The 72089-nt window shown below is 35.5% G+C and overlaps 1 protein-coding gene, 1 long non-coding RNA gene and 1 pseudogene across 2 annotated transcripts; 2 read left to right on the top strand and 1 right to left on the bottom strand.

Moving 5' to 3' along the window:
* Positions 1–2634: 2634 nt before the first annotated feature.
* LOC145583596 (small nucleolar RNA R71) lies at positions 2635–2733 on the top strand (annotated as a pseudogene).
* Positions 2734–37745: 35012 nt separating this feature from the next.
* Positions 37746–39506, top strand: LOC145580910 (uncharacterized). The gene has a single exon (XM_081637992.1). It carries the CDS (start codon positions 37746–37748, stop codon positions 39504–39506), a length of 1761 nt encoding a protein of 586 aa, XP_081494118.1.
* An 11331-nt stretch (positions 39507–50837) lies between these two features.
* On the bottom strand, positions 50838–56163 carry LOC145582011 (uncharacterized). The gene is made up of 3 exons (XR_014099723.1): positions 55981–56163; positions 55812–55882; positions 50838–51538 (listed from the first exon to the last, which is right to left on the bottom strand). It is a non-coding gene; the product is annotated as an uncharacterized LOC145582011 (long non-coding RNA).
* Positions 56164–72089: the final 15926 nt, after the last annotated feature.

Here is a 72089-nt window from a genome sequence, read left to right as displayed (position 1 = left end):
CTAGTTGGAATGAGCTCACCCTTCTCATTCTCAACCACGGTCATGCCCCCCTTATTTGGAACGACATGGACGGGGGAGACCCACCTAGAGCTAGAGATGGGGAATATGATTCCCGCATCCAATAGCTTGGTGATCTCCTTCTTAACTACCTCTCCCATTTGGGGATGTAGTTTCCTTTGTCGTTCAATAGAGGGAAGGGCGCCTTCCTCAAGCGTTATGTGGTGTTGGCACAAGGCGGGGCTTATACCTTTAAGGTCATCAATTGTGTACCCCAAAGCACCTTGGTGTTTTCTCAAAACACCACATAACGCTTGAGCTTGGCTCTCGCTCAAGGATGCACTAACTATCACGGGGTAAGTGGAATGAGGGCCCAAGAATTTATACCTAAGGTGTGATGGTAGAGGTTTGAGCTCTACCATAGGCACACCATTACCTTCTTGTGATGTGGCCGCTTGCAAAGCTTCATTGCTTGAGATTTTCAAACATGTTTGCTCATCCACTTCCTCCACACTCCCATCAAGTAACTCCTCATAGAAAGTCATCTCCTTGCATGAAGCACCTACTTTGTCTTTGTTCAACAAAACATTCTCAAGAGCATCGTTAGAAGTGAGCAAGTGCTCATGCATGGAAGACACAACAATATCAAGTGAATCAATCATCATACAATTTTCCAAAGAAGAACATGGATACTTCATGCTCTCATTCAAATCAAATTCTATAACCTCTTCTCCTACCTTAAGGGAGATCTTTGCACTCCTCACATCAATCATGGCTCCCGAGGTAGCAAGAAAGGGTCTACCTAAAATGATCGGAATGGTGTCATCCTCATCCATTTCAAGAACAACAAAATCCACGGGAAACACAAACTTCCCCACCCTCAAAGGGACATCTTCTACCTTACCTTTTGGAAATTTGATAAACCTATCCGCTAATTGCAAGGTAATGTTAGAAGGTAAGAGTTCCCCTAGCTCAAGTCTTTGATAAACCGAATATGGCATTAGGCTCACACTAGCTCCCAAGTCACATAAGGCATTATCAATTTGCATCTTGTTAATGGCACAAGGGATGGAGAAGTTTCCGGGGTCTTTCAACTTGGGTGGCATTTTGTTCATGATGATAGCACTACAATTTTCAGTCAAATTGATGGTCTCCACAACCTCACAAGTTCTTCTCCCACTCAAAATGTCTTTGAGGAATTTGGCATAGTTTGGCATTTGGTTGATCACATCGGTAAAAGGTAGAGAAAGGTGGAGTTGTTTTAGCATCTCAATGAATCTCCCAAATTGTTCATCCAATTTGTGTCTCATGAATTTTTGTGGGTAGGGGAGCTTGGGTCTCACAATCTCTTTCTCTACTCTCACCTCTCTAGGTGTCTCAACCACCACCTCATCCAATGATGCCTTATTCCCCTCATCCTCAACCAAAACCTCCCTAGGAATCTCCTTATCTACACCCTTCCTAGGCAATCTCTCCTCAAGAACCTTTCCACTCCTTGTAACAATAGCATTCACGGGTTTCTTGGGATCAAGACCTTGGGAAGGTAAAGAAGAAGGGCTTGCATGATATTTCAAGGCATTAGCAAGTTGAGAGATTTGGTTTTCAAGCATTTTATTGTGGGTCATCATTTCATTGAATTTTTTATCACTTACGGCCATGTATGTGTTCAACAACTTGGTTTGATTCTCAATTATCTCCTCCAAATTAGTTCTAGGTGAAGAAGGTTGAGAATAGGAACTTTCACCTTGAGTCTTTGGAACAAACCCGGGTGGGGGACCTCTTTGAGAATTATTTTGAAAATTACCCCGTCCTTGATTGTTCCAATTACTCCTATTTTGACTTTGGCCATAGTCTTGATTATGGTTTCCACCACCTTGATTATGATTACCACTACCTTGGTTATGATTTCCATAACCTTGGTTTTGGTTACCATAACTTTGGCCTTGATTACCATAATTTTGGCTTTGATTTTGGCCACTATAACCTTGATTATTATAGCTACCACGAGAACCTTGATTCCCTTGGTTTCTATAACCACCACCTTGGTTATAGTTGTCAAAATTGCCTTGGCCTTGGTAGTTCCTATTCCATTGACCTCTTTGATTATCAAACCGTTGACCATTATTATTCGACACATAATTCACATGTTCACTCTCATGATTATCAAACTCATCAACACATTCATTAGGACAAGTACTAGAGTCATGATCATACGATCCACATGCATCACAAAACAAGCAACCCATAGGCGTATTATGTGAAGAGGGAGGGGGTTGAGAGTTAGAAGGAGTACCTCTCCCCTTAAATTGGGAGGGAAGATTCGAGGCTTGAGAAGAGGAAGAAGTGCTCTCCAACTTAGCTTTGATTGCGGTGACCTCCTTTCCTAAGTTTGTCATTTGGGAGGAAAGGTTGTTGATTGCATTTAGGTGGTCCACCGAGTATAATGAAGATTGCTTGCTTGAAGAGTCCCTCTCCCCATCTTGCCAATCCCTATAGTATGTCACCACGTCCTCAATGATGTCCACAACTTCTTCTTCGGTTTTGTTCATGATAGGGCCCCCGGCCCCTCCATCAAGGCATGACTTGCCTTGGGGACTTAAACCGCCATAGAAGATTTGGATCACTTGGTATGTGGGGATTCCGTGGTGAGGGCACTCCCTTTGATACTCTTTGAATCTCTCCCATGCTTCGTAAAGGCTTTCACTTGGCCTTTGCTTGAACCCTTGAATCAAGGCTCTTGCCTCCGCCGTCTTCTTTTGGGGGTAGAAGCGGGACAAGAAGGCCTTTGTGACATCGTCCCAAGTTCTCAAGGAGTTGGGCTTCACCTCTTTGTCTAGCCACTCCAAAGATCTTCCTATTAGAGAGAAAGGGAACAACTTGAGGCGGATGAATTCTTGAGAAACCCCATTGACTTTGATGGTGTTGCAATATTTTTCAAACTCCTTTAGATGGTTCAATGGGCTCTCATTCTTGGCCCCACTATATTGCCTTCTCTCAATCAAGGTGATCATTGCCGGCCGGATTTCGAAGTCATTTGTCGGTGTAGTAGGTGGAGCTATTCTGCTCTCAAACCTATATGCCCCGGGCACTCCAAGCTCCTTCAAGGCCACTCTAGGATTTTCACCCATGCCTTGCTCTTCTTGAATTTCTTCTTCACTTGAAGAACTATAACCCAAGGATCTATTAGCCACTCTTCTTCTTGAAAGAGTTCTCTCAATTTCCGGATCAAGGGGAACAAAGGAACGATCACGGGTTCTATGCATGCAAAACTCAAAGAAAAATATTAGTAGCACGGCTACAAGTGTAGCCTAAAGAAACAAAATCTTTTTGTATTTTTCAAGTAAAATGAAGTAGACTCAACAACAAAAGCTAAGCACCAATAGCACTCCCCGGCAACGGCGCCATTTTGACAAGAGGAAAATGCATGTCGTTATCTACCCTTTCCCCAAGCCAAACTAAATTTGTAAACACCTAACCAACCTTATATGAATATAGGGCAAGTTAAGGGTCGATCCCAAGGGAATGCAATGATGAAAACTAAAGTCTAAGTCAAGCTACCTCGAAGTCGAAAATGAGATTATGGTTGGTACTAAAGTGAACTTGCTCAAATTTAACAAGTAATCAAGGGTCGAAACACTAGGGATATGGGTTCCACATGCAAGATCAATGATAATGCTAGATTAAAGCTCAATCAATTAATTCAAGTATTGCAATGGACAAACAATAGTAGCAATCAAGAGAGTTCAAATGCTATCTCCTATAGGCCAATCTAGTGGTCAATATGAAAGGCAAACCAAGAAGAATCACGAGCAAACTCAATCAATTAGAGCAACCTTCAAATCAATTGGTCAAGTCATTAAGAGTTGCAATGCAATCTTGATTAATGTTATAGGGTGATCAATCCTAATCTAATCAATCTCATGCGAAACTATGTGTACCAATTTAATTGCAACAAATCAACCAATCAAAAAGCATCAACTAGCAATTCCATTAATCAAACATGCTTCCCCCTTTCCCTAGCAACTAATCTACTCATTAATCATGGTGGAATTCAAAAACAAATAACTAGAAATTGCATTGATCATCATTCTAAATCAAAATCTAATAGAAATCAAAGCATTCAATAATATCAAACTCAAATCCAAGAAAAACCAAGCATCAAGCAAAAATAAAATAGCAAGTCAGTAAGAGATGAAAGAAGGGAGAGATTCTCACTAATATTAATGATTGAAAATGAAGAAATCAAAACTTGATTGATCAAATGTTGAGTTACAAATCCAAAACCAAGAACTTCTCTCTAACTTCTCTCTAACTTCTCTCTCTAAAACTAAGCTAATGAAATATTATCCAAAAGTTCCATTCAAAAAGGAAATACAATTCTATTTATAAGCTAAGAAGAAAACGGCAGCTCCCGCGCCCTCTCCCGATAGACCCGCGCCCGCGGAAAAATTGGTACGGAACCCTCCGCGGGCTGTCTGGGCAGCACCCGCGCCCGCGGCATCAGGGGCCCGCGCCCGCGGGGAGATGACCCGCGCCCGCGGCAAGATCCCCTGCTCCCAAAGGCTGATCAGGGGGCCGCGGTCTCTCTGAGCGGAGAGACCTCTCCATTTTACCCGCGCCCGCGGGAAGCCCTCGGGGCAACCGCGGGGAGTTCTTGCCTCATTTTGATACTTTTGCACGTCTTGGGCCCGCGCCCGCGGCCTACTGGAAATACCTTGGAAACCTCTCCGAGACCTCTCCAAGGCCTCTCTAAGCCCTCTCTAGTCAAATGCTTCTTCCTTGCTTGATCATTGAGGTCCCGAATTGCATCCTTTGCCAAGGTGATCCTCACAATACCTACACAAGTAAACAAAGGAAGGAAATAAAAGGGAAAAAGAGCAAAATAAAGGAAAACACGATAAAAACACGAGAAACATAAATAAAAGAGAAACTAAAGGAAAAAGGACAAAAATTAAGAGAAGAAAGCATGAGAAAGGGAAAGAAATTACCTAAAAGACTACCCTATGAGTGCCATAAATGACACTCATCATGACATTGCTAAAGATGTTTGGAACGCAAATCATGCCCATGACTTTGAGCTTTTGCCAGTTTATCATGTTAAGAAAATGTTTGTCTATAATCAAGCATTCTTGACTCATGGTTTAGACAACCATGCCATTCAAATAAATTTGCAAATATTGCTCATTGCTTTGAATATGAGTCTTTCCGTGTGTAAACGGATCAATTGCTGATTATGGAACACAATAACCATTTATTTGTTCCAGCCTTAGCTTAAAGGTCTTTAAACAAAGCATACGACCTTACAACTTATGTAGCACCACTTGATTCATTCTAAGCTTGTAAGTCGATAACTTAGCTTATCTTAAATAATTTGAGGTCACTTTCAAAGTGGAACACTCAAGCAGTATCCGATACTTTGTGAAGATAATGAGTTGCTAAGTTAACTTCAATAACATGGAATCTCATTCCTTTTCTTTGTTCCTCGTTTCCTATAATTCTTATCATACTTTATCTCATATTCTTTAAGAACCATTTCTTTAAGAGTCTTTGAATTTTATACTTTGTTAGGCATAATTAAGCATCTAATGCGCTGTAAAACAAGGTTCCATCTTTTCCTTTAATTCACGCTCGAATTACTACATCAATGAGTCCTACTCATCTATGTATTAAGCGAAAAGATATGTTGGTTATCAGGCCCCACTAGTTGCCATTTTATAAAACCTGTGAGAGAATATACATTTCATTCATCCATTCACTATTTGTGAATGGCCCATGCATTTTACAACGATAAAACAAGTAACAATGCATAACCACGCGATAACTAGTAACTAATCTAGGTGGTTAATCCAATTAACTCGCCTAATTAAAACTAGTCAAAGTTGTTTTAACCGATTATGTAAATAAGCGCAATTAATATTTGAAGCTCCCACTAAATTCCGCATCCATCTTAATTAATCCAATTAATTAAGCCGGTAAAACCTAATTATTTGCCAAAATAAAATTTTGCAAATGCCGCTCATAAAACCGAGGCCTAGCCTCCAAATTTATTATAATAATTAAAACTAAATTAATAAAATAATTAAAACGGCAAGATAAGCAAAAATTACGTAGTCCAAAAATATCCAAGTGCCTAGCACTAAGACTTGGAGTGCTCACAACTCGCACACAACTCGCACGATCTCATTGCACCACATTGCTTCACAAGCAATGTCTACGCATATTACCCTTAATTATGTACCAAACTATGCACAAAAACAACCCTCAAAGGAAGCTCAAAGCAAACACCGTAAGCGACTAACCCATGGCAAGCCACAAGGCTGCCATGGTGCGCCAAGGGGTGCACGCACAGCAGCCCATACACGACACACGCAGCAGCACCCAAAATTGAGGCACCCGAGCAGCCTCGGTAGCCCATGGCTGCGTGAGCAGTCCGGCTGGCCGAGAGCTAGCTTGGGCTTCTTCGGCCTCGATTTGAGGTGCTCATACCTTGGGAAAAATCCCGATTTTGTGTGACACATTTAATCAATTTCTAAATTAATTTTAGAATCAATTAATTTTGAGGAAAAATGAAAATATAACAAGTCCAACTTAAATAAATTCATCCAAGTGCATTTAACCTATATTATTTCCAAGAACCATTCTTTAATAAAATTGGTTTAACTTGGTGCAACAAAATAAGGCAATTTCTCACTATTAATTTAATCAATTTAAATTAATCTTGAGATTTTGACAGAATAAAAGGGAGTTGAAAAAATGAACATAAGTTCAATAAAGATTCTAACTTTAATACTTGTGAATCCTTGAAAAATTATATCTTCCAATATGAAGATAAACAAATTTCTATCACAAGTTACAAACTTTATGATTCTAATCAACTAAAAAATGATTAAATCAACAAAGTTTAACAAAAATTCATGGCTTTTAGTAACACAAAGTTTCAATCACTTAACATAATTAAAGATTGAATCTTTAGTACTTAGAAGCCTCAAAGAACAACAATTTCACACTTAATGCAATTTATTTGCAATTATGTGAAAAATAAACCAAGCTTTCAAAGACAAATTACTACCAAGTAATCATGCCTAAAGAGGTTTAAAATTGCATATAAAATATGTATTGAACCAATTACATAACCACCATAAATATGCAATTAATTTTCAAGGTTAGAAAGACTTAAAATTTTTCGTCAAAATGAAAAATCCCTCAAAAAGTGCATTTTTAGTCATTTTTTGGCTAAAAACAAAGTCCTAGATGGGTAAAACCATTTCTAGAACGCCTTTTCCACCAAAAATTCACTATTTTTGGGTCGAAATCTGTGTTCGGGAGCTGAAGTCAGCTCTAATACGAGGTTAAAATTAATAAAAACGAGCTACTAATCTAATTAGCAACTTAAAACCAGAAAAATTAAGCCATAAAACACCTTAAAAAATAATATGATTTTAAAATAAACGAGCGAGGCTCCGATACCGCTGTTGGGGTTTGGTGAGTCCGACTCACCGCGGAAACAAACCCAAAACCAAGACCGCACTCGCAATAAATAAACCATAAACATAATTAACTTAATGACAAAATTAAGATAATAATTATACCTTTGACGCGTGCTTCGCCCGACCTCGAGGGGCTCTTACTTCGAAAGATAGCCTCTAAAATACGACTACCTCCAACGGAAGTCCACCCACAACTCGAACACCGACTAGGTCCAATGCCTTGGAGTTAGGAAGGCCCGATCGAAACCCGAGTAATTGAGTTCAAAGGTTTTCACAATGGTGATGCCTTTTTCAACTCTTGAGTTCAAAGGTTTTTACTACCAGTGATGCCTTTTCCAAATCTTACTCAAGTGATTTTTCCAATACCCCAACTTGGGTATTTATAGGGAAAATCATGAGTGTGAAAAGCTCTCTCATCAATGTGGGAGAATTTGATTTTCCCATTTTATTTTAAAGCTAAAATAAAATAAATAATCTTACTAGTAATAAATCAACAAGTGGCAAGCTCATATGAGAGGTTAGGTGAGGACCATTTGGAGGGGGGGGACCAAACTTGCTCCCCACTCTCACTCCCGGAACCGGCCACCTCAATGCCCCAACTCCCATTTATTTTCCGCCATGTGGCACCCACACTTGGGCACCAAGGCACCTAAGGTGGGCTGCCATGTGCTACGGCTCAGCAGGCCCACGCACCAAGTGTGGGCTACTTGGCCGAGGGTAGCTGCCAGCACACCGCGCACAATGTGCGGGCTGCTAGCTGCTGCCTGCTAGCATGCCTCGCACATTGGTGCGGGCTACCAGCTGCCACGGCCTAGCAAGCCACGTATTGCTTGCGGGCTTCTAGGCCGAAGCCCAGCTTGCTAGGCAGCACGCAATGGCCCAGCCATGCTGCTGCTAGATGTCACGGGCTGGCGCGCCTAGCGTGCTAGCTGCTGCGGCATGGCTACTAGCCAATGCACGCACAAGGCAGCGCCCAGCTTTGCGATGCTAGCATTGGTGCGCTAGCACGCACCACCCAGCCTAGGCTCGGCTTGGTGCGCATGCTAGCCACCATGCTAGGCCATATGCCCTAGCGCTCGGTTTGCTTGGGGCATTCCGATGCTAGGGGTATTTTTATCTTGTTGATTTATTATTATTTTCACGTCTCGTCTTTTACTATTTTTGTCTCGACTTCCGACGCTCGATTTCGACGCTCCAAGCTCGAATTTCCAACGTCTAAATACTAATTACTCGGTCGACTTATTAATAAATTCCTAATTAATTTGTCGCTTCGGCTCGTTAGTTGCTTGGGTGTGACCCGATGGATTCAGTCGAGATTAAGCTGTAATATAAATTATGCATTAATATTACTGATTGGAAGTGGCCTCCACCCAGGCATTCCGATCACTTGACCTCACTGAAAAATTAGCTTTCTAATAATTACGAACCCCTTATCGGAATAATACACTTGTTCGAAGGACACTATTCCTTTCAAAACTAGCTTTATTTACCCCACATTAACTCCCCACACAGCTACTACCATCAACTCCATGCACACAAGTATATACCAAACTCACTCACTGCCATCAACTCAAAATTAATTACAATTAACTTAAAATTAAATAAGACTAACTGAAAAGTAAATAAGATAACTCGAAAGTAAATAGAATTTCACTAACATCTAGGCAATTCTCCAAGCTATCACAAGTTAGCAGAAAATCCAATTTGAAAAGAATGACATATAACATAGAATCCAACACCACTTCGATACCATGGGGCATAAGTTAGGTAGCTGAAAATGAAACATAATCAAAAGAACACATAATCAACTAAGTCAAATACAACAAAAATTCAATTGTGATTTTTTAAACTTCATGTGTTACATGAAAAAGACTCAAAAAGTAAAATAAATAAATACTCAAAATTAAACTACATCAAGTTATACCATGAGTATATCAAAGTCTCTTAAAAGTAAGTCATATCAACTCAAAAGTAATGATATCAATTTCTTTAATTAAATCATAAACATTTGGATGCTCTGAAAAATTCAACAATAACTTATGCCAATCAAGTGCGTGCAGTTCGAGTAGTATTAGAGTTTAACAAATATACCATGGTTAGCCACATATTGATCAAAATATAAGTATCATAAAGAGTTTTAGGCACCTAACAATCACAACAGAAACAACCCTGTGCTAAAATCTAAGCTCAAAAAAGTAGATTACATAATCTAATACTTCGTTTAAATCAATTGATATACACAAACATATTAAATCCCTAATATATCAATGGAAATCACAAAATTCGAACAAATAATTCAATAGAAAAAAACCCTAATTTTCCTAATCGAAAACCACTTAACCAGATTTTCGCAAAAACCCTAATTTTCGCAATCAAAATAGCAAAAATATGTTTAAAATCATGAAAATACATAATTAAACCGAAATTTACGTACCTTAACAGATTATCGCGAGAAATTGAAGAGCAAAAGCGAACAATTTAAAGAGCGAAGAAATGGAAGAGCGAAAAAAAAAAACAATTGCCTCTTTAGAGAACGGAGAGGTGATAGGAATGATGTCCTTCAACAAGTGTATTATTTCGATAGAGGGTTTGGAAATATTAGAAAGCTAATTATTTAGTGAGGTCAAGTGATTGGTATGCCTAGTTGGAGGCCGTTTCCGATCAGCAATATTAATGTATAATTAATATTACAGTTTAATCTTGACTGAACCGTTCGGGTCAAACCCAAGCAACTAACGATCCGACAGGACGAATTAATACGAAAGGAATTAATGAGTAGCTAAAGTATTATGAACAAAGACGTCGCATTCCGAGCTTAGAGCGTCGGAACCAAATCTCAAAAGTAGAGCCAAAATCTAGGAATTGGCGAGACGGGAAAATGCTTCAAGTAACAAGTAAAAACCCTAGCCATGCGAAAGGCTAGGGAAGCACGCCAAATAGAAGTGCGCCACATGCCAGCGCGCGTGACAGCCCATGTGGCAACGCACACGGCAGTACGCCATGTGGCAGCGCACATGGCAGCACTCCATGTGGCAGCGCACATGGCAGCACGCCATGTGGCAGCGCACATGGCAGCACGCCATGTGGCAGCACACATGGCAGCGCACATGACAGCACGATATTTGGCAGGGCCAAGTGGTAGCATGCCAGTGCATTACGTTGGCAGCGCGCCTCGTTGGCAGCACCATGTGACATCGTGCCTCATTGGCAGCGCCATGTGGCAGCGGGCCGCGATCCTAGGTGACGGGTCATGGATGCGGGCCGAAGGGTGGCGGCCCAACCGAACCCATCTTGAGGCTCAACGTTGGGTGCCATATGGTTAGCTCACAATGGATGTGAGTTGCCTTGGGGAGGAAGTGAGGAAGTGGTCCTCACCTAACCATATGACACTTGTTATTTAGTGATTCCTTGGTTTATTTAACTAGGAATTGAATTCAACACCTTGGGATTGTTCACTTGACAAGGAACTCAAAAAGACATCCCCACTTGAGAGAAAACCTTTAAGTTCATATTATACTCGAGTAGTGTTTTGGTCCGACTTGGCTAAACTCCGAGTAAGAGACCGACCTGGTCGAGTTACGGGTGGATACCGTAGGAGGCCTCTACACTTGAAAGACTTGGCTTTGAAGTAGGTGCTCCGGGTGTGAGCGAAGCACGTGACAAGGGTAAGATTGTGTTTTCTCTATTTCTTGTTATTTATGTCATTTAGTTATATTAATTGTGAGCGGGTCTTGGGGGTTGGGTTTTGTTCCACGGTGAGTTAAACTTACCAAAACCCAACAGCGGTATTGGAGCCTTGCTCATTTATTTTTGTAACTAAAATTTTTAAGGTTTAAAAATGGATTTAATTTCTGGTTGTGTTGCTAAATAGATTAGTAGCTCGATTTTATTAATTTTTAATCTTGTTTTATTAAGAACTTTGGCTCCAGTGCCCATATTTTCGCCCAAGATTAGTGAATTTTGGGTGGAATCGATATTCTGGAAACATTCTGATCCTCTTAAGTTTGCGAAAAAGCCAAATAATGCCCAGAAATGCCTATTTTGAGGGATTTTTCGTTGTGACGAAAAATTTTTAATCTTCTAAACCTTGAATCTTAATGGCATGTTAATTATGATTATGGATTTTCTTCTTTCCTTTATGCTTCTGTAATTTTAGACCACTTTTGAGAATAATTACTTGGTAGTAATTGGTGCTTAATATTTGGTTCAAATTTTCACATAATTGCAAATAAATTGCTTTACGTGTGAAAAGTTTGTATCTTGAGGCTCTTAAGTACTAAAGATTCAATCTTTAATTATTTCATGTGATTGGAACTTTGTGTTACTAAATTCCATGTATGTTAATTGAAATTTTTTTATTTAATCATTATTAAGTTGATTGGAATCATAAAGTTTAAAACTTGTGATAGAATTTTCATTAATCTTCATATTGGAAGATATTATTTTCAAGGATTCACAAGTTAAAGTTGGAATCTTTATTTGAATACTTATGTTCATAATTCCAACTTTCTTTTAATTTTGTCAAATCTCATAAATAATTTATGTTAGTTGAATTAATGATGAGAATAGTCCTTTTTCATTTTATGTTGCATCAAGTTGAACCAAATTTAATTAAAGAATAGTTTTTGGAATTAATTTGGTTTAGTGCACTTGAATGATTTTATTACCCCGGTGCCTAGCACACTAAGTCGAGAGGCTTGATGTTAGGCACTTTGGGGTTTTAGGGCTATATTATTTTTGCGTTTTGCCGATATTAATTATTTTAATTATGTTTAAATTATTTTAATTAAATTTTGGAGGTTAGGCCTCGATTTTGAGTGGCACTTGCAAAATTTTATTTTGGTAACATTTTGGGTTTATCGGCTTAATTCATTGGATTAATTAAGTTGGATGCGGAATTAAGTGGGAGCTTCAATTTTTAATTGCGCTTAATTACATAATCGATTAAACAACTTTGACTAGTTTTAATTAGGTGCGTTAATCAGATTAACCACCTAAATTAGTTACTAGTTTATGCGTGTTTATGCATTATTACTTCTTTATCGTTGTAAAATGCATGGGTCATTCACATATAGTGAATGGAATGTATATATTCTGTCACAGGTTTTATAAATTGGAAACTAGTGGGACTCGATTAGAATAGAAAATACGGACTACGTTCCGTCATGTACTTTTGTAAATCTAAATACAGTCTGCGAACCGTTGAGTATTTTTGTACCTTAATATTTAGATTAGTCATAATCGTAGATACTAGTATTTGCATTTTTGGTTAGGTCTTGAAGATGGAGGTTCTTGGAAGACGAAGTGATGAAGTTGCAAGAGAAGACCCTTAAAGACTCAAGGGGTCATGCTAGTTGCCAAATGCATCATTTACTTATATTTTCGATATATATTTATGCTTATATATATGAATAATATGTTAAATGCATGTCTAGGATTTTGATTGTTGTGATGATTATTTAAGTTCACTTAAATTAACCAACATAGAAACCCTAGGTCCCTATAAGTAAAACTTGTCATTCTAAAACAACACTTACCAACCTAATGAGAGTAGTGATGGGCTTTGCCAAAGCGAGGAATCACTATTACTCCTAGGAACGTAAGGTATGTTGATGGGTTTGCCAAAGCAAGACATCACATACATGTTGGTTTTGGTTAGACTCGACGATATGAGTGATGGTGTCCTAACATGTCGTGGCAAAGGAGATAAATTGTTGAAAGAGCATTTGATGCGACGATTTATCTAACCAAGAGTGGCTTGGAGCCATTAGCAAATAGTTGCTTACCTTAGAGTAATAAGTGTTAAGACAAGCCAAAGCATGCTTAATCACCGATCATTGATTCTTTGGATCTTGGAATCGCCTTATTCTCGCCAAATGGGGACAAATTTAATGCGTGGATAAGACACTTAATAAGATTAAAAGTTTGTATGAATGCTTTTAAATTTCAAACTTATTATGTTATTTTCTTAATAAATGGTTATACTTTGCACTTATATTTGTAGAATCCTAAATCAAATTATATTGTTTTCAATGATTGGTAAAGGAAATCTTGGAAAGGAGAGGAATTTCTAAAATACAATTCTCATAAATTACTTTTATAAACTAAGTCCGTAAGGATGGTTGGACATCATGTATTCAAAATACTAGGTAGTTTTGACAAACATGAAGTATTGAGTTGCAAACTCAAATTGTCAATTTTAACAACCAACATATCTTTTCGCTTTATACATAGATGAGTAAGGCTCATTAATGTAGTAATTCAAGCATGAATTAAAGGAAAAGATGGAATTTTGTTTTACGGCGCACTAGATGCTTAATTATGCTAACAAAGTATAGAAGTCAAAACTCTTAAAGAAATGATTCTGAAAGATTATGAGATAAAGTATAATAAGAAATATAGGAAACGAGGAACAAAGAAAAGGAATAAGATTCCATTTCTACTAAAGAGTTCATGTTATTGTAGTTAAATTAGCAACTCGTTATCTTCACAAGTATCAAATACTGCTTGAGGGTTCCACTTTGAAAGTGACCTCAAACCATTGAAGATAATCTAAGTTATTGACTTACAAGCTTAGAATGAAGCGACGAGAGCTACATCAGTTGTAAGGTCACATGCTTTGTTTAAAGACCTTTTAAAGATAAGGCTGCAATAAATAATGGTTATTATTATTGTCCATAATCAGCAAATAATCTGTTTACATATGGAAAGACTCACATTCGAAGTAAAGAGAAATAGTTGTAATATATTTGAATAGCATGGTTATCTAAACCATGAGTCAAGAATGCTTGATTATAAACAAACATTTCTCTAACATGATAAACTCACAAAGTTCAAGTCATGGGCATGATTTGTGTTCCGAACATCTTTAGCAATGTCACATTAACAAGAACATACTCAAGGCTATATAGGCTCTTGATAGTTGATCGATTCGAAATTGTTCTAAGACAAGCAAGTCTTACTTGTTGAAACCGACAAAGCAAAGAGTTATTGTTCTTAGTATAGACAATTGACTCCGAAAGCTAAAGAGGATTCATTTACTTCAATGTATCACGAAGAATTTGAAAGAATATGGCTATATTCATCAAATGTGAACAAACTTGACTTAAGTAGCTCAAGAGTTCAGAGAAGTACAGAATCGACTTGGCAAGATATCAAAGCATCTAGATTAGATCGAGCGATGTTTGCTTGAGCCAAGCGTGACCATCTCAAAGTTATGAATGGAAATTTTCATAAATAACTCCGCAGAGATCATAGTATGTCCTCACGGAGACCTCGATGTCAGTTGAAAATGACTCAAACGATGATGGATCACATCCCTTCCTATAAAGTTCTTAAAGATTTGCACAAATGACTAATGTTACACCAAATAAAATGTCGAACCTAAGAAAGGACGCCATATTCAGCTATGGGTAGAAATAACTTATAAACGTCTTTTCAAGTATATGTCTAAAACTCTTAGCCTCAGTGGGAGCTCACTGGCTCAGTGAGAGCTATGTGACTCAGTGGGAGTTTACTAGCTTAGCAAGAGCTAGGTGGCTCAGTAGGAGCTTAATGGCTCATTAAAGGCTAAGACAGCACAAGTGGGAGCTAACTGTTTGTTTCACAATGAACTTTTACCCAAAGACAATATACATGTCTCTTTGTAAGCATTCAAGTGAGACTACGGGTATTACCTCCACAACCTAATTCAGATCATAATGTTTGTTGCTCTAAGTGGTGTGTTTTTGGAAAGTAACACATTTTCAAAACAACAATTGGGAGAAAAATGAACTCGATGACCATCGAGCTTAGCAACAAACTAGAATTGAGAATCTCGGAAGACCTTAAAAGGGCTTCGTAAGAATGATTGATCAAAAATACTCAAAAGGACTTTACAAGTGCCTTAAAACAGAATTCATTACTCACAAAACATAAAAAAATAATGGAGTAAGATCAACATAATCAAAGGGCTTTGAAAGTGCCTTGAAACTCAGTGTTTGATGCAATCACCCCATATAGGTATAGAATTCACCAAAAGGCTTGGATTAAATCCTATATATCTCTATTACGTTAGAAATAAACCTAAGACTTACAAGCATACTATTTACTATTAGATAGTAAGGGACTAATGTCTTGTAAGATAGCTACGATAAATCCAAATTCCGAATAATGGTTAGAGGCCATAAAAATCTGAAATAGACTCCATGTTTGAAACTTGATTAATTTGCATGAAGGGTAAAAGACTTATTAATCGCAAATAAGTTTTCAAGGAGAAAACTAAAAAATGTGGAAATGTATATGCATACATGGCTAGATTGGTTGAAAAGGATATAATTAAATTCACAGAGTTGATTTTAATAAAAACCTATTCACTAATCGAGATGCTCAAGTTTTTTCATGATTATTCTAGCAAAATTGCACATATGATACATGGAAAAATAGATACCAAAAAATGCCTTCCTAAAATAGGATTTTAGAAGTGACTATTAAAATAGTCTAAGGGTTTTGAAAATCCAAATAATGCTAGATTTGAAAGTAAGCACAAGAAATCCATTATGGGATTGAAGGAAGCATTGCATAAAGGATTTGGAACGTGTTTTTAAAGTTAATAAAAGGATTGACTTATGGAGAAACATAGATATACTTATGGATAAGAAGTTTAGTGGGAGCAAGAGTCAATATAATAAGGTCAAACAAGAAGTTTACGAACTCTGTTGTAAATTAACTATTAAATGTTAAATGCTTAAATTTGAAAGTATTTTCGACAATGGACCAAGCTAAAGGCGACACTTAGTACATATTGAGAATTAAGATCTACTGTATAGACTTAATAAAATGTTTGAACGAGTAAAGGAATTTACCGTGTTGAACATGAATTGAAAGACTTTGAAAGGCTTTTGACCCATATGTATAAAACTAAGTAACTGTTTGAACTATGTTTGAGATAAGCTAAATACTAAGTCAAACAAGAAAGACTCTAGTAGAGACTTTCAGCCGTGTAACATAGCAAACAATTTAGCAAGACTCGGTGAAACCGAATGAGCTAAAAGGTCACATGAGTGGGATAAAATTGAGAATAATCTTGCAATTGAAACCATCATGTATTCTATGAAGTTGTCACACAATTTACATGTTTAGAGCAAGAGAAGAATAAAGTACTAATCAAGAACATCCAAAGTACTTGGATAAGTAAAAGGGATGGGTTCTTGACGCATGAAAACAAATGTAATTTGTAAATTGATGTTGCAAGCACAAACCTTAACAAGGAACAGATCCTTAACAAGGAAGCCATTTATAAGCACGAGCTAAGAAGCGTCGTGGCTTGAGAATAGTAATATGGATGTGCATCCATGTGTAATGTGCAGAAATTTAAGGTAAATTTCCATGATCACAAGTGATTAGGGTATCCCAAATCACTGTGACCCATTTGGAATAAAATCCAAGCAAAGCACCATTAGAAAGTCTACTGAAATATATGTTGAGATGTTGTTGCCTTAAAGGCAATAATAAGAAAGTTGTTCAATGGAAAGTTTGTTGTTGAACGTCAATGATTGTAGGTTGTCAAGTTGAAGATCTCAGATCATGAAAATGAGTGGGAGCCATCACTTAGACAATAAATCCAAAATAAGATATAATCCATGACACTCTCAAATCTTATCATCTTATTATGAAAGTGATCGATAATGAAGATGCTAGGATTTGCAAAGTAATAAAAACTAAACCTAAGCAATAAGTGAACGACAACATTCACAATTGCACGAAAGATATCAAGCATATTAAATATGGGTGTGATTTCTATAAATGTTTTATATAGAGTATTACTCTTAAAACATTTGGGAAAACCATTTATCATAAGATAAAATGATGTAAAGTTTCATAGTGGAATAAAATTATTACTAATTATTCCACAAAACTATTTAATTGTGGTTTAGAATTAAATTATAAGTCCATTCTATTTTGAGAATATTCAAAATAGGGTATCAAGACATGTCTTAGATAAAGAAACACCTATTAAGTGAACAATGAATATTGTAATCGAAAATTATCCCTAATCGAGGTCATTTAAGTAATGGACGATTAATGGCCACTTGAGATTAGTGTGTGGTTTGATTTATAGCACCATTTCTTGTGCTACAAGGACATAACTGTCATAAATCATTTGCACGGGTATTGGTTTAGAACCATACCGGATCGACCTATGAGAATACTTTAAGAGATTTAAAAATCGTCATAAGTACACTTCTCATTATGGCTATTGGAACCTCCTTCCTCGACCATGAGTATTTTGAGTTCTCTTGTTTGAGTACTAGTCTTCTTTGATGTTTGTCAAACGCCTGGCGTACATGGGGGTTATAACGGCAACACTCGGGCGGCTAGCTCCTCTTAGTAAGAGAAGCTGACAGTACAAGATTGGGAATGTCCTCTTATTATCAATAAGGAACATGTCTTTGTTGTTTACAAGGCCTCTCGAAGAGCGAGACTGTAAAAATGCATGGCCGTGCTCAGATGGATTTTTAGAAATCATCTGCTCATTAGCAGCCGAACTTGATTTTGAGAAACACTTCTGGACGTAATAAGGATGTCGAATAATCTTAACTTATAGTTCATGAAGAGACATTAAATGACATAGGAAATAGGCTATACACAAAAATCGCACTTCTCCAGAAGGACAAGTGGGAGATTGATAGGAATGATGTTCTTCGAACAAGTGTATTATTCCGATAGAGGGTTTGGAACTATTAGAAAGTTAATTATTCAGTGAGGTCAAGTGATCGGAATGCCTAGTTGGAGGCCGCTTCTAATCAGTAATATTAATGTATAATTAATATTACAACTTAATCTTAACTGAACCCCTTCGGGTCACACCCAAGCAACTAACGTTCCGACATGACGAATTAATCCGAAAGGAATTAATGAGTCACTCGAGTAATATGAACAAAGACGTCGGATTCTGAGCTTAGAGTGTCGGAACCGAATCTTAAAAGTCGAGCCAAAATTTAAGAATTGGCGAGACGGAAGAATGTTTTAAGTAACACGTAAAAACCCTAGCCACGCGAAAGGCTAGGGAAGCGCGCCACTTAGCAGCGCACGTGGAAACGCATATGGCATCACGCCATGTGGCAGCGCACGTGGCAACGCACATGGAAGCACGCCACGTTGGCAGCGCAATATGGCAGCAAGCCGCGGACCCGGGTGACATGTCATGGGTGCGGGCCCAAGGGTGGCGGCTTAACCGAACCCATCTTGGGGCTCAAGGTTGGGTGCCACATGGTTAGCTCAGAATGGATGTGAGTTGCCCCGGGGAGCAAGTGAGGAAGTGGTCCTCACCTAACCATTTGACACTTGTTACTTAGTAATTCCTTGGTTTATTTAACTAGGAATTGAATTCAACATTCTTTCCATATGGGATCTTTTTGAGAAAAAGTCTCACATTGAAAAATGAGAGGAATTTACAAGGAAGCACTCCTTATAAATAGCAAGGCACACCTTGGGATTGTTCACTTGAGTAGGAACTCAAAAAGGCATCTCCACTTGAGAGAAAACCTTTAAGTTCATATAATACTCGAGTAGTGTTTTGGTCTGACTCGGCTAAAGTCCGAGTAAGAGACCGATCGGGTAGAGTTGCGGGTGGATACCGTAGGAGGTCTCTGCACTTGCAAGACTTGGCTTTGAAGTAAGAACTCCAGGTGTGAGCGAAGGACGCGATAAGGGTAAGATCGTCTTTTCTCTATTTCTTGTTATTTATGTCATTTAGTTATATTAATTGTGAGTGGGTCTAGGGGTCGGGTTTTGTTCCACGGTGGGTTAGACTTACCGAAACCCAACAAGAGGAAGAGAGAGAAAGAAAATGAAGTGGCGCATGAATCAGAATGGAGGTCATTCAACTGAGGAAATTACGAAAATACACTTAATGAAATTAAAAAGGCGGGTGAAATGTGAGCCGTCTGATTGAGAGCGATTAACGGTCATGATGAGTTCCTAGTTCCTTTTTTAGACCTTGGTTCTCACTTGATCCTATATATATATATATATATATATATATATATATATATATATATATATATATATATATATATATATATATATAAATATATATATATATATATATATATGTTTTACCGTGTTTTCTAACTTGTTTAATCATTAATTTAGACTCTTTAGTTTCCAAAAATACGACTCCATCTATTTTAATTGAAATATAACAACACTAGAAAGTATACTTAAATAACCTAATATACGTAGGGTATGTTAAGATTTATAACAATAATGTTCAAATATGTAACTCAAATGGTCATAAGAAACATATGTTCATATATCAGAGTTTATAGATGTTCATATCATGATAGTGTGAGTTCATTTAATAAAGATCGAATGTTCAAAATTATTATAATTATACATAATTAAAAATATTTTTTAAATTTTGATTTTAGTTTTTTGCATGTATGTTTAGTTAGATATATGTAGCATTGTTATTTTTGATGTATCATGGACCGAAACATAAATGTGTCCAAATTAAGAACACCAATTGCTGAAATCACATGTGTATAACTATAACCTATAAAATATATGAATCGTATCGAGATTAAATATGAACACTTGCTCATAATTATTATGATTATACATAATTAATAATCTTGTTTTAAGATATAACTTGTTAAATAACTTCATAAATTTAGAATGGTTTTTCTTTTCTCAAATTTACTATGACTCTATGTCGTATTTATCAATTTGATGTTTATATGCATCAAGATATTGTATGTTCATTTAGAAAATGAAGAGTGTTCAAAATTATTATATTATATAGTTTAATGCTGAGTAATATTTTTGTTTACAATATGATGTTCAATAAAGATCTTGTGTACGTTTTCATTTAATACTCCTTTGTTGCAATTAAAAGTTAACGAATGTAGTATATAAACTCTTTGTTCATTTTATTCTATAATTTTCTAATTTACAATAACTCTATAAGTATAACTTATCATCAATTTTTGATGTGCATATCTATCATCAATATGTTATGTTCATATCAAGATAGTGTATGTGCATTTATAAAATAAAACATGTTCAAAATTATTAGTAGTTTAATTACACATAATTCGTCAAAAAAAAAAAATTACACATAATCAATGTTTTTTTTTTCAATTTGATGTTCATAACAAGATCATGTAGTGTGTTTGTAAAGAGTAATTGAAGAATCCCACACTTGAGCCCCACTGTGATCATACGCTTAAGCATGGTGGCGTCCAAAGGGAAAGAAGCTAGAGCAAAAGAGTCGCCAACAAGTTTTAGGAACTTGTAAACCGCTCACAGGGTGAAGGTTAAACCCCTTTCACGATCTATGAGATAGCTAACTCCATAGTGGTCCTGAACCATGACTGGATATTCAGGGATGAAGGTACAAATCCAACCTAAAAGAGATTGAACCTGCCATAAAAATAGGCGTCTACTTTATTCTTCTCATATTCATGTGCGTTTTCTAACTAACATATAATCAATATATTAATCCTAAACCTGTTTAATCTATATTGGTTGAATATTAATGCACAAACAAAACTATTATCGGCGATCACTTGAATTTAAAATCACATTAGCCGAAATAAAATTATTAATTATCTTATTAAGCGTGATTTCAAGTACAAATTCTCTTTAAATCTGCAAGAGAGGGTGTGATCAAGCAATAACAATAATATCAAGCAACATAATAACAACAATCATCATAATAATTCAATAAAGCATAATAATATTATTAGCAAGATCCTAGGCATGATACTAACAAGATTAATAACAAATCCTAGCATGTCACTAAATAATAAAGATTAAAGCCTTATCCCTAAGATGATACTAACATGATAGTTGAAATAGGAAGCAACCTAAACATGATACTAGAAAGCAATAAATAATGTCCTAACATGATACTAGGAATTAAAATAATCTAAGCATGCTTTCTACAAAATAAAACAATAAAATCACTTACTTTATTGCCTCGTATCTCTTTCTATCAAAACAATACACACATTAGTACTTCAAGGAAAATATTAAATCAAATAATTAATTTAAATAATTGAAATAGGGATTTGGGATAAACCCTCAAAAATTATCTACCTTTCACGTCAAGGGCAAAGGCAACTTTGAGCTTGGTTAGGGGCGTCTAAGACTCGTGAATGCGGTATTGTATTTTGAAAAGGCTAGGCTTAGAAAGAGGGAGAAAGAAGGAAAGAATAAGCTTCTAGCTTTGAGAGAAGAGAATTAGAATTAGATAATTGTTAACGACTGTTGGTTATTTGTAAATAGGGAATATCGACCCTATTTATAGAGGAAAACATCCGAAAAAGATTAGAAAAGAGCTAGAATTCGATCGAAATAAAATTGGTTCTGTCGCAGACGCATCGCGGCGTGATACGGTCCATCACGATGCGATGGGGCCATCATTTCGCGATGGAACAGTGTTTTGCGGATTTTGTTTTTATCATATCTTTTGATCCATAAGTCCAAATAACGTAAATAATATGTCATTGGAAAGATATTGAAGTCTACATTCCAACCCAATTGAAATAAAATTAAAATAGTTTTTAGAATAAAAGATATATCCGAAATAGTTGAAGGGTTTCAGTTTTTGTTAGAGTTTCGTATATCTTTCATATCTTTTTCGTTATAGCTCGGAACTAATATTATAATATGTCATTAGAAAGAAAATTTCAAGATCTATCCAACCATATAAATTTGTATAAAAATTATGATTCAAAAAAATAATATCTGATCATCTTTGAACGTCTTTCATTTGGAATAGAATTAGTACTTAAAAAAGGAAAGTTTTATTCAATTTCAAACTCTTTGATCTTATCTTCAAAAAGATTAATTAAGATCTGTCAGAAACTAATAAAATATTATAATTAATCCTAATTAGTTTAGGAATGGGATTAAAGCCTTTGGATCCTCCACATGATCATTGAGTCGTAGGTAAATCCTGTTTGGGCTCAATTTATTATTTTGGCCATAACATCCTCGTTATAACTCGGAATTGGGCTTATAATGTATCGTTGGAAAGGTCTTTTCAAGCCCCATACCACTACTTAATTATTGGACCCTCATTATGGAATATACTAAAATGGATTGAACGTTTTTCATAAATAGGATACAAAAAGAAAGATTTTCGAAAACAGAAATGAATTATTTTTATTAAAACATTTTAGAAAATAGAAGAATTCACGAGACTCTTCACATTTCACCTTACTTGATATTCAATGACGTGAAAGGTACTCATCACTGGGTTTGTTTTTGGGGAGACACAATTAGGTGTCTACAGAAGCCCCCACTTTGACTAAGTTTGGAGAAACGTAAGTTTCCAAAACAAAAGTCAAAGTAATGATAGGGACGGAGAATGATTCAGAACATTCTGCAATCCTAAAATCATTCTTGTAACGCCGATACCTGCAAACTAGCGTTAGTTAAACAGATAAAAGAGTTAGAAACACGTATCTTGCACCGTCAAGTACACGTCTCTGGATTAATCGTTTTTTTTTGTCGCATGCTGTTGTGATGACCTTCCTCAAGCTAAGGGATATCGTCGAAGACTGCTCCGCTTGTAGCTGCCTTCATTTCCGCTGTGACAGTCCTCCGCAAGCTAGGGAGCACCATCGAAGATCACTCCGCTTGTAGCAATCTCCTGCTGTTTTATGACCATCTTCCGAAAGCTAGGGAACATAAACAAAGATAACTTCGCTTGTAGCCATCTTCAGCTTTCTTGATGCTTTGCTTGAATGCGTGCTTTTGGGGTGGTGATAATCCTCTTTTTCTTTGGGAACAGTTGTCAACACAACTCTTGAATGATGAGTGACAATCTGGTTTAGGGAAAGTTGTCAGTGACGTGTAACAATCCGTCCTACGAAATGTTGCTACGTTGAAACGACAATCCGCATCTCGGAAAATTTGCCAAAATCCAATTTTGGGAAAAGTTTCTAATGCTGCGTAAAAATCTGTTACAAGAACCTTGCTACGATCGACAATCCACGCCTTAGAACATAACTCTTGAAAGCAATCCATCTTGGAATTTTGCCAATGCTATGCGACAATCCTTTTAGGAAATATTGCCACAATTGAAAATCTGCATCTTAGAACATTTGCAACAAAAAAGTTGATCAACAATCCACTTCGGGAAAATTTGCCACTATTGAAATAAATGACAATCCACGTTTGAGGAACCTTTGCCGAAATGTTAAGATGATTAGGGACCTACGACAATCGTTTGGGAAATTTTGCCATAGGAAACTTGGTGCATGACAATCCAATCTCGGAAATATTGCCAAGGATTTGATGACAATCTGAACTTTGGAAAAATTTTCCAAACGGAGAAGGAGCACGAAAACCTATGCTTGGAAACATTGCCAGTTTGAGATGACAATCCAATCTTGGAAAAATTGTCGAAGATTTGATGAATGTATGACAATCCGAACTTGGAAAAACTTGCCAAATAGAGAAGGAGTACGACAATCCACGCTTGGAAACATTGCCAAAGGTGACAATCCAATCTCGGAAAAATTATCGTTTGAAGAAGATCGATGCTCAACAATCCACACTTGGAAACATTGTCAGTTTGAGATGACAATCGAATCTCGGAAAAATTGTCGTTTGAAGAAGATGTTCTTAAGCCTGTAAAAGAGATCAAATTTTGCCAGAGGACCTTGACAGTTGATTTGCTTAAGGTTGACTCAAGGTTTGGTGTTACTTGATTCATTGTGTAAGACTTAATGTTTTTAGCTTGACTCGATGTGTAACTCGACGTACTCAAATTGCCTCGATGTGATAACCCGACATGACTCAAAGTGTACATGACTCGTGTTTGCAGACTTAACTCGATGAGATGACACGACATTACTCAAAGTGTACATGACTCGTGTGCGCATTGTATTGTGATTGTGCTCGTGCGACTCGAAAATGTTGAAAAATAAAAAAATTCCCGTCATTTTTGTGGAAGGTACCCGTCATTTTTGTGGAGGGTACCGGCTTTCTCCCAAAAAAGAAAAACACGAAAAGGAAGAAGTGAAGTGTTGGATTTTCCTTAAAAGGAAATAAGATGCGAAGAATTGAATCAAGTGATGATGCATGTTGAATGAGATTAATTAAATATGTGTTGATGTTGTATCTCATGATGCAAGGATTATAGCATCCTAGTACACCACTGCAAAAAACCCCTATCGAGTAGCCAGTAAATGACCTAACGAGTCGCCTCAAAGGCGACTCCACAGCCACCGACACGATAGCTTCCAACTTTAGGAGTCGCCTTTGAGGTGACTCGATAGCTTTTATATAAGTCGCCTATTAGTCGGACTATTAGAGTCGCCTGTGTATAAGGTGCGACTTGTAAACATATCGAGTCCCCTCATACTTATTAGGCGACTTGTTAAGTTAGAGTTGAAATCAACAAATCACCTAACGAGTCACCTAATATACATGAGGTGACTTGATAGGTTTACAAGTCGCGCTATATATGCATGTGACTCTATAACCCGTCTTATTTGGTGGGTTATATTAGATTTTCAAAGTCACATGTATTTAAAGTGCGACTCATTAACCTATCGAGTCGCCTTATACATATTAGGCGAGTCATTAAGTGAGAGTCATAGCTAACAAAACTCACCTATTAAGTCGCCTGATATGTATGAGGTGACTCGATAGGTTTTCGAGTCACACCTTCTGTACAGGTGACTTTGAAAATCTTATTTAAACAACCAAATAAGTCAGGTTATAGAGTCGCATGCACATATGGGGCAACTTATTAACCTATCAAGTCGCCTCATATATATTAGGCGACTCGTTAGGTGCTTTGTTAATTTTAACCCTAACTTAACAAGTCGCCTAATAAGTATGAGGCGACTCGATAGGTTTGTAAGTCACACCTTATGTACAGGTGACTCTAAAAGTCCGACTTATTAGGGGTTTTTTTATAGTAGTGTAGGCTATCTCAATTGTTGACTCAATGAAGAAAACTTAGGCACGGAGGCTAAGTACTTCATACTTTGTGATGCAATGATGATTGTGATAGTGAGTGATTTTGATATGACAAGGCATGCTTCAAAGTTGTGTTAAGATTTCATGACAAAGGGGTCCAAAAGGGAAGTATTATTTGGTCATGTATTTGTGATGTGTGTGAAAATGACACTAAAGTTTGGCCGCAAAGGCTAAGTGTATGGAAAATATTTTGAGAAGAGTCAAATGATGGTGACTCTTAGGCTAGATAGGCTAATGATGTATGGATCAAGCCCCCAAGTCTAGCTCTAAATGGATAGGGATAAGCATTAGATCCCTTGATATGAACATGTATGAATGTAAATATGTATGTAAATGCATTTTATTACGGCTGCACCCCAATGTGAGGTTGCCTGCGTATCCCTTAGGAATCAGGCCGAACGTAGCTCTAGTCGAACCTCGCACAAGTGTGTGTATACCTCAAAGAGGTCTTTGAAGGGTTGTAACGTGGTTAGGCTAAAGGTTGAAGAAGAAGGGGATAAAGGCTCAAGACCCTAGATAAGCCCCTAAGGTGTGCAACCTTGCTTTTGGATCTTTGTATTTGTATGCTTAAGGCTTCTCCCTTTTAAACTGTTTTTTATTTATACTTTACTCTCTTTTTTTTTTTTTTTTTACTTTTGCATTTTTTTTATTTTGATAAGTGTGGGCAATCCCAATCATGCGGTCTATCACTCACTTGGCATTCATGTTTCTCAGGCACGGTGCCGAGCACTCGATAAGAGACGCAATCTAAGACGTGTTCTTATCAAAGATATGTTCATATCAAAGACATTGGAACACTTTCCCTTTTGCACACTTTTATTGCTTTTTTGCTTTTTTGAATTTTTAAAATTTTGAGATCTAGGTAAAACCAATAAAGCTTTTGTCTTTTTGAAAATTACACAAATTGCACACCATCCCATCCCAAGGTTAGGTAGATATGGGTTTAAGAATGAAAGGTCTATCGTTAGACGAGGCTCAAAGTGGTGTATCAAGAACGATTGTATTTTTGAAGGGTGAAAGGTGATATGATATGGCTACAAGGGGTGCCTCAAATCATTAGTATACCTTGTGCTTAGTTCGGCGAATTTTTTATTTTTTTTTATTTTTTTGTAATGCAATGCGATGATCATATGCAAGAAAAGAAATGCTCATTTTACTAAAAGGAAAAAAGAAAAAATCCTACAAAATAAATCTAAGAAAAACAAAAGGTGCCTATGCTAGAATTATTGGGGAAAGGAGGAATAAAAAAGAAAAAGAACTCACGAAATCTTGTCGTTGAAACCTGCCTTGTGTCTTGCGCTTCATCACTTGGTCTTCTTGCCAGCTGAAGGTATGGGAAGCTTGTTGTTATCAATCAAATATTGGATGAATTCTTTTAGCTTCCAACAGCTCTCAGTATTATGACCCCTACCTTCATGGTATTTACAGTGTTTATTAGGATCCCACTTAGATGGTCTGGCTTCTAAAACTAGGTCTTTGATGGGTCCTATGGGCATGACTAGTCCTTTGTGGTGTAGCTTTTCGAAGGCTGTCTCGTAACTCATGCCAAGTGGAGTGAACACTCTTTTCGACCTTTGGATTCGTTGTTTAGAGGTGAGCACGTACTTCATTAATGGGAGCGGAAGAGAAAGGATGGTCGTTCTTCTTTCCTTTCGCATTATCAACTTTCAAAAGGTCGTCTTCAATAACATATCAATGCCTACAGTGTAAACAACTTTGAAGGTATTTAAATTGCATTGATATTTTAAGTGCTTTTGATATTTGTCTTGGAGATTCTTAATGAACATCCTTAAGGACTCTTTTTCGGTAGGAACATCTACCATCTTAGTAGAAGTTTCCCTCCACCTGTTGAAAAAGGAAGTAAATCCTTGGTTTTCATTTTGTTTTAACATTTCAAGCTCCCTATGGTCAGTTTCAACTTGAATGTTGCATTTGTATCTATTAGTGAAAGCGTTTGTTATAGAATCCCAAGAAAAGATCTTCTCTTTATCTAGGGAAAAGAACCATTGTTGACAAACGATTTCTAAAGATAGTGAAAACAACGAGTGGAAAGCTTTCCTATCAATTCCCTTAATATTAATTATAGTTTCGAAAGCTCTCAAATGGAAGTAAGGGTTATCTGTTGGTTTGAACTTAGGGATTTCATTGGCATTGAACTTCTGGAGAAGAAGTTCCTTGTCCACCGAGACCCCTTGTGAGCTAATCCCTTGAAATTTGTAGTCATTGGAGATTTTGCTCAAGCTTTCTTCCATTCGCTCAAACTGTTGTTGTTTCGCAAGGTCATTGACTTGAAGAGCAATAGTTTTGACCATCTCGGTCAAGCTAGCCATGTTATGCCTTAGTTCATTAACTTCTTCTTGGGATGCCATTTTCTTAGCTTTCCCTTTTTTATCGAATCTATTTATCAAAAAGTAGGACTTGGATGAAAATGTTGCCTTTGATTAAATTCCCTTCTCTCCTTGACCAAGTGTTGTGGAAAGGGAAGTCATGGATACTTATTGTTAATTACTTGACTCAAACTCAATTCAACATGCAATGGATGGGAGGAGATCATGGAAGAATGTGGGGAGTGATATGCATGGAGAAAGCATGTAGAGAGTGGAAAGATGATGTGGATGGAAAGAGATGGGAAAATTAGGAATAAAGTGGACCCCCAACTCAAATGATGAAAAAAGCGATTCATGCATGAACCTAAGACATGGTCATGGTGTGAAAAGAGTATTTACAAAGTGAGTGAATACTTGTGAGTGTAAGTGATATGTTCAAGACTCGTGTCAAGACCATGTGACTAGACTATGTGACTAGACTCAAACAAAGACTAAGTTAAGACCTCACGTATGTGCACTAAACTGGACAAGATGTAGTATTTTAATCATAACTTATGATCTGTGACTCCGAATTAGACAAAACCAACGCCACATGAAAGATAAAACTCGCGGCTACAGATCCATAGGTTTACGACTCGTAAATCTTTATAGAACTTCGGTTTTGACCAAAACAAATTGAAGCTTGTGCAGTATACAAGAATAAAAATCCGGGTTGAAACAAAAGAACTATGACTCAATTTTAGACATATTTATTAGCTCAAATTAATTAATCAATTAATTAAGCAAAGTCCTTTAGTCATTGGTTAGTTTATTTAGAGTTATACACAAGTAAAACAAACGGTTAGTGTAAACATACATAGATTATGCATAAGCAAAATAAAAAAAATGCACAAATAGTCAAATAAGCACAACATGATACAATGAGTTTGCAACCTAACCCTGGCTCTAGTTCTCTAAATTTCAAGGATAAGGGTTAGTCAAAGAAGGTCCACGGTTATGATTCCGGATGCATCGCGCGGAAGCCTTACCTTTGGAAGGGTTGGCGCATATGGATGGGACCCCACAAGTTAAACTTGTTTCCATGGTTTGGTGAATTCACAAACTCGGATGTACCCTTCATTGCAATGAGCGTTCAATTGGGTAGATGGAGCGTGAATTCCCAGAGGGTTATGAGCATATGTAGAACACATATGGGTTTAGAAAAGTGAGAAAAACTCAATCAGCAAGTAAAACCGAGCAAACAGTACTAGAATCGGTCAAAGCAAGAAGGCAGATTTCTGGCTAGGTATTGGAAGAACGTAGCTCGAGACAACAGGGAGCATCACGAGATGATAGCCTTGTCACGCCGCAATATTGCTATCGTGCCGCGACAGAGCCATCACACTACGATGTGCACTATTTTCTCAGAGCTAGTTCCTACATGCCTCAGCAGCTCTATGTGTTCTGAGAATTTTCCAAATTTCGTAGCGTTTTTTCAATTCTAGTTGTGAAAGATATTTCCCAAATTTCCTACGTGTAAAAATCCTATGTTTTTGACACACTACGGATGGTCTATCCAATGCGAACCTTTTTATGCTTATGCTAATAATGTCAATCAAAATTACGCACATGAATACTTAGAATTTTTCAAGTCTCATCCACTCATTCTAAATTATTGCCAAAATAAATTTTAAGAATTAATATAAAAATCCTCCCCAGTGGAGTCGCTAAAAAAATGTAGGGAATAATTCAAGCATCCCGCACTTGAGCCTCATTGTGATCATACACTTAAGCATGGTGGCGTCCAAAGGGAAGAAAGCTAGAGCAAAAGAGTCACGAACAAGTTTTAGGAACTTGTAAAGCGTTCAAAGGGTGAAGGTTACACCCCCTTCACGATCCATGAGATTGCTAACTCCATAATGGTCCTGAACCATGACTGGATATTCAGGGATGAAGGTACAAATCCAACCTAAAATAGATTGAACTTGCCCTAAAAATAGGCCTCTATTTTATTCTTCTCATAGTGCGCTTTCAGACTAACATACAATCAATATATTAATCCTAAACTTGTTTAATCTATGTTGGTTGAATATTAATGCTCAAAAAAAATTATTATCGGCGATCACTTGAATTTAAAATCACATCAGCCTAAACAAAATTCTTAATTATCTTATTAAGCGTGATTTAAAGTACAAATTCCCTTTAAATCTGCAAGAAAGGGCGTGATCAAGCAATAACAATAATATCAAGCAACATAATAACAACAATCATCATAATAATATCAATAAATAATAATAATATTATTAGCAAGATCCTAGGCATGATACTAACAAGATTAATTAAAAAATCCCAGCATGTCACTAAACAATAAAGATTAAAGCATTAACCCGAACATGATACTAACATGATAGAAGAAATAGGAAGCAACCTAAACATGATACTAGAAAATAAAACAATAAAATTACTTAATTTGTTGCCTCGTATCTTTTTCTATCAAAATAATACACACGTTATTAACTACAAGGAAAATATTAAATCAAACAATTAATTCAAATAACTGAAATAGGGATTTTTGACCAAACCCTAAAAAATTATCAACCTTTGACGTATAGGGCGAAGGCAATTTCGAGCTTGGTTAGGGGCGTCTCAGACTCATGAATGCGGTATTGTATTTTGAAAAGTCTAGGCTTAGAAAGAGGGAGAAAGAAGGAAAGAATAAGCTTCTAGCTTTGAGAGAGAAGAGAATTAGAATTAGATGATTGATGACGATTGTTGGTTATTTGAAAACGGGGAATATCGACCCTATTTATAGAGAAAAACATCCGGAAATGATTAGAAAAGAGTAAGAGTTTGAATCATAATAAAATTGGTTCTGACGCAGACCCATCGGGACGTGATAGGGTTCATCGCGACGCAATGGGTCCATCATTTTGCGATGGAACAGTTTTTTGCGGATTTTGTTTTTATTATATCTTTTGATCCATAAGTATAAATAAGGCATATAATATGTCATTGAAAAGCTCTTGAAGTCTACTTTCCAAACCATTTAGAATCAAATTAAAGTCTTTTGTATTATAAAAGATATGGCCGAAATAGTGGAAGGGTGTCAGTTTTGAATAGAGTTTCGTATTTCTTTCATATCATTTTCGTTATATCTCGGAACTAATATTATAATATGTCATTTTAAATATAATTTCAATATCTATCCAACCATATAAAATTTGGGTAAAAATTATGAGTCACGAAAAAAAATATCTGATCATCTTTGAACGTCTTTGATTTCGAATAGAATTAGGATTTAAAAAGGAAAGTTTTATTCAATTTCAAACTCTTTGATCTTATCTTTCAAAAAGGATGATTAAAATCTTTTAGAAACTAATAAAAGCTCATAATTAATCCTAATTAGTTTAGGAACGGGATTAAAGCCTTTGGACCCTCCACATGATCATTGAGTCGTAGGTAAAATCCTGTTTGGGCTCAGTTTAGTTTTTTTTATCAATAACTTCCTCATTTTAACTCGGAATTGGGCTTATAATATATCGTTGGAAAGGTCTTTCCAAACCCATACCACTACATAAGTTTTGGACCCTGATTATGGACTATACTAAAATAGATTGGACGTTTTTCATAAATAGGATACGAAAAGAAAGATTTTCGAAAACAGAAATGAATTATTTTTATTAAAACATTTTCAAAAATAGAAGAATTCACGAGACTCTTCACATTTCACCTTACTTGATATTCAATGACGTGAAATGCACTCATCACTGGGTTTGGTTTTTGGGGAGACAAAATTAGGTGTCTACAGAAGCCCCCACTTTGACTGAGTTTGGAGAAACGTAAGTTTCGAAAACAAAAGTCAAAGTAGAGTTAGGGATGGAGAATGATTTAGAACGTTCTGCAATCCTAAAATCATTCTTGTAATGCCGATACCTGCAAACTAGCGTTAGTTAAACAGATAAAAGAGTTAGAAACGCGTATCTTGCATCGTCGAGTACACGTCTCTAGAGTAACCATTTTTATTTTTGTATCATGTTGTTGTGACGACCTTCCTCAAGCTAAGGGATATCGTCGAAGACCGCTCCGCTTGTAGCTGCCTTCATTTCCGCTATGACAGTCCTCCGCAAACTAGGGAACACCATCAAAGATCACACCGTTTGTAGCAATCTCCTGCTGTTTTATGACCATATTCCGCAAGCTAGGGAACATAATCAAAGATAACTTCGCTTATAGCCATCTTCAGCTTTGTTGATGCTTCGCTTGAATGCGTGCTTTGGGGGTGGTGACAATCCTCTTTTTCTTTAGGAACAGTTATCAAAACAACTCTTGAATGATGAGCAACAATCCGGTTTAGGGAAAGTTGTCAATGCCGCGATTGGATATTCAGGGATGAAGGTACAAATCCAACCTAAAAGAGATTTAACCTGCCCTAAAAATAGGCCTCTACTTTATTCTTCTCATATTCATGTGCGATTTCTGACTAACATACAATCAATATATTAACCCTAAACCTGTTTAATCTATGTTGGTTGTATATTAATGCACAAATAAATCTATTATAGGCGATTACTTGAATTAAAATCACATTAGCCTAAACAAAATTTTTAATTATCTTATTAAAGCGTCATTTCAAGTACAAATTCCCTTTAAACTGCAAGAGAGGGCGCGATCAAGTAATAACAATAATATCAAGCAACATAATAATATATCAATACAAAAAATCATCATCATCAAAATAATATCAATAAAGCATAATAATGTTAATAGCAAGATCCTAGGCATGATACTAACAAGATTAATAACAAACCCTAGCATGTTACTAAACAATAAAGATCAAAGCTTTAACCGTAACATGATACTAACATAATAGAAGAAATAGAAAACAACCTAAACATGATACTCGAAAGCAATAAATAACATCCTAACATAATACTAGGAATTAATATAATTTATGCATGCTTTCTATAAAAATATAGCAATAAAATAACTTAATTTGTTGCCTCGTATCTCTTTCTATCAAAACAATACACAAGTTAGCAACTTCAAGGAAAATATTAAATCAAACAATTAATTTAAATAATTGAAATAGGGATTTGGGTCCAAACCCTCAGAAATTATCAACTTTTCACGTCTAGGGCGAAGGCAACTTCGAGCTTGGTTAGGGGCGTCTAAGACTCGTTAATGCGGTATTGTATTTTGAAAAGGATAGGCTTAGAAAGAGGGAGAAAGAAGGAAACAATAAGCTTCTAGCTTTGAGAGAAGAGAATTAGAATTAGATAATTGTTAACGACTGTTGGTTATTTGTAAATAGGGAATATCGACCCTATTTATAGAGAAAAAATTTTGGAAACGATTAGAAAAGAGTTAGAATTCGAATCGGTATAAAATTGGTTCTGTCGAAGAACCATCGCTTCGCGATGGAACAGTTTTTTGCGGATTTGTTTTTATCATATCTTTCGATCCAGAAGTCCAAATAAAGCATATAATATGTCGTTGGAAAGCTCTTAAAGTATAATTTCTAACTCTATTAAAATAATATTAAAATATTTTGTAGAATAAAAGTTATGGACGAAATAGTGGAAGGGTGTTAGTTTTAGATAGAGTTTCGTATTTCTTTCATATCTTTTTCATTATAGCTCGGAACTAATATTATAATATATCATTGGAAATATAATTTCAAGATCTATCCAACCATATAAAATATGGATAAAAATTCCAAATCAAGAAAATAATATCTGATCATCTTTGAACATCTTTCATTTCGAATAAAATTAGGACTTGAAAAAGAAAAGTTTTATTCAATTTCAAACTCTTTGATCTTATCTTTCAAAAAGGAGAATTAAGATCTTTTAGAAACTAATAAAAGCTCATAATTAATCCTAATTAGTTTAGGAATGGGATTAAAGCCTTTGGACCCTCCAAATGATCATTGAGTCGTAGGTAAAATCCTGTTTGGGCTCAGTTTAGTTTTTTTTATCAATAACTTCCTCATTTTAACTCGGAATTGGGCTTATAATATATCGTTGGAAAGGTCTTTTCAAGCCCCATCACTAAAAAAATGAGAGCATTTTAGCAACAAATTTTGACAACAAATTTCAAAATTGTTGCTAAATAGCAACTAAAATAGTTTTTTTCATTGCCTAATTAATAGCAATCAAATACGCTTCTGTTTTCAAAAAATTAATGGCAACATATCTTTGTTTTGTTGCTATTGAAAACAAGTTTTCTTACTAGTTGTTGCTAGATGTCATCATATTTTTTCTTGTTTCCATATATCAACAAATTATGACAACTAATTTTTTATTTGTAGCGATTTAGAAACAAATTGAGGCAACAAATTTTTGAATTATTGCTATTACAAATTAGTCCTCTCATTATTGTTGCTAGATGACAACAGGTTTTTTATTTGTTGTCATTTAAAAATCCCATTTTACAAAACGTTATAGCAACAAAATTTCTAGTTGTTGCTATTGGAGACACTTGTTTTACTATTTGTTGCTAAAATGACATCACATTTTAATTTGTTGCTATTAGAAACAAGTTGTGTTATAGTTTGTTGCTAATTTATTTGGAGTCGTTAAATTAGTTTACATAAAATATTGTAATAAATAAAATGGAAACAAGTCATCTTGTCCTATACAAAAGAAATATTAGAAGGAATTAATAATCGTTCAATCACTTTTAGCAATAAAACGAAGGCAATAAAATAATATATACTATATTATGATTTCTATGAATGGTTCATTAAACTTATTATAATTAATTAGATTTATATCATTACTAAGGACCTGCTCTCTTCATTTTAATTTTAATTCAGTTCAGTTCAATTCCTAATTTCCTTCAATCATAAACAGTTCAGTTCAGTTCAGTTTAGGCCTTAACTCTAGCTATAAATTGCACTAGGGCATCTAGGTCTTGTTTTCCTAGATTTAAAAATATAGAATTATTATCTTATTATCTAAACTCTAGTTATCTCAACTTGTCTTAATTTAATTTTCATAAAAATAGTAGAAACAAGTAATAAATCATCGACTAAACAATAGTTGTAACCGTATGTTAAACATTATATAGATGATTTATAAGGTCTTTTTATGATACGTGCGTGTGCTTTATAAATATTATGATTGAGGATTTTTCTTTTCTATAAAGATCATATGTTACATGACATGGCTCAATACCTAAGTCTTTACAGTTAAACTTTAATTTTAGGTTTAAAAATTAGTAAAATAATTTATAGAAGTATATAAACAACATAATATAGTTAGATTCAGATCTAAATAAAGAAAGGAGAGCACTATATGTCTTGTGAACTTAATGTGCTTTTTAATATATTGTTTTTATTATTAAATTAGTGGGTAGCCGAGAAACAATCAAGGCCTCCACTCCTCTAGTTATAACAAAACTAATCCTAACAAATATGTAAGATGCTGCTCGAGCCCTAATAAATCCTGAGCCTTGGAGAAATTCTAGTCTCATTTAAGTAAAGCAATGACATCTATCAGATAATGATATTATAAACTTGTTAGTTCGTGTATCATTGTTATTATTATTATCATTATTATTATTATTATTATTATTATTATTATTATTATTATTATTATTATTATTATTATTGATCTAAGCTTAAGCAAGTTAAATACCAAGTTGTTTGAGATGAATTCGTTAGTCAAATTAAACGACTTTGAAAATTTTGTCGGGGTTCATTTTTCTATTAACAAACAAGCTTTAAATAAGTTGGTTGTTTAACATAAATATTTACCTGTTTCTTTGAATTGTTTACTGCATTTTACGGTGATCTTCACCTTGAATTATAAAAAGATCTAAAGTATATATAAAAATAAGATACTTCCTCTATGTTTTTAATAAACCCATTTGCTAAACACTAATCAATACACTTTTTAATCTATTTTAAATTTCATGTGATAAAAATTTATACAAAGTTACATTTAACAAGACCCCCACATGATTATGTTTACTACTTCAATCCCGGAAAAAATTATTATGTTGCTTCATTATAATTTTTGTAAGATATATTATGGTTCATTATATAAATATAAAGTACTCAATATTTCATACATGACACATTATAACCTTAATTTGGAAAGTTTATGATTAATTAACCAAAAAAAGCTATTATAAAGTACTAGCTACTTTCGTTCCTTGTTTTATACAAAATAACAAAACTATTATACAAAATAACAAAACTAGCTACTTTCCTTATTTGTCCAAAAAAGAAAAAAAAATTTAATAATTCCCACAAAAAAACATTATGCAGTTATCAAAAACCAAAAAAAAACTCATCACAGAAACCCCAAATTGATAGGCACTTCACCTTTTCATTAGCCGCCAATTCATTAAAAAATTAATAATTCCCACAAAATTCCCCTCAAAACCACAAAACTTGTTTGCTAAAAAATCATAAACCGTTCGTACTATCCCTAATTCAAAGAATCAACGCTTTGCCAGATCAATTCTTTGACAAAGTTTCAAGGTTTGATCTATTAGTTTTTCGGTTTTCTCATATAAAATTGATTTAATGTATGCAATTGATGGTGATATAAAATTTGCAATGCGTTTGTATAGTAGTAGCAATTGAATTAAGCTGAATTTTATTTGATATTTAATATAAATGTTCTTCAATTTAATTTCATTTTTGCAATATCCTGCTTCATTTTGTGTGGCTCAACTAATTTACATAATTTCGTATGGCTATAAATTTGCATAATCTGCTTTAATTTAATTTTATTTTTGCAATATCCTGCTTCAATTTCTGATAACAGTTTGCATGTATGGTTAATTAGTTTTCTGATTATAAACATATTATTAGAACTTCAGACGGAACAGATTAAACCTTAGAACCACCTACTGTAAATGTAGTTGCATCACCTTTTTGCATAAGAGCATATTATTTTGATGTTACTTTATTATGCTATGTTATCTTGCAGTTTTTGCCTGAGCTGTTTCTATTCTATTTTCTTGCTTTTTTATTTTTGGTGATGACTTTGGATGGAGGTTAATACTTTGCTTTGACTGCCATCCAGAATATTCATATCTTGTTATTTAGGTTAGCTGGGTGTCACACTCATATTAGCAAATTAACTGTATATATTACTTGGTTCATTTAATTGGGAAATTAGTTTTGATGTGCAGAAAGATATGTTGCTCAGACTCGGATATAGGTGTCGTATTTGACAAAATGTTAATATGACATTCTAGTTTTAAATTTTTTTTCTCTTCATATAAGACCACTATATATTTGGGTTTGGTATATGTTGTGCCAAAGAATTAGAGGATGAAGCAACATTCGGCATAAAACATAGTAAAATCAATTATGACCTTCGTATTTAAATAATAAGTCACATTTTTCAATTAAACTAAATTCTAGTAAAATTAATTGCAGCCTCCATATCTAAATAATAAGTCACATTTCTATTTTGTTTTTGACATATCATGCTGAAAAGGTATGTATGATGTTAATTGGTAACAATAAAATGGAATTAAAAGAGATCTTAGAGATGGATCAGACATTTGTTTTGGATTCGATAATTTTCATTTTGAAAAATTTCATTCGTCTTAGTGCTTATGATATATATCATATATATCATGCTGAAAAGGTATATATGATGTTAATTGGTAACAATAATTTTCATTTTGATGACCTTAAGGATTTAAATGACCTAAAAGAATGTCATTCGTCTTAGTGCTTTACTTACTTTGTCTATGGATTTTGTATCATTAATTTTTTAGCGAAACTACAATATAATGAGGGAGGATTGAGCATGGATGTATAAACGGTTGGAAGAAAAATTCCTTAGTCCAACCTTTGCTGAAAAGGTCAATGAATTTATTACATTTGCTACCACACAAGACAATGTCGTGATAGATGGTGTGGTGAAATGTCCATGTGAAAAGTGTCGAAATATTCCTTATCAAGATCTTGATATCATTAAGGAGCATCTCTATAGGCATGGTTTTTTGCCTAACTATTTCCAATGGGTTTTTCATGGTGAACTACACTTCCAAAGAGAATCCCATATCCATCGAGGATGCATTGAACCCATACAGAAACATGGTATTAGATGCCTTTGGAGTAGAAGGTGGTTTAGAAAATATTGAAGAAGAGCCACATGCTAGTTACAAGAAGTTCTTTGACATGTTGAAGGCATCCGAAGAGCCATTGTATGATGGCTGCAAGTTGTCTGTATTGTCTGCTACCGCAAGGATGGCAAACATCAAGTGCGAGTATAATATTCCACATAAAGCTGTAGATGGTGTTGCTTCCTTAATGAAAGACATGTGCCCAGATGAAAACAAGATGACAGATAGTTTTTACAAGACTAAGAAATTGCTTAAAGGGCTAGAAATTCCGCACCAAAAGATTCATGTATGTCCAAATGGATGTATGTTATTTTGGAAGGAACACAAAGATCTCAAAGAATGTCTATATTACAAAGGAAGTCGTTATAAGACACTTAGAGAAAGTGGCAACAATTCTCCTCATAGTGCTCTTATTTACTTCCCAATAGGCCCGAGATTACAAAGATTATATGCAACAAGATCTACTGCGGAGCAGATGAGGTGGCATAAAGATAATCCTCGAGTTCATGGCCTTATGTCTCATCCAAGTGATGGAGAGGCGTGGAAACACCTAGATGAAGAGTACCCTTCTTTTGATGCTGAGCCTAGAAATGTCCGACTAGGTCTTTATACCGACGGATTTTCACCATTTGGAAAGACAGGAAGGCAATATTCTTGTTGGCACGGCATTTTAACTCCTTATAATCTTCCACCTGAATTGTGCATGAAGAAACCTTTTATTTTTCTAAGTCTGATAATTCTAGGTCCGAAGAATCCTAAAGGGAATCTCGATGTGTACTTGCAACCTCTTATTGAAGAGTTAAAGCAATTATGGGAGGTTGGGTTACCAACTTACGACATCTCTCAAAAACAAAATTTTCAATTGAAGGCTGCATTGCTTTGGACTATTAATGATTTTTCGGATTATGGCATGCTTTTAGGATGGACCACGACGGGTAGATTAGCTTGCCCATATTGTATGGAAAACACTAAGGCTTTCTCTCTTAAAAATGGTGGAAAACAAAGTTGGTTTGATTGTCACCGTCAGTTTTTCTCCCATGATCATACTTTTCGAAAAAATAAGAGTGCTTTTTTTAAAGACAGAGTTGAGAATGATTCCCCACCACCACGAATGAGTGGTGAGGACATTTGGAATCGAGTATCTTTATTTCCAAAAACTGTTGACCGAATAAGGGGTGATGGTAACGAGCTAGAAGGATATGGAGAGTTCCACCATTGGACAAAGCAAAGTGTCTTTTGGGAGCTTCCATATTGGAGCAAACTCTTGATACGCCACAATCTTGATGTCATGCACATTGAAAAAAATGTATTTGATAATGTGTTTCACACTGTGATGGATGTTAAGGGTAAAACTAAAGACAATGTGAAAGCAAGAAAAGACTTGGGAGAGTATTGTAAACGACGGAAATTGGAGGCGCAAGATGTTATTAATAGTAAAGGGGAAAAATGGACTTTAAAACCGAATGCTCCTTTTAAGTTGCCTAAAGAGAAAAGGAAAGTTCTTTGTGAATGGGTGAAGAAATTAAAGTTTCCTGATGGATATGCTTCTAATTTGGGTAGATGCGTTGATTTAAAGGTGTGTAAGCTACTCGGTATGAAAAGTCATAATTGTCATGTTTTTATGCAATGATTGCTGCCAGCAGTATTTAAAGACTTGTTACCCTTAAATGTGTGGAATGTTATTATTGAGTTGAGCCAATTTTTTAGAGATCTTTGCTCAACCACCTTGAAAATTACTGACAAGGTACACTTAGCTTGGAAGAAAATATTCCTGAAATTATTTGCAAATTAGAGAGAATATTTCCGCCTGGTTTTTTTAATAGTATGGAGCATCTTCCTATTCATTTGCCTTATGAGGCAATAATTGGTGGGCCGGTTCAATATAGGTCGATGTACCCTTTTGAGAGGTAATTATATAAAATTCATCTTTTACTTATTTTTAAAATATTAATTTTAAGATACATAGCATTTTTTTTATAGGTTTTTATACCATTTAAAGAGGAAAGTGGGTAATAAAGCGCGAGTGGAAGCCTCAATTTGTAATGCCTACATACTCGAGGAGGTAACAAATTTTTGCTCCCTTTATTTTGAAGAAGAGGTTGACTCTAAGGTGAAGGTTTTAGGATTGGGTTCACATGCTAAAAGTGAATTGAACAATAATCCTAACCTACCTGAGATGTTCTCTTCAACTTTCGGACATAGTTCATCAGAAGGTCAACTTTGTTACCTTGTTGAAAAAGATTACAAATTTGCTCACCGATATGTTCTAAGTAATTGTGAAACTCTACAGCAATATGAAAGGTAACTTTCTATAAAAGTACCATAACATGTTGCTCGTAACATCTTTATATGTTTATATACTATTATAATTAATAGTTTGTTTGAAGAACAAATGATAAGATAACATAGATGCCAAAGTTCAGATGAAGTTTGGATCAAATATGAAGATATATATCTTGATTGGTTCAAAGATTATGTAAGTCACTTAACTAATATAAAATACTAATTGAATATATGATAGACTAATGTTTTTAGCATGTAAGTCAATGACCCAAATGACATTCTTAACCTTTAATTAATATAGGTATTGGAAAAGGGAATCAACAATGATATTGTTCGCTCGTTAGCTTCTGGACCATTAACAAGAGTTCGAAAATTTAATCACTATCACATTAATGGCTATCATTTTCATACTCTTTCTCATGGAAAAACCAAGTCAACTATGAATTATGGTATATGTGTGAAAAGTGTCAAAGGAAGTGATTATTATGGAATTCTTCAAGAAATAATAGAGTTGACTTATGTTGGAGCAAGAAAGCGTTATACAACTGTGTTGTTTAAGTGTGAATGGTTTGATATTGGACATGGTACTAGGATACATGATAAGTATAACCTTGTAGAGGTGAATCACTCAAAAAGATATCCAAAGTATGTCCCGTTCGTACTGGCATATCAAGCCGAACAAGTATATTATGCCCCTTGTCCTAGTAGTAGCAATGAAAGAAATCAGTGGTGGTTTGTTTTCAACATTAAGGTAAGAGGAGTTATTGATGCGCCCGTTGAGCCTAATGCATTCCAAGTTGTTTCCAATGAAAATCCTCCCTTGTTATCTGAGTTCGAAGTTGGTGATGAAGTAGCCCAAGAGTTTTCCTCTAATGATTATCAAGAAGTGGAAGAGGGAGAAGATGAGGAGGAGGATGAAGAGGATGAGGAAGAATTAGTTTGTTTTACATAAAGATATTTTACTTTTTACTTTGATTTATTTAATAATTATTGTGCCTTTATTTAAATTCTTGTTATTGTAATTTAAAATTTCAAATGTTTTATATGAATTATTTTTTTAATAGTTTGTTGCTTTTTTAGTATGCTTTTTTTAGTTATACACTTTTGACTATTATAATGTCTTTATTACCTTGTCTTTCTCTCATTCTATAGTGTGCAGTGAAAATGGTTCTAACCCGAGGTGGCTATAATGGGAGGGGTCCTATCATTAGGCGTCTACCTTATGTTTCATCACAACTTTCTTCTCAGCAAACAACAACAAATGATGAAATGAATGATAATGCCATGGAAGCAAATTATCATTCTCATATGGAAGAACTACATGGGGATCAAGAGGATATGGGACATGATGATGATGTAGGCCATAATGAAAATGGAGAGGAAGTAGAGTTTTCAGATGAAACTGGTAATCCGAATGCTACTCAAATTTTACACAAAACTGAAGGACTGTGGTAAGTAATTTTACTAGTCTATATTATTATTATATTTATGTACTTGAATATTTATCTGCAATTTCTAAGTGTTAATGAAACAGGTTTCATTCTCGTGAAGTTGTTGATGAAGTTGTAGAAACTTCATATAAGACTTATTTTATGGGACCGTGGAACAGCTGGGCAAAGGTTCCCAAAGAAGAAAAGTCAATATGGTGGAAAGCCTTTAAGGTGATTTTCATTATAGTAAATGATATTCTATAATACTTTTACAAAATATCTTGTTTTATTAATAAATAAAATAATATTCACTAACAAATGGTGCTTTATTGTTCAATCAAAGGCTAAGTTCTCTTGGGATCCTTCAATGGCAAAGTTGGTAAAGAAAGGATGGCAGCAAAAATGTTCTAGGAGAACTCTCGGGCGTAGTGTGTAAGATGTTCACAACAAAACGTTATCGTGCAAAATGGTGTCACCCAAGCATTAGGAAGCGACTTGCGGCTATTAGAGCAAATGATACCTTCAAAAAGAGGTCTGCTCAATGCTCCTTAAATCGAAAGAGGCCTCGGAAAGATATGCCTATCCATTGCCAAGGATCTAAATCAACTGAGCAAATAAGGATTGAACTAGTTTGTCCTCAACCGCATCTAATCTGTGATTTTTCTAGCTGTTCTTTGTCTTTCATTATAGCTGGCATTGTTATGTTATTATTGTTGTTGTATTGGTGTTATTTTGGTGTTGTATTGGTGCTATTTTGGTGTTTTATTGGTGCTATATTGTTGTTGTATTGGTGTTATTTTGGTGTTGTATTGGTGTTGTTTTGCTGCTATGTTACAACTATTTTGCTACAATGTTGCTGTTGTTTTGCTGCCGTAGTTGTTGCTGTTTTAACAGTCCTCTGTCTGACCTTACATTGGCCAAGGCTTGTTGTTGTTGCTGGAGTATAACTTTATGCTAACATTTCTAAAGCAGCATCTTCCACCTCTCACATGTCATCCGTTTATTGGTTAATCATCACGATGGATGGTCTTTTCCTTTAACTTGTTCCTTCATATTCTCTCTACTATGTCCTACTTTTATTTTTTCCTACATTTACCTTGTACTATTCTTCCTACTCACTCTTTGGCATTACCTTCTTTGCCGATGTAAATCCTTCAATGTACTCTCCTTAACCACTCATTCGCAATCGCCTACACAAGTATCTTTGTTTTACTTCTATGACATAAGATGGATTCTTTTATTTGTCATAAATTTTTTCCTAAGGCCTTATTTCAGCCTATTTTTCTCTAATCATATGAATACAATGTACCAAAAAAATCCCCTTATAACCCTTTTACTGATTTTTTTAATACTGCTTATTTTCCTCTCTGTCTCTTTGCAAATGTGCCTTATAGTGTCTAAAGAATATGATAGTGTCCTTTACATACTCGTACGAATCGATTATCGACATGGATGGTCGTTTCTCCTGATGGCTGCACTAGTATTCTCGCTCCTCTACCCAACCCTTGTGTTTTTATACCTCTACACCTGTCTTCTCATGCTCTCTCTTTGGCCTTCTTTCTTTCATAACTTTGTTTATAATAGTGTTCTCCGCTTTTGAAACGGTTTGACTGCCCTATTAGCTTGCATTGCGCCCATCTTTGCTTGGCGTGTCTGTCAAAATGCTATTCCAATCCGATGTGGAATTAGTCACCGTATTGCATCATATGACCCAATCTGTTCTGTTTGTGGTAGAGATGAAGAGACCACCATCCATGCCTTGAAGATTGCTCGTTAGCCAAGAGTGTATGGAGTTGTATTGATTACAATTTTGTTGGTCAATTGAGTGCCCGTATCTTGTATGACTGGTGGGAGAGTTGCTTTACTGAGCTTGATGATACTGAGATTGCGAATGTGGTGACTGTGTGCTGGGCAATCTGGAGTGCCCGTAACTCCCAAGTGATTGAAGGTGTGCAGCCTGTGCCATCTGAGATAGTTAGCTATGCTATGCGGGTGAGTGGAGAGGTTCGTGCAGAGGGCTTCAAGGCTGCAACTGGCAGGGGTGGAGCTGCATCTACCCATCATGCTGTCTGGTCTCCACCTGAGGATGGCTAGTTAAAGCTGAACGTTGATGCGGGTGTGGTGGGGGAACTGGGGTCTGGTGTTGGGGCTGTGCTGTGAGATAGCAGAGGGCTGTGCGAGGGTGTGGGGTGCTGCAATCTCACGCCAAATGGGAAACCAAAATAGAAGAAGCAAATGCTATTTCTTGGGGATTGAGACTTGCAATTCAGCTTGGTGTAAGAAAGGTTGAGGTTGAAGGAGATTGTCTTGGGGTCATTCAAGCTCTAAAGGAGAAGGAAGTAGGTTGTTGTTGCTGTAGTGCGATTTCTGCTGCTGTTGCTGCTACTGCAGTGCTGCAACTGCTTCTGCTGCTACTATTGTAGTGCTACAGCTGCTGCTACTACAGTGCTGCTGTTGTTGTTGCAATGCTCGGTGTTTTTGTGCAGTATTTATTTTAAGATAGTGGTTTTTATAAGATTTTGACATTATTAAGGCGATTCATTTTCCTAAAAATTGCATATATATTATTTTCTGGTTAATTCTAATATGACTAGATAAGATTGTAGACAACTAGCTTTTTTAGCCTATTTCGTGTTATAATAATATTTGAGTTTTTTTTTCCCTTGACATGAGCAGGAGAAAAAACTACAGCGTGTGCCTACTGCAGCTGAGTTTTATTACAAATGTCATGTTAAAGTGAATAAAGGTTTTGTGGATGAGACGGCACAAAAAGTTTGGGTAAGTATTTAAATTTGTAATAAAATGCAATTATGCTTGTTATGGGAACATAAGAGAATACTCACACTAACCAAATTTGTTTAATTACTTTTTAGGATGATTTTCAGAACAAGAAAGCCTCTAATTTGGAGAGTGAAGATCCCAAAACGGAGGACGAGTTACTTCTAGAAGCCTTAGGTGGATGGAAAAATGGAAGAATATATGGTCTTGGAAGTGCTACGAATAATTATTATGTGAAACCACGTAATGAATCTAGTTAGAAGGACCGGAATGAGTTGGTGACTAAATTGCAAAATCATGTTCAAGAACTCAATAAGAAAAATTTAGAACAAGCAAAGGAGCTTGAAGAGAGAAAGACAAGTCTTGTTCAAGCTACTACAAAGCTAAATGAAACAACAGAGAAACTTAATGAAACAGCGGCTGCTATGAAGACTATTGAAGATCAAGTTCAATTCCTAACACAAAATGCAGTTCTTCGTTGAATTAAGATGATCATCATCTACAGACTACATATTTCTAAGTAGTTAAAGAAACAAGTATTTGGTTGTTTATTTTGAGTATTGACTATTTAATTTACATTTTCTCTAACTTTTGCCTTTGATGTACAAATATTTTATAGAGATGATTTTTGTTATATTGGCATTGGATTTTACTTTAATATAATATTTTCTATTTAATTTAATTGTTGTACAAAAATAAAATTTAAGTTATTTTTATTTGACACTGAAAGCTGGCTTAATAATATTAATAATAATAATAATATTAATAATAATAACAATAATAATAATAATAATAATTTTGGTGCTAGATTTGACAACCAATTATAATATATTGGTTGCTAATATCGTCGTAATATTGAGTAACAAAAAAAAAATTCGTTTCCATTTTAAGGAACTAAAGTGATAATTTTGTTGCCATTTTCAAGAACCAATTTCAATAATTTGTTGCCATTACTGGAAACAATTATTTATACTTTGTTGCTATTGTTAACAATAACTTTTAATTAATTTGTTGCTATTTGGCTTGTAATTCTTCATCCTTGTTAGCAACGAACTAGTACAAATCAGTTACCAATGTTAGCAACAACTCCTTAAAAAATTGTTGCCAGAGTTGGCAACGCATGTACAAGACATAGCAACTATTGTGGCAACCATATATAAATAGCTGCGATATAGCAACAATTTGTTTTAGAATTTAAAAGCCAAAATCACTTGGCAACAAGCCTTTTAGCAACCACTAATTTTTGTTTCCAATTTGTTGCCAAGTAAAGTTAGAAACGAATTTTTAGTGTGTAGCAACAAATTTTGATTGTTGCTAAAATGTTCTTCTTTTGTAGTGCATACAACTACAGAATTACAGACTAAACTAAACTGGATTGGATGTTTTTCATAAATAGGATACGGAAAGAAAGATTTTCGAAAACAGAAATGAATTATTTTTATTAAATCATTTTAGAAAACATAAGAATTCACGAGACTCTTCACATTTGACCTTACTCGATATTAAATGACGTGAAAGGTACTAATCACTGGGTTTGGTTTTTGGGGAGACACAATTAGGTGTCTACAGTGTTCATATTAATTACGTAGTATATAACATTCAAATATATTACTCTATTTCTTTGTGGCTTATTACAAATTTAGAATAGATACAATACCTATTATATTGGTAATTTATGTTGATATTAGGTTGTTGGAGTCTTTATAGGAGTTGTTAGCATAGTTGCGGTCAAAGAAAGTGAACTTATGAACATTTTGAATTCAAAAAAATATGAAAACAAAATTTACAAAAATCCCAAGATAAATTACTGTGAAACCAGTGCATCGCACGGGTTCTATCTTAGTTTACAATAAAGTAATGGTAGGAAGAAATTTTACCATTCAAAAAAAAAATGGTAAAAAGACACGTGTGTGCATTGATAAAAAGGGTAGGAAATTCCTATTCATTCCCAAAATTGTTGTGCAAGTAATATATGACCATAAATTAGTAACCTTCATCATCTTTATTTCTCAAAGATGGAAAAATAAACAACTTAATCAGAAATTCTCTGTATGGATCCCTGATATACCCACCTTCTTTAATTTGCACTACTACAAAATATGCCTTAGAGACCTGTTTAAATAGACATAGAGACCTCTTCTTAGGAGGTCTCTAGCTCACAGGTCTCTTTGGTTAAGAGACCTGGTCAATAAAACAGGTCTCTTTAGTATTAATAAGAGACCTAAGAAGTAAGACAACAGGTCTCTTTGCGCATGATTATTTTTTAAATTTCAGAAAGCAAAGAGACCTGTTACCATGGCCAACAGGTCTCTTATTTATTATTTAAGAGACCTGTTAGTAACGACAACAGGTCTCTTTGTTATTTTATTTTATTTTTTCAATTTTTTTTTTTTTTTTTTTTTTTTGCCAAAAAATCAATTATAGTATTAAATTTGTTCTTGTACGATATATGAGCTGTATTTTTTTCTGTATGGCACCTGTAGGATATTTGTACCTATATTTTACACCTTCTATATATATGCACATCATATACATTACTCCATAATTATATAATATTCATGAAGCATATAATAATATAAAAGTTGATAAACACTTTACAAATATCCATTAATTACAATATAACTCCAAAAATACTATACATCAACATCTGCAAAACAAAATCTAGTATTCAATTCCCCAAAAATATAAACCAAACTCTTTTAATTTTCATGCCATCTTAGATAACCTCCAAAAGTTTTATACAAAAAATTCTAAAATTCGCAATACTTTTCCCAAAAGTAATGGACAAATTAAACTCACGCAATGTCCATACCATCTTCATTTCCTTCATTAACATCATCTTGTTCAAGCTCTAGAACATACTTAGCCCACAAGTCTCTAATTTCGTCAATATTTTCAGTTGAATATGTACAGGGGTCCGCTTGAAAAAACTGCAAGATAAACAATAAATAGCCATATATAGTCATAACTCATTCATAATGGAAGATGATGCTACATTATAACTATGTTAAAAAATAATTACGCATACAAACAAATGAATATAATGATATGGGTTGAAATATGCAATGGTAGGATTAAAATCAGCCATTTGAGGGTAATTTGCACCCGCATTTTTCAAATAAGCCCTGAACGACCTTCACTTAGTCAAATTAAGTGTAAAAATATCTATAACCCTATTATAAAATTTATTATGCATAAATGATATTGATCTTAGTAACTAGGGTCTACTTGTGTGCATAAATCAAATTAAACATACCTTATCAGAAACCCACAATACCCTTTTCTGTATAATCTCAAGCATATAGCGACAAACATAGTATCCACAAACTTTTGAGTATTGAGGCTGTCGAGGACACTGTTAAAAAAGACATTCAAATTATAAATACATAAAAATTTGGCATTATAATAACACAAGCATTTAAATAACACATTATTCTTTTAATATCAAGAGTATAAACTAAAATGAAGTACCTTAGGTTGCTTCCACTCAATATATGGATTCTTTTTTATCTTCTTGATGTCCTTTCGATGGACCATGCTGAATTTTTTTAATCCCCTATATAATTGTGACATTGTTTGACAAAAACAATGAATTGAATAATTAATAATAGAGCATATATAATACAAAAACAAAAATGTTGGATAATTACTCGAACTCGTACTCATTTATGATCTTTTTAGCAAACTCATTGATCTCATTTTCTTCCCCAGCCGGATCTAACCAGCACACTAGTCCATTCCAGGGACTAATAACAGCTAACCTCCAATGCATACTACACATAATGATGATGTGATTATATTATCTAAATCAATGGTGAATATTATTGAATAGTGATTGTATAAAATATGCATACTACGTACACTTACTTGTCATTATAAGGAGCAAATAAGAGTTGATTGACGTTCTTTCCCTCGTTGCATCCAAAAACACGAGAAAGATAGTCGGATCGAACCTCCGCATCTGTAGTTGGTGTCATTGGAGATAAAACATTTGTATCACAGAATCCATACATACCCGAGACACCTTCATTTTGACAATGACCTTCCAAGTACCTTGCCTCATCAAAAGTTGTGTATGTTGAAGTTAATACACTAATAAATTTAAAGGTAAAGGAATAATTGGTAAAAAAAGACGCTCACTTTATGAAAACGTTCATTTGGGATTCTCCAACCTCTCTTTTAAAACACCAATCCAACAAGTCCTCGTAGTCAAGCGTCACACCTACGTCTTCATTAAGAAACATGCATTTTGGAATTGGTATGGAGAGTGTCACACCCCTTTTTTTCAATACCATAGCATGAGTATTTAACACACGTAACCATGTCGAAGTCACCATCTCACGATCCTTTTCGGTGATAACGTACTTAAGAGTCGTGGCTACTTGAGATGTTGTTGAATGTGGAGATGGTGTTGTTACATTCAACACTTTTTCTTGTTGGGCAATGGTCTATAGCATGATGAATAAGAAACATTATAACATGAATTTAGTAAATACATATGGTAAAATTTTAAGTACTTTATATGTTGTGACATTTCCTAGATATGTGGATGGATTAAGCTGAATTTTTTTTAAAGAATTCGTATACATAAGAAAATGCCCGTTGATAACACATGCTGAAAAATATTACAATGCAAACATATACCAATCATTAATTAAATTTCATACCTTTCTTGGAAAAATCAAGTTAATCGGCCAAGGTGTGTAGCTGTTCTTTGCATGACAAACATAGACTAGTTCATCATTAGGACATGGCAAGAGAGCAGTCGGCACAATATCTTCTATAATTGTGACTCGAGCATGACCAGGCGGCATTTCTCTAGAATGAGTAACTCTGACATCTGTTATTTTCTCTACTTGTCCGTTTGCAACAATTTGCAACTCTTTGTTGTTTCCTTCAATTGCTAAAGAACAATCACTCCATCCCTTAACATAAATACACCCATTTTAATTAAAAAGGAAAACTTACAGGGCTATAACGTTTAAATTTTTGTAGCTAATCACCATTTTTTATATATTAAGTTCATTTCCTCTATATTGGTTTAAATAATTCATTTATGAGGACTTAATTAGAATGAAAAGGCATACCTCGAGAAATTCTTTCAAATCACAACTCTGATGCACAAGGTTAGTTGTAGGCTCAAGTCGATTGTTACGATCTGTTTGAGGCCAAGGAACATGATATGCCTTAGTCTCTAGGTTTTCCATATGAGATTGCGTTTTTGTGCAAATATCTTCTTCTTTATTACCTTGTGTACCATAAATATCAGCCCCTGCTAATGAATCAGAGGTAAGCCCATGCCCTTTGCTCCCTTGCTCGAAAATTTTGCTTGTTAATAGTTGAGTTAGAGGGATACCTTGAAGCCCCTGACCAAAAGTATCATCCAATTGGGAAGCACGTGACCCATCACTTGCCAGACAACTAGACCCACCCTCCAGCCCACCTGCCAGACCACTAGACCCACCCTCCGGGCCATTAGACCCACTAGCGTGGCCACCAAACCCACCTGTCAGGCCACCAAACCCACCTGTCAAGCCAACACCCAGGCCACTAGACCCACCAGCCAAGCTAACAGACCCACCAGCCAAGCCACCTGTCAAGCCACTAAAACCACCTAACCCACCTGTCAGGCCACAAAACCCATGTACCCCAGCTGTCAGGCCACCAAACCCAGCATTCAAACTACCAGAAGTATTGTTGCCACCAAATAATCCACCAACCTGTTGAGCTCCAACTGCCATGAAAGATTTTATTTGCTCTTGGCTGCAACATGAAATCAAGAAGGACATCATAAAATTTTGTCTATTATCCATGGATACAAGTTTTGATTTCATCATGCCTATTTCAGCATGTAATTGGCTGGGTGGAGCAGGTTTGTTATAACCAAAATAATCCTTCACCGTAATGCCTGAACCAACAGCTCTCACTGAACCACCATGGTCACGCTTATGCATTGCTTTGGCTAAGATATCATCTCGACCCTTAGCAATGATTTCACCTCTTTGAACTTGACCCTCTAAAGCTATCTGAGAAACATACAAAAGATCAAGTTTAATATAAATCAATTGCATACATTATTATTATGAAAAGAAAATTTTTAAATGCTTGAAAAGTAAAACATTTAAAAAGATTAAAGATACTCTCTTACTATTGCATCATGGATTTCTTTATCAGCAAGATTATCAAATGTTATAACTCCATCTTTGACATGAGAATGAGCTTTAATCCATGTTAGATGCCGCGGCACTTGTGACACATGGACCCCTTGCTTTTCAAGTTCTTTTTCCTAATAGTACAGAAAACAAAATTGAATATTTAGTTAATACTATTAAAATTATTAAAAATCAAAGTAAGTGAACATCATGTAATTAACACTTACAATCTCCTCTTCAAAATATTGGTACCCAAGTCTACCACCATGATAACTTGAGGACTTCTTCTTTGCTTTTTCACGATTCTTTTCACTCAATTCCTACATATTTTTATAGTTCAAAGTCAATTGATAAAACTGTATACAAGTACATATATATTCACATTATTGTTTAAATGATACGATAAATCAAAGTATACCTTGAATTCATCAGAAGTGCAGATTTGAACAAAGGTATCCCAATCCGATTCATGTATAAAAGGATACTTGTGTGGTGGCTTTTGACGAAGTGTTTTATCTTTTTTATACAACCACTTGGCTCTTAATCTAGTCTTGAAAGCTTTCCATCGAATCGATGCTCGTGATAGTACATAACCTTTGCGATTCTCAGGAACATAAAACCCCTTCTATGTTCATTCAAAACCAATTTATAAGTTAGTACACACACACCAAAAAAAAAAAAAATTAAATATTAAAAGATTTTTCCATTCGAATACAAAATTAGTATATCTTACCGATATAAATCCATAAACTTCATCTGACACTCCTGTTGGAACTTCATGCCAATATTTGTAGGAAATGCTTATTCTTTCACGTGCCATTACACCGATGTAGGTGGAAAAATGAGTCTTGTGTTCACCTGTGGGAATTCTTTTAATTGGATGCCATTGCAATGGGATTTGGGTGCCAGCATGGATAGTCTTCCCCACCTTCTTAAGTACAGTACGAACTCTCTCCTCACAACTTGACTCTTCAGAATCATCATTCGGTTGTACTTTCTTATTCTTTCTGGCCATGTACCTACATAAATTCGACAAGTTAAATTCACTTTGTTAGTTATATAAAAGAATACAACCTATCATTAAATTACTTTGAGTAAAATATAGCTAGTATGGTACGTAAGAGTATATGATCTGACAAATCATGCATAACCCTACTAAATTCTAAGTTATTAGTATTCAAGAGGAAACATTCTTTTTTGTAATAAAAGTAGATATCTAAAAGCAAAATTCACCTTGATTTCCTTAAGAGTTTTTATGACTACGCTTTCGCTTTCGCTTTACTTTATTATTGTTAACATTATCTTCCCACAAACCTTCATTGTGGTAATCTCTTGCGTAGATCGAAGAATCATCAGCTACATCATCATCAACTAGCCCCTTTTCCAACAACGAACTACCTTCCAAAACACTATCATCGCCCCAATCATCTATGACATGTCGCGGTCTCGGTGTAATAACAGCTGGCATTCTCTTATTTGATGGATCGGTCATATAAAATACTTGTTTAGCTTGACTAGATAAAATGAAAGGATCTTCCTTGTCACCAATCTTATTAAGATTAACAAAAGTCATTCCAAGGCTACTGTGATCAACCCCGTTGTTATTATCAACCCATTGACATTTGAAAACTGGAATTGAAAAGTTAGAGTAATGCAACTCACAAATCTCTTCAATAAATCCATAGTAGCGCATTGTGCCAGAAACGGGATGCTTGTCTTTTGCACTAGCAAAATGAATAGCTTCAGCCTCTAAAGTAACCCCACTATTTTGCATTGTACTATTTTCATCTTGCAACTTTGTGTAAAATGTGAAACCATTGATAACATAACCTGAATAGTAAGTAGCGTTGAAATTAGGTCCATATGCCAAACTCTTAAGTCGATCAGAAATAGAACTTGGAGAATCCTGAAGCTCCCTGAAAACTTGATCTTTGAACCACCTAATGAACGATCTATTGTGTTCATCAGCTATTGATTTCTCATTTGCCCTTCTATTGTGTTTCCTCAAGTCTCTCATGTGTTTTTGAATATATGGCATCACTTCATCCTCATTGTGAAGAATATACGAATGGGCCTGGCCAATCGTCATACGACATGTCAAGTTGTTTGCGCCCTAGGGTCCCCTGACCACCCATTCTTCCCATATGTCGAGAAACAGGAAGCCCTATCTTCATTGAATTTGATATAAATTCACTAGTATATGCAAGAACTTCTTCATAAAAAATTCGTTCAGCTATACAACCTTCTAGGTGAAAAGGGTTCTTGACATAACCGCCATATGTTTTCATTTGCCTTTCAAAAGGCCACTGATTTCTCAAGTACACAGGCCCACAAAATCGCACCTCTCTTACCAAGTGAACTGGTAAATGAATCATGACATCAAAAAACGATGGTGGAAAGTACATTTCTAACTGGCACAAAGTTACAACGATTCCATCTTCCAATGCAGTCAACTCTTTCGGATCAAAGACCTTGCTATAAATTGCATTAAAAAATAAACAAAGTTTGGTTATGGCAAATCGAACATTTTTAGGCAAAATTGAACGAATAGCCACTGGTAACAAATGTTGCATTAGAACATGGCAATCATGAGATTTAAGGCCCACAAGTTTCAAGTTTTCCATATTCACAAGGTTGCGAATATTTGAAGAATAACCCTCTGGCACTTTTACTCCAGCCAAGCTCTCACAAAATTCAATTTTCTCTTTTCTTGACAATGTGTAAGCTGCTGGAGGCAGGTATGCTCGACCTTTGTCATTAACAACAGCATGTAGTTCACTTCTAATCCCCATGGTCTGTAAGTCATCTCTAGCTTTCGTGCCATCTTTAGTCTTCCTATGAATATTCAATAAAGTACCAATCAAACTATCACACACATTCTTTTCAATATGCATCACGTCAAGCGAATGTCTCACAAAAAGGAATCTCCAATAAGGTAGGCGCCATAAATATGAACACTTCTTAAAGCCTTGCGTAGGAAGAGCAGACCTATGTTTTTTCCCATAGGTAATTTGAATATCTTTAACCTTTTCGTACACCTCTTCACTTGATAGAACTCTTAGGCGATCTTTAAAATCTTGTTTTCCATTGAAGGCCTTTTTCCTTTTACGAAATGGATGACTCGATGGAAGATATTGCCGATGTAAAGGGAACACATGCTTGCGTGATGCGCTCAACCATTCTCCCTCGCAATCCTCCATGCCTATGGGACAAGGCGCTTTCCCTTTCACGGTATACCCAGAAAGATTACCGTAAGCAGGAAAATCTTGGATGGTGTTAAACAACATTGCTTTCATGATAAAGTTCTCATTACAATGTGCATCAAACACCTGTATACCATCCTCCCAAAGAATAATCAAATCATCAATGAGAGGTTCCAAATACACATCAATGTCATTGCCAGGTTGTTTAGGCCCAGAAATTAGCAATGCTAAAAACATATATCGTGGTTTCATGCACAACGAAGGGGGTAAGTTATAAGTAGCCAATATAACGGGCCATGTACTATATGTGCTACTCAAGTTCCCAAATGGATTGAACCCATCAGTAGACAATGCAAGCCTTAGATTACGCTTCTCTTTTGCAAAGTCCGGGTATTTTCCATCAATAAACCTCCATTGTGGAGAATCGGCAGGGTGTCTAAGCATTCCATCATCTAATCGACCATAATGATGCCATGTTAATTTCTCTGCATCCCCTGCATTTGAGAACAACCACCTAAACCGTGGTATTATTGGAAAATACCATAATACCTTAGCTGGGACTGTGCCATCATCTTTCTTATAACGTGAGGCATTACAAATTGAGCAGCTCTGTAAAGATTCATTTTCATTTCGATACAACATGCAATTGTTAGGACACGCATGGATTTTCTCGTAAGGTAAACCCATAGAGCTTAAACTTTTTTTTTCCTCATAAGTACCTGATGGAAGGACATTGTCTTCTGGAAGCATATCTTTGACAACTTCTAGTAGCATGCTGAAGCTTGTATCAGTCCAACCATGACCTGCCTTCAAGTTGTATAACTTGATTATCGCAGACAATCTAGTATACTTAGTGCAACCATCATACAAAGGCTTTTCAGAGTCATTTAAAATGCTCTCAAACATGGTAGGATTATCATCAAAGTTATCCTTCACTGAATGCAACAAATCTTCCAAATTATCAGCCTCATTTATTCTATCACCTTCACACCCACTACCCTCTACATTACTAACAAGAGGTTTTTCCCTACATTCTCCATGCCAAATCCAATTGGTATATGTTTTATCAAATGCCCACTTACTCAAGTGATTGAGTATTTCGTCAGGCCTCTTATGCAGCAAATTGTGGCACATATAACAAGGACATGGTAGCTTGGGACGACCTCCACTATTAGTAACTGCAAAATTAATGAACTCTCTAACACCTGCTCGATATTCTGGGTCACCTGGTTGTTTTGTTGATATCCAACTTCGATCCATTCTATATGCACCAATAGCAATTCAAGAATAATTCATAATAAGTATAATATTTTCGAAAGCTATAGTGTCTTCACATATATGTACATGTAAGTCTTGGCTCCTTATCACTCCAACCTAACTTGAATTTGTTTAATAAATCTCACTAGTGAATGCATACTCACTTATCACTTTAAAAAAAAAAAAATTTGGTGGCATTTCCTTAGAGTTCTCCGCATACACTATGTTGATTACTTTTAGTATCAATATATTTAACCGAATAATGTGTAAATCCTAAATGACTAGGTCAATTATAATAAAGACACTAATGTTTCAGATTAATTGCATTCCTACAATATAAAGATTCATATGAGGAACAACAAAAAGAGATGTGTGGCAGTGAACATAAAAATAGTAGCATCCTTGTAATGTATGTAAGGGGGTGACAAAGATATTAAATTAGAGAATACAACAAATATTTTACTAGATTAAACAAAATATTTTTATCAACCGAAATACGACAAACCCGTACTTTTCACGGGAAAATCAAATTTGAAACCATAACCCAAACAACCACCATATATGCAAGCAGAATCTTTACACCTATAAACTAAACATGAATCATGTGAATTTAAATATCATATCAATTTAGAACATTGTATTCAATTAGAGAATAATAAAAAGAAACATAAAATCCATTTACAGTACAATACACTTTAAAAGCAAGACAAGTTAGTATATATATACGACATATAAAAATTGAAACTAATGAGTAGTATAGGTTTAATTAAGAAATCAATTTTAACCTTAGTATCAATTATTTGTCTGGGTAAGGAACGTGAATGAAAAATACCTTAAAAAGAATAAGGGGTTTCTGGTTGTGGCGGGAAATCGATCAAAATAGTGCAATTCCTTGTATTATGGCTGAAAATTGAACAATCTTTATCATTAATTGATAGTTAACAATGAAAGAAGAACGAAATTGTGGTTGGGAGACGAGGCCCGGAAATCGAACGGCTTACCTCGTACAATCGCCTGAACAAACGGAGTGGTTGATAGTCGTGGCCCGAGTACGCTTCAGATTGTGGTGGCTTTGTAAACTTCACGATAGTGACGGCCTTACAAAGTAGATGATGGTGAACACAATCTTGAAAACGACCGCCTCTAATAAGGTAGTGAAAAACTTGGGAAGGAAGCCATGGAATTTCAAGGGTTTGGATTATTGGAGGAAGAAGATGAAACTATGAACTGCTACTACCAAGTAGAAACCCCTTTAGCCCCTTAGTTTAATTTTTTATTTTTTAATGAGGATGTGTTAGTCTAAAAATCTAAGTTAGTAGTATAGTACACGTTTCCTCAAGTTAGTAGTACACGTGAAGTAGTCTTAACTTTTTTTAATTTTTTTTAATAAAAAAAAGTTACTTAATATTTCTTTTTTTTTTATTTTTTTTTTTGAAGAAAACACAATATTTCTTTTTTGCTTCTTAGTTATTTGATACTAGTGTATGTACACGTGATACTAGGATATAAGTAATCATAAAAAATTTTAAGATTAAAAAAATAATAAAAACAAAGAGACCTGTTAACACTAACAACAGGTCTCTTTGTTTTTTTCCCGCCAACAAATCGCTCTTTAGAGACCTGTTATCAATGACAACAGGTCTATTTGACTAAAGTGACCTGTTAAGTCTTGTAACAGGTCTCTTTAGATAGATCCCTTTTCCAATATTTGTAGTAGTGTTGGTTATTTCTCTGTCCTTTTCCTGTCATTTCAATTTAATTTTATAGAATCAAATGCAAAACTCTTTTTTCGAAATTCCCATCGAATCATTAGATCGATCCAAATCAATGAGAATTACTAAGCAAATATAGTAGAGTCTCATCAATTTTAAGCTCAAACATAGCCAATTCACCAAAGAAATTCACAAAAATCTGCATTTTAAATCAATTTGTTGAATGAGAAATATTAAAGGCCGGAAATAATGAGATTCATAAACCAATTACTTGAATTATATATTGGACAATTAATTTTGAGGTAAGAGGCACATGAAGTTTGAGAAGTAGAGATGAAGGTGGGATGAGAAAGGAAACGGTGAGAAGAAGAGTCTAGGAGAACGAAAACTAAAGAGCTTAAAATACTTCAAACAATGTCGTTAAGTGGGTGGTGCACACAAAATAAGGTGGATCATGGTTCACTGTAAAAATTTGCGTATTTTGGCCATAACTCACTTGTTTTAAGTCGGATTAGGCTTGTAATATATCGCTGAAAAACTCTTTTCGAGCCCATCCATCTAAGTAATGATAGGACTGAGAAAACAGACGAAAATAAATGATATTGGACGTTTTTTTTTTTATAAATTGGGCACGAAATGAATAATTTCCAAGACACGAAATGAATGATTTTGGGGATTAAGTATACTAAATGAATCGCTTTGGGCTTAAGGACACGAAATGAATGATTTAGGATTAAAATTTATTTTAGGTAAGGTTAGAAATACGGTCAAGGCTTAAGAAAACTTTGCAAGACTCTTCAACTCTTTAACGAATTCGTTAATCAAAACGTGAAAGGTACTTATCACTGGGTTTGATTTTTGGGGATACAAGATTAGGTTTCTACACATCCCTTCCAACAACTAATAGTAATTGGCCACCTAAAAATGTTTTTAGAAAACACCCATCCACACAAATAACCTTCCTTTATCCATCACTCCATCCTTTTTTCAGACCCTCAAAACAAGTGAACAACCTCTGAAATATAGGTGGTGGTACAAGTTGTTTGTTTAGAGTGGTTACTGTCACCAACTCTATAATGCTACTAAGACTACTAGCTTTCAAAGCTTCTATAACCTCCCACCTTAATATAATTATCATGCATTGATCTATGAAGCATCTTATGAGCTATATACTTCACCTTGTGTGCAAACTCTCTCTTCATTACTACCTTAAAGGCCCTTCTGATAGTTTTCAACTATTTCTTTTGCTGCCAATCGGGTCTGTTCTTAAAAACTTTTAAAAATTGTTTTACTACCCAACTTGGCTATAATTGCCTATTTCTTTTCATGTTTCCGTTACAAGTGTACTCCAACTGTACATTCCCCACAACGAAATTAAGTTGCTCTCCTACTTTCCAAAACCCTTTACACACTTAATACCTAACACCTAAACTCTAATTTACCTTAATGTTACTTATCTCATATGTGAGATCTCTCCCTTTGAAAATGGCATACTTATGTAGCTATTGCATCCCTAAAAGCATCCTTTAATGAAAACCTCTGCCCCACCTACCAAGTAAACACACTGAAAACAATGTCTACACTCACTAGAATCTCTTCCTTCTTCCTCCTTTATTCTCTAGTTTCCTCCTTATCTCCACTGTTTGGTGATGTAATCATCCTCACTTCCATCACACTCAATGGAATAACCCTCTCCAACAACTTCAGGCCCTTTCCCATTACTTGTAGAAGACCCCCCTTCTTAGCCTAACCACCTAGCTTACCCTCAGCAGCCTAACCTCTATAGCTAATCTGCTATCTGAAGCAACATGGCAGTACAATTTCTCACTCTCTCCCTTACTATGACAGGTGTAGGACTTTAGATACTCTAAGCGGAATTGCATGAATCATATTCATAAGCATCTAGTAACCAAGATTAATGCACAACACATAAAGAACACATAATTGAACCTTTGAAGTGTTAATCCATGTGCGATCAAGCAAGAACAATAGGAGAAAAAAGAACCCCAAGCGTGATTCCTCTACTTGGTCCACAGGCACAGATTAAACCTCCACTAATGCTAGTTAGTCGTGATTAAACCCTTCAATCAACCATCTATGGAGAAAGGAGATACGAACTAACCACGAACCACCACAATGAACACCACGAACCACCTAGGAGGGTGGTCGGTCGTACAAAAGTGAGGGAGAGGGGAGGGCCATGAGTGAGGAGAGAGAAAAGGGAGATTAGGGTTTTAGGAAAATTGATTACCTTGTTTCACAATTCACTGATTGTATGATAATTCAACCTTAGGCATGGATCTTATTTATAGATCACATCTCTAAATAAGAGTCCATGTCAAGCCTAAACTCCTAATCTTAATCAAACTACTCAAGCGCAACAGCTTACATTGTTTGTCATACTCTCATGAGGCCCATTAATGGGCCTCTTACTTGTTTAACCCAATACCCTTGTGTATGACCTCATACGATCCATTTTATTAGGCTTTAGACTATTTGTCTAGCACAAAGATCATTTATCATATCTAGCAACATACAATGATGATCCAAAATAATGAACTAATTATTTCCATAATAGTGATCCTTGATATATCTAGTAATTGCACGTATCGAAGACATAATTCCTTCAACATCCTCTTCATCAACCTCAGAATCATAACCCTCACTAGCATCAATTAAAGGCTTATTCTATTACTCATCCTTACTTACAATGAAATCCTCATCTTCTACATCACAACTATAATTAGAATGATGCACTTCCCCCTTACCAATAGCAATATCTTTTCCTTTATTAGTTGCTAGGTGATAACGTGGATTTGAACTATCTCACTTAACTTATCAGTGAACCCTAAATTTATTCCCAATTCGAAGGACTTTTAGTCTATTATCAACCCATGCATCATCATCATTAAGGTGTTTTCAGTAATTATAGGAAAGAGGCTTGTAGAAGGTAGCTAAAGGAAGAGTATTTAGTTTTGATTTTCCTTCACTTTTTGGGAATTTAGGATTAGGTTCGATGGTTATATATGTATTTGTATATGAAATCACAATTATTGAGGTTGGAGCATCTTTCTGGGTGGGATATTCTTTTAACATTAAAGGTATTTGTGGGGTCCCTTTTTATTGGTAGTTTATGTCTTACAATGTGATAGGTCAAAGGTTAGCCAGTGTGTTTCTTGTACTTTGGGTTGAATGGTATCTAACTTAAGCAATTCAACCCCTTTATTTACATAAATATACACACACCTATACTTTAAATTTCAAAAGTATCTCACGCAAGTCATTCACTTTATTGTTAGAATAACCCTTCCTTAACCCATGCCCTAATGCAACCCATGTACCAAGCTAAGTACAACATAACCTCTACATTTTCAACCCTACTCTATTTTTGCATTGTTTTCAAACCACCACAAACATAATTCATCAAGATCATGATCAATAGTAAAATTCCTACGTTTCCTTCTTCATACACTAATGCTCCACTTCCCACAGCTTTAAATGTCCCTACTACTAGTATAAAAGAGTTACAACAACAAAGGATCACCCATCTACAATTTACCAACAACAAAATTACCAGAATTCAGCCATAAATTAACAATAAAAGTTCAATTAGAAGACAAAAACGACAAAATATAAGTACAAATTACAATTTACTCAGTCAACCCAGTTACTTCAATCGAATTCAAGTGCGCAATTTAGACCAAAAAATAAAAAAAAAGGAAATTATTCAGAAAAGTATGCAATTAACAACAAAAGGAATAAAATTTAGGGTTCTCCATACCACATACCATTTACAATGCAATAATTCGAAGACCATAATGCCTTTTGCATTAGGTTTAACTTAGCTTGAATGCTTGGACAATCGAGTACAATCCTAGAAGCAAATTAGGAAAAAAAAATTGGGTGCAGTAAGTTGTAGAGTAAAAACTAGTACGTAGTAGTGAAAGAGAGAAAGTGAGTAATTTTAATAAAGGGGGAGGGCAAGCCCACTGTTTTTAACATTGATGCTGATGCGACATAATTAGTTGAAGGGGAGTTATGGTGCTTCAATCGATTTGGTAGGCAAACAAACCAGCCAAGGTAAACATACCTAATGTTGACTTAATTATCCGATTGCTAGTAGACTTGGTTCATTTTAGTAGAAAAAAAATGAAACTTGGGTTTAATTTGGAAAGATTTAAAGGTTGGTTCATTTTGGGAGAACCGAACAAAGGTTGGTTTGTTTTTGTTTAATTTTTTTTTAATGGTTTTACAATAAATTTTGGCATATTTTAATTTAAAGGCTTTAAATGTATTTTTAAGTTAGTTTATATTGCTGGAAATTATTGTTGAGTAGTGTTCAATACACTTTGGTCATTTATAATTGTAGGAGAGTTCCAAGTGAGCGAATTCTGGTAGTAATAGCCATCTTGCGTTCATATTCGAGTTACGTACAAGTACTCGGAATTCGTTAACCATGTAGAGGCATGTTAGGATTTATTAAGTTGATTCCAAGTTAGTATCATATTTGGAATTGGTAGTAATTGGTGAATTGAATTGGAATTGTTGAATAGGATTGGAATTGGTGATTCGTTTGTGAAGCATGATTAATTGGAATGTATTATTATTGAAATCAGTGATGATTGAATGTAATTATTGAACCATATTTTTATTATTGGCATTATTTTAATTATTAGCATGATTAAGAGCATGTGTAATTAAACTAAAAGTTATATTTGGTTGAGAATATAAAAAGGGAATTTTTGATATAGTTCATAAAATATTATTAGTGCTTTATGCACAAAAGGTAAGGAAATATTGAAATATGCTTTGATGTAATCAAGGAGCTATATATATAAGTGGAACGGGTACCTCGTTAGGAATGGATGGAGTGCATCCTTATGCGCTAAGGTGTTTAGACGTACGACCTTGTTTAATTAAAATTGTTTCATCAACGTTTAATATTATGTGATCACTAAGTACTTAAAATTTAAAATGGAATGTTTGATTGCCTGAACGATTTAGGTTAGTGGATTGTTTAATTGGTTAAGAGTCATCATCAAGTCTAAAAATGTAAATAACGTAAAGTGAAAGAGGCTATGCACAAAAATTATTAGAATGTACACACGTTGAGTATGAACATATGGGGGAGTTGTGAGACTTTACATTTGACCATAAATTTTATTAGGGATACAAGATGTTATACTTTCCTTTTTATTATTATTATTATTATTATTATTATTATTATTATGGGCAGGACGTCCGTCACTCTCAAGTGACATAGGTGTCTACTCTGTTAGCTCCCGATGTACTTTATCCTAATTTTTTAGGGCATGAATTTGGTTGGAAACAAGTTTGATGCTACTTAATTGAATAAATAAATGTTTATCTTGTGTTATATATTATTGATTGTGTTGAACTCAAAGTTAAAGGTAATTTGAATTATACTAGGTTCTATGTATGTTAGTGTGTTTTCTTTTACTCTTATGTACGCAGTATTGCTTATTGTCATCGTATTGTGTGTGTGTTTGGACTTATCTTTATCTTAACCCTACAACGACGCATTTTTTATGGTGATTAGTATGGATGGTTTAAAGAGAACCTTTTTAGGTGATGCAGCATATTTATCTTGGGGATTGAGTGAAGAGTGAATCTTGTCCTAATTTCTATTAGAATATGAATTGGTTAATTGTTTTGGACTATTATTATGATGTGCTTGATTGGACTAACATATTAATATTAAATATATTGGCTTGGTTTTGAAGGCCCTACAATGGTTTCAAGTTGTAGGTTTGACCCTTACCCTAACCAAGCAACCACCATCTCCACCCTCACCCTACACCGCATCAACCTCATCTCACCTTAGAAAAATTAACAAAAACCACCTCCCAACCATCATTAACTCCACCCGGCAATCGGGCTAGCCACCAAACACTACCGTCCAGCTCCCTATCTCACCAATAACCACAAACCACCTTCCCACAACCCCCACCTTTCCCCAACCAACTCGCAACAACCACAACAAAAAACATACTCATAGCACTCACAACAACCTACCACCTTTGCGTATAAGCATTCGAACAATCCGAGCATCCACCAATTAGAGATGGTTAGGGTGATGGGTGAGGGCGGTTTTCGTTTTGGTGATTTTGAAGTATGGGTCGTTTAAAAGGATGTAGTTTACTGGCATAGGGGAGAAAGGAGGTGGGGGGGAACGAAGGGATGGGGGCGGCCGGTGTTAGGGGTACGGCTGGGTCATTAGATCTTTTAAGGGGTTGGGGTAGGGTAGGTGATTGGTTGGCGTGAGAACCATGAGGGGGGAAGGGTTAGGTGGGGTTCTTTTAAAGAAAAAATTTGAATTTTTTTGTTGAAATCATTTTTTGTTTTTTTTTTGTGTTTTAGTTTTTTCAAGAATTAACTTGCGACACGTGTCATTTAAAAAAAAAAAAAAACTCCCTATGTTTTAAATGAAACGTTTTCCTTTTGCAGCTGTATTTAAATTAATTAAATTTTTCCTTTTTTGGTAATTTTTCTCTATTTTTTTTTAATAATATTCTCTCTATTTTTTTTTAATAATATTCTACTTATTAATGGTCTCCACAAAACCATTACTTTTCTCTCTCCTCAAACATATACCCCACTACCTATTAATCTATACTTAGGGCATGTTTGGCGCTAGCTTTTGAGTAGCTTTTAGTGTTTGGCAACGTAATGGTTATGGTAGCTTTTATATGTGAGTTAATTAAAAATGTGAGTGTTTGGCAAGGTAGTGGTTATGTGAGTATTTTAGATTAATAGTTAAACACTTCACTAAAAATGTGAGTGTTTGGCAAGGTAGTGGTTATGTGAGTGTTTTAGATTAATAGTTAGACACTTCACTAAAAATGTGAGTGTTTGGCAAGGTAGTGGTTAGGGTAGCTTTTAGTGGTGAAGGTACCTTTTATGAAAATTTAGAAATATTAGCTTTTGAAAATAGAGGTAGCTTTTGAGGTAGTGGTTGAAATTTTAATCATAGTTTTAACAAAAAATATTGATTTTTTTTTTATGTAACAGCTAGTCAACCTCTAGCTTATTGAACACTCATACTTAAACTATCTATATTCACAGCAGTAGGGAATATTTCAGGTCACCAAACTTTGAGCCCCATTGTAATCACGCACTTAAGCATGGTGGCGTCCAAAGGGATGGAAGCTATATCAAACGAGACGCCAACAAGTTTTAGGAACTTGTAAACTGTTCACAGGGTGAAAGTTACACCCCTTCACGATCCTAGAGATCGCTAACTCCATAGTGATCTGGAACCATGACTAGATATTCGGGGATGAAGGTACAAATCCAACCTAAAAGATTTTGAACCTACCCTAAATAGGCCTCTACTTTGTTTTTCTCATATTCATGTGCGCTTTTCGATCAACATACAATCAATATATTAACCCTAAACGTATTTTATCTATGTTAGTTGATTATTAATGCACAAATAATTCTATTATTGGCGATAACTTGAATTAAAATCATATTAGCCTAAACTCAAATTATTATTTATCTTATTAAGCGTGATTTCAAGTACAAATTCCCTTTAAAGCTGCAAGAGAGGGCATGATCAAGCAATAACAATAATATCAAGCAACATATAAATTATTGACACAACAAACATCATCATCATAATCTCAATCTCATCAAAGCATAATATTAGCAAGATCCTAGGCATGATACTAACATGATTAATAACAAATCCTAGCATGTCACTAAATAATAAAAAATCAAAGCTTTATTCCTAACATGATACTAGAAATCAATAAAGACATCTTAATATGATACTGGAAATTAATAAAACAATCTAAGCACGATCTCTATATCAAACGAATAATTAAGAAGTCATCTAATTACTTACTTCGATGCCTCGTACCTCTTTCTATCAAAACAATAAAAACGTTAGTAACTTTAATAAAAATATTATATCAAACAATTAAAATAATAATTGAATTTAGATTTAGGACCAAACCCTCAAAACTATCAACCTTTCACGTCGAGATCTAAGGCAACTTCGAGCTTGACTAGGTGTGTTTAAGTCTCGTGATGGACGTATGTTGTATTTTGAAATGGGTGTAGAAAGGCTTAGAAAGAGAGAGGAAGAATAAGCTTTTAGTTTTTAGAGAGAGAAGAGAATAGATGATGATTGTTGATGATTTGAAAACAGGGAATATCGACCCTATTTATAGAGAAAAACGACCGAAACAATAGAAAAGAGTCAGAATTTCACTCGAAGTAAAACTGGTTCTGTCGCGACGCGATGGCTCTGTTGCACAGCCGACAGGCCTATCACGACGTGATGAGATTTTCGCAGCGCGATGGTGCTAGGAAAAAAATTCTGTACGGAGTCCGTTTTCCATGCAATTGGGTTAATTAGAGTCCGTACTTATCTTTTTAAAACACTTGTTTTATTCCAAATAAAATCCTTTATATTTTCAAAATCAAATAAAAATATAATTAATAATCCTAATCCCATTAGAACTTAAAATAACTATCTAGAAGGTTCTAGTAGAGTAGGATAACTCCTAAAAAATTTAGGAATACAGTTAAAATTAACGGACCCTCCACATGATCATTGAGTCGCCTATAAAACTCATTTAAGATCCATTTTAGTATTTTGGCCATAACTTCCTCGTTATAACTCGGAATTAGGCTTATAATATATTTTTGAAAAGGTCTTTTCAAACCCCATCCAAATACACAATTATTGGATGCATATTATGGTCCAAACTAAACTGAATGGGACATTTTTCTGTAAATAGGATACGAAATGAATTATTTTCGAAAACTGACATAACTATTTTTAATAAAAACAAAGGGATTCACGAGACTCTTTCACATTTCACCTCACTCGATATTCAATGATGTGAAAGATATTCATAACTGGGTTTTGTTTTTTGGAGAGACACAATCAATTGTCTACAAAAGCCCCGACTTTGACTGAGTTTGAAGAAACGTAAGTTTCGAAAACAAAAGTCAAAGTAGTGATAGGGTCGGAGAATGATTCAGAACGTTCTGCGATCTTAAATCATTCTTGTAATGCCAATACCTGCAAACTAGTGTTAGTTAAACAGATAAGAGAGTTAGAAACGTGTATCTTGCACCGTCGAGCACACGTCTCTAGAGTAACCGATTTGTTGCTGCATTATATTGTGACGACCTCCATAGTACCTCGTGAACGCCATCTGAAGGTAACATTGCTTCGCTATCTTCATTTGTTGTGACAATCTTCCATAATTCCTCAGGAACATCGTCGAAGGTGACCGTGCTTCGCCATCTTCAGTTGTTGTGGTCGTGCTTCGCCATGGCATTGCCTCGCCGCTTTATTTTTTTTGTTGTGGCCGTGCTTTGCTATGGCATTGCTTCGTCGCTGTAGACAATCTCCTCTCTGCTTCAGGACATCGTCGAAGACCATTGCTTGTAGCTATCTCCAAAATCTTATCTGTGCCTTGACTCGATCATTTGATTGACGATTTTCACACCCTAGTGAAAGTCGTCGAAAACCTCGTTGCCTCGTTGAATGCGTGCTTTAAGGGAGGTGATAATTCTCCTTTTTCTTTCGGAACAGTTGCCAACACAACTCTTGAATGATGAGCGACAATTCGGTTTAGGGAAAGTTATCAATGCAGCATAACAACTCATGTTGTCACGATGAAAGGAAAATTTGCCAAAATCTAATTTGGGAAAAAGTTGCCAATGCTTCATAACAATCTGTCATAAGAACTTTGCTATGATCAACAATCTACACCTTGGAACATAACTCTTGAAAGCAATCCATCTTTACAAATGCTATGAGACAATTGTTTTAGGAGAATATAGCGACCATCGACAATCCGCGTCTTGGAACATTTGCAACAAAGACTTGACCGACAATCCATCTCGGAAAAATTTGCCACTACTGACATGAATGACAATTCACGTTGGGGATCCTTTGCTGAAATACTAAGATGAATATAGACCTACGACAACCCTTTGGGAAATTTTTCCATAGGGAACTGGGTGTATGACAATCCAATCTTGGAAAAATTTCCAAGGATTTTATGAATGTATGACAATCCGAACTTGGAAGAATTACCAAGAGGAGCACAACAATCCACGCTTGGAAACATTGCCTGTTTGAAATGACAATCCAATATTGGAAAAATTGTCAAAGATTTGGAAAAATTTGCCAAATAGAGAAGGAGCACCACAATCCATGCTTGGAAACATTGCCAGAGGTGACAATCCAATCTTGTAAAATTTGTTGTTGAAGAAGATGCGTGATAATCCACTCTTGGAAATATTGTGAATTGGGATGACAATCCAATCCTGGAAAAAATTGTCGTATAGGTATGTGCTTGAGGCCTGCAAAAAAGATCAATTTTTTGCCAAAGGACCTTGACAGTTGATTCCCTTGTGGTTGACTCAAGGCTTAGTGTTACTTGACTCATTCTGTAAGACTTAACGTTTTTGCTTTACTCGATTTGTAACTTGATGAACTCAAATCGACTCGATGTGATAACCCGACATGACTCAAAGTGTACATGACTCGTGTTCGTAGACTTAACTCGATGTAATGACACGACATGACTCAATGTGTACATGACTTGTGTGGGAATTATATTGTGATTGTGCTCAAGCGACTCAAAAATGCAGAAAAATAAAAAATTTCTGTCATTTTTGTGGAGGGTACCGACTTTCTCCCGAAAAATAAAGACGTGAAAAGAAAGAAGTAAAGTGTTGGATCTTCCTTAAAAGGAAAGAAGATGCAAAGAATTGAATCAAGTGACTATGCATGTTGAATGGGCTTAATCAAATGTATGCGTCGATGTCGTATCTTATAGTGCAAGGATTGTAACATCCTAGACTATCTCAGTTGATGACTCAATGATGAAAGTATTTGGGTATCTTAGGCACGGAGGCTAAATACTTCATACTTTGTGAATCATTGATGATTGGAGTAATGAACGACTCTAAGACGACGAGGCATGTTTCAAAGTTGTGTTAAGATTTCATAACCAAGGGGTTCCTAAAGGAAGGATTATTTGGTCAAGTATCTGTGATGTGTGTGAAAGTGTAGACACCCAAATATGTCTCCCCAAAACCAAACCCAGTGATGAATATCTTTCACGTCATTTAATTATCGAACGAAGTGAAAGTGTGAAAATTCTAGTGATGAGGATGTTTTTATTAAAATATCTCTTCTTTCTATTTTTGAAAATATTTCTTTTCTCACCTTATCTTATGAAAATGTGCATTCCAATTTAGTTTGGTCCATGATATGGGTCCAATAATAGTGTAGTTGGATGGGGCTTGAAAAGACCTTTCCAACGATATATTATAAGCCCAATTCCGATGAATAATGAGGAAGTTATGGCCAAAATACTAAATTGGGCCCAAACCGGATTTTACCTACAACCCAATGATCATGTGCAGGGTCCAAAGGTTTAATCTTACTCCTAAACTAATTAGGATTAATTAGAAACTTCTATAAGTTTCTAAAATATCTTAATTATCCTTTTTGAAAAGATAAAATCAAAGAGTTTGAAATTGAATAAAACTTTCCTTTTTTAAGTCCTAATTCTATTCGGATATAAAGATGTTCAAAGACAGTCAGATATTATTTTCGTGTCTCATAATTTTTATCCAAATCTTATATGTTTGGATAGATCTTGAAATTATATTTCCAATCATATATTATATTATTAATTCCGAGCTATAACAAAAAAGATATGAATGGAATACGAAACTCTATCCAAAACTGACACCCTTCCACTATTTCGGCCATATCTTTTTATCTAAAATATATTTTAATCTTACTCTAATTGGGTTAGAAATTAGACTTCAAGATCTTTCCAACGATATATTATATGACTTATTTGGACTTCTGGATCAAAAGATATGATAAAAACAAAATCCGCAAAAACTGTCTTGCAACGCCGGACGAAAGGTGTGTCGCCTGGCGACAGACCCTGTCGCCTGGCGACAGATCCTGTTGATGGCGACAGAAGCGTGTTTTATTCCTTTTCAAACTCTAATTCGTATTATCAAGTTCGAAGTATTTTATTATAAATAGGGTCCTAAGACATCCGTTTTCAATCATAAAAAAAATCAACTCTACAATCAACAATCATCTCTCTCTTTCTCTCTCTAAAGCTAGAAGCTTTCTCTCTCTATTCTTTTTCTGAACCTTCCCTCAAACACAATTCTTCATACATTAGCACTAGACACACTTAGCCAAGTTTGAAGTTGCCTTCGCCCTAGACATGAAAGGTTTGATAATTTCGGAGGGTTTGGTCCCAAATCTCTATTTCAATTATTTAATTTAATTGTTTGATTTATTATTTTCCTTGAAGTTTCTAACGCGTATATTTTGTTATTAGAAAGAGATACGAGGCATCGAAGTAAGTAATTTAATTGTTTCATTGATATTATGATATAGAAATTATGCTTAGATTATTATTTTGATTCCTAGTGTCATGTTAGGATGTTATGATATACCAAACTTGCTCCCCACTCTCCTTGTAAAAACCAGCCAACTCACCTCCTCACTCCCCTCTTTGCTAGCGCCACACGGAAACCCCACTTGGGCACCAAGGCACCTCAAGTGGGCTTCCATGGCTTGCTGCAACCTTCGGCTCAGCAGCCTTATGCGTGCGGGCTGCTGCTGGCCGAAGGCCGCTGCTAGCAGGCCTCGCACCATGTACGAGCTGCTAGCTGCAGCGTGCTAGCACGCCACGCACTAGGTACGGCTGCTAGCCGCAGCTTACTAGCAAGCCTGGCACTTAGTGCAGGCTGCTAGCTTCGGCTTGCTGCTTGTTGTAGCGCGACATGCCACACGCATCGCTACCCCTTGCGTGCCAGCACGCATGCACTGCTAGAAGTGCTAGCACGCTAGCGATGGTGCGCTAGCACGCACCAGCTAGCCTAGGCTCGGCTTGGTGCGCTTGCTAGCCACCTTGCTAGGCTATATGCCCCTAGTACTCGGTTTGCTCGGGGCATTCTGATGCTAGGGGTATTTTGGGAATTTGTTGATTATTTAGTTTTTCTCGTCTCGTCTTTTATCATTTTGACTCAACTTTGGACGCTCGGTTTTGACGCTCCAAGCTCGAATTTCCGACGTCTAAATATTAATTACTCGGGCGACTCATTAATTCCTTCTGAATTAATTCATAGCTTCATTTTGCTAATTGCTTGGGTGTGACCCGAAGGGTTCAGTCAAGATTAAGCTATAATATTAAGTATACATTAATATTACTGATCGGAAGCGGCCTCCACCAAGGCATTCCGATCACTTGACCTCACTGAATAATTAGCCGCCCGAGTGTTGCCTTTATAATCCCCTATTACGGCAGACGATTGACAACATCAAAGCGGACTAGTATTCGAACAAGAGGACTCACAATACTCATGGTCGAGGAAATAGGTTCCGATAGCCATAATGAAAAGTATACTTATGACGATTTTTAATCTCTTAAAGTATTCTCATAGGTTGATCCAGTATGGTTCTAAACCAATACTTGTGCAAATGATTTATGACGATCATGCCCTTGTAGTATAAGAAACGGTGCTATAAATCAAACTACACACTAATCTATTATGGTCATTAATCGTCCATTGTTTAAATGACCTTGATTAGGGATAACTCTCGATTATAATATTCAACGTTCACTGAATAGGTGTTTCCTTACCAAGACTGGTCTTGATACCCTATTTTGAATATTCTTTTAATCGAATGGACTCATCATTTAATCCTAAGCCACAATTAAATAGCAAATGGAGTGATAAAATATTGCATGAAATTTATATTACTCCAAGACTTGAATGGTTTTTATTAGTGTCTTACATTAAAATATTCAAATTTAATTAAATCACTAAACAGGGAAATCAAAGAAAGTCTCCAACGTGCCTGATTCCCATTGCCTCAACGTGCTCGTTGTGCTTCACTTGAGGCAAAGTTTTAGTAAGTGGATCGGCTACATTGTCATTCGTTCCAATTTTACAAATTCTAATTTCACCTTCTGATTTCCATTCTCGAATCATGTGAAACCGCCGCTTGACATGTTTGACCTTCTGATGTTCCCTTGGCTCTCTAGCCTGAGAAATAGCTCCATTGTTGTCACAATAGAGGGCTATTGGACCCTTGATTGAGGGTACAACATCAAGTTCACCAATGAACTTACGAATCCAATTAGCCTCTTTAGCTGCTTCAGCAGCTGCTAAGTATTTGGCTTCAGTTGTTGAATCTACAGTTGTGCTCTGCTTGGCAATCTTCCAACTAAACGCTCCTCCATTTAGATAGGAAACATATCCAGATTGAGATTTGAAATCGTCTCTGTCTGTCTGGAAGCTCGTGTTGGTATAACCTTCAACAACTAATTCCTCTGAACCACCATACACAAGGAATTTATCCTTGTTCCTTTTCAGGTACTTTAGGATATTCTTGGCCGTAGTCCAATGGGCCTCTCCTAGGTGTGATTGGTAACGGCTCGTAGCACTCAAGGCATACGATACATCTGGCCTAGTACATATCATGGCATACGTGATCGATCCAATAAGCAAAGCATATGGAATCTGATTCATTCTTACCCGCTCAGCAGGTGTCTGTGGACACTGCTTCTTTCTTAGAGTTATGCCATGTGACATTGGCAGGTGACCTCTCTTAGCCTCCTCCATGCCAAATCGAGCAAGTACCTTATCAATATAAGTACTTTGACTCAATCCAATCATCCTTTTTTATCTATCCCTATAGATCTTGATGCCTAGTATGTACTGAGCCTCTCCTAAGTCTTTCATTGAGAAACACTTTCCAAGCCAGGCCTTTACAGACTCTAACAACGGAATATTGTTTCTAATGAGCAATATGTCATCGACATATAAGACTAGGAAGGCGATGTCAATCCCAATGACCTTCTTGTAAACACAAGATTCATCTGGATTCTAGATAAAACAAAATTTACTAATGGCTTCATCGAATCGCAGATTCCGACTCCTGCTTACTTTAGCCCATAAATGGACTTCTTAAACTTACAAACTTTCCCAGCATTGTTATGGTCTACAAAACCTTCAGGCTGTGTCAAATACACGATTTCTTCCAAAATACCATTGCGCAAGGCGGTTTTGACGTCCATCTGCCATATTTCATAATTGTAATATGCAGCAATCGCTAGGAGGATCCGAACGGATTTAAGCATTGCGACTGGAGAAAAGGTTTCATCGTAATCAATACCATGAACTTGCCTGTAACCTTTTGCTACCAATCTAGCTTTGTAACTGAATACATTTCCATCTTTGTCGGTTTTCAACTTGAAAATCCACTTACATCTGATAGGTGTGTAACCTTCGGGTAAGTCAACCAAGTCATAGACTTGATTTTCAAACATGGAATCCATTTCAAATCTCATAGCCTC

Source organism: Chenopodium album, chromosome 15 (assembly GCF_948465745.1).
Source record: "Chenopodium album chromosome 15, dcCheAlbu1.1, whole genome shotgun sequence".
NCBI lineage: Eukaryota > Viridiplantae > Streptophyta > Magnoliopsida > Caryophyllales > Amaranthaceae > Chenopodium > Chenopodium album.
This window is presented reverse-complemented; position numbering and strand designations above follow the sequence as displayed.

Excerpts from the sequence above, each read along its gene's own strand:
- LOC145580910 (XM_081637992.1), top strand. The coding sequence starts at position 37,746 with ATGGTTTTTTGCCTAACTATTTCCAATGGGTTTTTCATGGTGAACTAC.